The 72,089-nt window shown below is 48.4% G+C and overlaps 2 protein-coding genes across 2 annotated transcripts; one reads left to right on the top strand and one right to left on the bottom strand.

The window, feature by feature from the left end:
* The first annotated feature begins 46,939 nt into the window (after positions 1 to 46,939).
* On the top strand, positions 46,940 to 52,635 carry LOC119317291 (embryogenesis-associated protein EMB8-like). The gene is made up of 9 exons (XM_037591718.1): positions 46,940 to 47,395; positions 48,677 to 48,805; positions 49,770 to 49,901; positions 50,198 to 50,340; positions 50,431 to 50,528; positions 50,614 to 50,708; positions 51,771 to 51,824; positions 52,007 to 52,337; positions 52,460 to 52,635. The coding sequence occupies exons 1-8, from the start codon at positions 46,979 to 46,981 to the stop codon at positions 52,226 to 52,228; spliced, it is 1,290 nt and encodes a 429-aa protein (XP_037447615.1). The 5' UTR covers positions 46,940 to 46,978; the 3' UTR covers positions 52,229 to 52,337; positions 52,460 to 52,635.
* A 2,240-nt stretch (positions 52,636 to 54,875) lies between these two features.
* LOC119317290 (homeobox-leucine zipper protein HOX24-like) lies at positions 54,876 to 55,998 on the bottom strand. Its single transcript, XM_037591717.1, has 2 exons — positions 55,541 to 55,998; positions 54,876 to 55,432 (listed from the first exon to the last, which is right to left on the bottom strand). The coding sequence occupies exons 1-2, from the start codon at positions 55,922 to 55,924 to the stop codon at positions 55,151 to 55,153; spliced, it is 666 nt and encodes a 221-aa protein (XP_037447614.1). The 5' UTR covers positions 55,925 to 55,998; the 3' UTR covers positions 54,876 to 55,150.
* Between the last annotated feature and the right edge of the window lie 16,091 nt (positions 55,999 to 72,089).

The raw sequence follows: 72,089 nt of genomic DNA, 5'->3' as shown, positions 1-72,089 counted from the left end.
CACGGCGGTGATGGGCGAGAAATTGTTGGCCAGAGCAGGCGGGCGCCGGCATGCACAACTGCAGCGGCGGCATATTGATGAGTGTGCATGTGGGAGCTTACTTTAGTTTTATATATAAGGTTGGTCAAACTTAAAAGAAAACCATACTAGTACACATAAACATTAGACTTAGGCAGCGCTTTTATTAGTTACTAGCTTATGTTCTTGCCCATTGTGACCAGCCTTAGTACCACGGCCACGATACAGAATCCTGTGCAAGCGCGTGAACCACAGCCGCGCGGTCGATCGAACGGTGCGTCACCGTGTCGCGCTCGAAGGACATCCACCGAACCTTTTTGTGTGTGTGAAAACAATCCTCGAATATTACTCAACTTTTTTTCCTGTGAAAGTTCTTGACGCTCCAATATTTCCATATATGTGAATTTAGCTCCAGTTCGTGTTTATTTGGATTTGGACGTTTTAGGTGCGCCCTAGTTTTTTTTAATACTGATTTTGTGTGTGTGACTGAGAGAGAACGTGTGTATGTGTCCATATGTGTGTTGTGGCGGAAGGGCAATGTGGAGACGGTGTGCGTGTGATACAGACATAGAGAGGTGTGAATGTGCAAATGATCGTGCATGAGTGAGACATAGACAGATGCTGATACGTTGTGTATACATGAGAGAACGGTCTTCTAGTTTACTTGTGTGTGTGTGTGAGAGAGACAGAGAGACAGAGAGAGGAGCATCCGTAACACAACAACCATCTCTCTCGATTCGTCCGTCCCTCGCACGGTCGCATGCAACACATGCATCAACGCGCACATTTTGACACCCTCACCCGGCCCCTGCCCACCTCAAGGCCCGCACAATCTCTTCGTGAATACCCATTTCTCTCCTTAGGTTTGTTTTCTCTCAATATCTGACACACACACACACAGAGAGAGAGAGACACGCAACACAACACATACACACACTCCCCCGAGCACACAATTCATCCCCATCCAAGATTATACGGCGACCACTCTCGCTTGTGCTTCTTTGCACCCCAACATGCACAACACCTCAATCTTCAAAGAGGGCAACGAGCAGATCAAAGACGGCGACCACACCGCGCTAGAGAATGCGGGGTCATTTGGAAGCAGGGTGATGTGACGACGGCTGACTGACTCCTCCCATCACCCTCTCTCTCTTGCACAAAATTACCAATCCCTCTCTCCCCCGCACAAAATTGTCAATCCCTCAACCCACGAGATCCTTCCCCTCTCGTCCATGTTTTTCCTGCTCTCTCATCAAACATGTTGTCTCTTCTCCTTCCACATATACAGAATCCAGATGCACACGCATCTCATGTATATTACATGTATGCATCTTTCTCACAGACCTAACTTCTTCCTCTCTCTTTCACTCTCTATCTCTCTGTCTCGTTAGGTTTGTCTCCTACTCTCTCGTCCACATACATACAATCTTTCCCGCCCTATCTGCTCCATCTTTAAAAGCTCTCTCTGCACGTTTCATTCACACATTGGGATATGTCAAAATGTTGCTTCTATAATGGCTGATGTAGAGTTATGGTTGTTCTTGTTGCATCCTACAAAGTAATAACTATGAAATGCATTTAGATTCTCATTTGACTGGGATTATGTGAGTTTGAGCATGTTGTGAAGTACTATAGACCTTGTATACATCTTGGGATTCGACAATGATTGTAACTATTGAATTGTATAGACCATTACATTCAAAGTCAATAGCCTATTATATTTATTTCACAATTTCAACAAATGATTAGTTCACTACAAACTAAGAAAACAAATGTGTACTCCCTTCGTTTTTATTTAAGTCCGCGTATTAGCATTGGTCAAAGTCAAGTTTTGTAAACTCTCAGAAAGCTTATAACAAAAAATATTAACATATACAATAACAAATAAATACCATTAGATTCATTATTGAATGTACTTTCATATCATACATATTTGTTATGGTAAATGTTTATATTTTTCTATAAACTTGGTCAAACTTTAGGAAGTTTGACTTTGGTCAAACCTAATATGCAGAGTTTACTACTACTACTCGCTAGTTGCTTAGCCGAATCACTCAACACGCCACACGGGGAGTCTAGCGTCACAAAATTTTGAGGTCGGCGGGAAAATCTCCCGCGACCCTGATTCGAGCAGTGGGAAGTTACCATCATAGCCTTCGGAACAGGCCTATGGATGACGCTTGGTAGGGGGCTGTTTTCGTAACTTCGTGTTCACCCTACCCAGCCAACCCCACCCCGGCACCCAGAGTAGTACACCTGAATACTCCCCATTTTCTATCCCCACCGCAAAATAGACTTCTCCATGGCACCGCAGCCTTCGTGTTCCTCCCCTTTACATCGGCGCACTCGTCCACCGCAGTGCATCTACCTCATCGACGACCTCGTACGCCGCACTAGAGCCGGTCCACCGTCGTCGTCGTACACGGAGCATCTTCCCCGGCATCGTCTTCCATGGTCTCGGGTCTGCTTCCCAGAAGCCGACGCCAAGCACAGAAGTACCACCGTCATGGACAATGAACTGACTCCCATTGCCGATCATGACTCGCAGAGGCCGCCGCGACCATCGTTCTCCTCCTCGATTGATAATGTGTGTATTGAATCACTTAGCAGTACATGTGCAGTTTCAATTTTGTTCATACCTACCCTTCAAATTTCCTGGGTGCTATTGTTCCCGTAAAAGTAATTGGTTATAGCCTCCATTGTCCAACAGAATATCAGCTTGTAATTGTGCGTTGCTCCTGTATCACGCTGTGCTTGGGTAGGTTTTTCATCTGCAACCAGTAGTGTGGCAAATGATGGAAAGGTTTTTAGAACTAGCAAAATGCCCATGTGTTGCTCGCATCAAGATGCATTTGTATGAGTAGTTTATCTTGTTGGAGATGCTCTAACATGGCAGACGAGTGCTTTAGTGTTGCCCACAAGATGCGCGAGTATTACTAGTAGTATATTTTTCTTGCCATGTTGAGATTTTAAAACCACAAGTGCGAACATGCAGAGGAGAAATGAAGACCAAACACGGGATATTCGGGACATCTTCAAGGAGTGTGGCAAGTTAAAGAGGAGCTGCACCGAACCTGTAAAACGAGCTTTGGTAAGTAACACCCTTTCAATTACTTTCGTGAGCCTCGTGTTCTTCAATGTGTATATGTTGTAGTTTCTGGTTCTCTTAAGCGTGGTGTTCTTCGATGTGTAATAAGAAGAGTCTTAATCGTCCTAATGCTTTCGTTTTTAGCTTGATGTAGGAAGTGGGTGTTCTCACCTTGTAGTCTGTTTTTATTTATTTTTTCCTTTTGAATTCACTTCTCCGAGTCTGTTTATCTGGCTTCTACTAAATGGATCTAGGTTGCTCTGAGTAATGATCTAAAAAAGAAGTAACTTCATGTCAGGATGCAGTTCCTGCGAGGAGGGAAGTATGGTCAACCTCGAGATCATGTTTCCAAAATGAGGCTGGATTACACACAAGGTGCCAGTTCCCTAATGATGCTGGATTAGACACAAGGTGCAAATTCCCAGATGATGCTGGATTACGCACAAGCCAGGTGGAGTCGTCAGCTATTCGTGTCCTCGTGGCATTAGTAAAGGCTGAAAGAAAGCGTGCAGCAGCCCTTGAGAATGTAGTTGAGTTCCTGAAGAAGTGAAAAGAGTAATCAGATGCTCTCTTCGCCCAATCTAAAGAAGAGATGGAAGAAGCCAAAAATAAGCTAGCAGAGGCAAAGCAGGCTAGGCATCTCCTGCTATCTAAAACTGTTGTCAATACAAAATTTCCTTCATAATAGCTAGCTTCAAATGTTTATCCAGTCAGCATGCCTGTTGTGATGTCCGTGCATCTACTGATGTGGCACAAAATGTTTTTTCCCGGGTCATGTAATAATAGCAATTACTTTCCAAACAATAACAGACGAAGCATTGGACATGGTATAGTTCACGCGCAAGCCCAACATTCCAAGTTCAACTTCCACATCAAACTCATGTTCATAGATATCTGCACATTCATACATAATGTCCACAACCATGATTCACTTCAAAGCCAAAAAAATGTGAGGAGAGTTATAAATAAATAAAATATTCTACTAGTTCCTACTACCAGTGCGAGCACAACAAGTCAAGACCATGCGTAAATTAATTATATTTTAGTCATTTTTTGTGTTCTAAAATGCCTGCCGGCTCGCGGAAGGACGTGTTGCCGGCACACGCGTGGATTCAATGAAGGCAGGCGGGGCAGTCTTAAGCTGGTTGCACGCGGCGAGGAGGCGTGCTCAGCCGGGCCTGCAACGAGTGCGGCCCTCTTGGCCGGCGCGCCGGTTCAATGCCTGCGCTATGAGAGGTCGCGTCCGTGTCAGAGCAATCACTCCCTCCAGTCCTTTTTTGTTTGGGTATAACAAAATCTCGTTTTCCATTCACATTTTAGTGGTAGGAGTTGTGCGTGTGTGTCTGTGAGAGAGAGAGGAGACGGTAGTCGGGGTTATCTGATCAGTAAAAATGAATAATGTCAGTCTGGGATGGAGACGAATAGGAGACCGCAACAAATGTTGTGTCTATAGGAGAGATAGAGAGAGTAATTTTAGTGGTATGAGTCATATGTAGAGACATATAGGGTGTGTGAGAGAATCCCATAGAAATAAAGACAAAGTGAAAGACGAGTGGAGACTGTGTGTTTGGCGGTGAAAAAGAAAGCTTAGGTACCGAGTGATACCAGAGAACAGTAGAGATGTGAGAGATAATGAAAACCGTGTAATGTATAATGATAGGGAGAGTGTGACACTTCTCAAGGGAGACGTCGAGAGACCATGTTTGCGAGGATATGAGCAACATGAAGTGAGCGTGCGGGTGAGCTAGAGAAAAGAGAGTGATAGCTACCTGAAGGAGCATGCATGCGAGAGAGATGGGCGTGAAAGGAGTGGACAAAAAAGGGATTCAAATATTTGAATTCGAGATGATGATACATGTAATCCATACTCGAACCAAAATTGATCTATCAAACATGCATACTCATATGAATTCACGCACATCTATGTTATTTAATATGTAGATATTACTGATCCATACATTTTAGTAGAACATAATTTGGTTAAAAAAAATCGAATTCAACCTTAAGATTTCGAGATCGTTGTATTTGTAAATCATATTATACATATAAAGGAGCAGAATTCTTTGTTGTGCTTTTGAAAGTATATAAAAATTGGTGTATATAGAATGTAATTCCAATTGAAAATGGATCCCTCCCGAAAAAAATAGAATACAAACGGGATTCGAATTGAGTTGGCACGGTAAACATGCACTCTGCAAAATTTGAACGAAGCGGGGGAAGTCGTAGTAACCGCCCGAAACCAAAATCTGCGAGATGGAAATCACTACTGCCTATCCCTGCCACGCAAAGCCTAGATGCTGGATTTCTATAGGTTTCGATAGGGGTAGGTTTGTAATTTCACCCAAACATGACGTAACCGCCTCTCACCCGGATTCATACACGGTGGGCGCCAAAACACAGTGTGTCCTCGGCTGAAATCGACTCCCACCCTGATTCATATTCATACACGGTGGGCGCCAAAAATAAACTCTCGTCGGCAAATATTCGGTGTATGCGAGATTACCGTCCTATCCCCAACCGACTAGTGTTGCTGTGATGTAGTAGAAATTTGAAACGGGGGCTAAGTTTGTAAATTTCCTAGCATTTGAGACAAGCGCGCCCTAAACACATGGTTCCCCCCTTCCTCTCTACCTCCCTTTTCCCCATTCGTACTCCGTGGGCACCAAAACACCCTCTCCACCCCACCCTCCTCCGTCCGCCGCCATCCGCCACCCCATCCACCGCCGTCCTCCTCCACCATGCCGGAGCTGATACCCCGATGCCGCCGTCTATTACAAGAGATCGACCTCTCTCATCCACGGCTTCGGACCGGGATCCTTGCATCCCATCCTCTCGCTTCATCCCCGATGTCGTCCACCTTGCCAACGTCGCTCCTACGACCGTCTCGTCCACCGCGCCCCGCCGCCACCGTCTACCCTCCTAGATCTGCTTCCACGCCACCGATAGCCATCGCTACCGCAGCACCGTCAAATTCTCAGCAGATGCGTACATGGCGCCGCACTAGAGGCGGTACTCTTTCGTATCTTCTCAACTTATTTATCGCAGCAAGAAAATAGATCGCCACTGCTTTACTCTGATTTCTTGTCTTGGTTGCGAAGTTGCCTTTGTCCGGTTTGCACCTTCAGATCTGCCATGGCACACTCAACACCATACTCGCAATGCTTATGGTTTTCCCCTTTTATATTCCACACTAGTTAAATCACAGTAGACTAAATTTCAAAATTGGGTCAGTCGATTTTTCAGAGCTCACCGGGGTTCGCTGGTGCGATCGAAGGGGCTCAGGTAGTTGTGGGGCCTCGCCGAACGAAGAAAACTCGAGCGGGTGGGGGTTGGGGTGGGGTGGGGTGGGGGTGGCGGAGGAACACAGGTGGTGGGGTCGGTGGTCCGGCCGGCGGCCCGTGCAGTGTTCTGTGTGGGAAGAATCAGAGACAAGGAAGAAGAAGGGTTAGGAGACATAGGATCTTCATCCAACCGCCTGAAATGGTCGAGAGACAGCTAGGAGTTGCATTCTTAATGCGCTCTGGTTCATCATGTGTGGGCACTGCGCAACCAACATTTTATTATCCAAAATCTGCTTGCTCTTCTTTACCATGTTCCTCTTTCGTTCTTCTTTAATATGTATTCTCTCCGTTCCTAAATACAAGTATAGATTCCACCATGGACTACATATGAAGCAAAATGAGTGAATCTACACTCTAAAATGTACCTGGATACATCTGTATGTGATCCATAGTGGAAATCTCTACCAAGACTTATATTTTGGAACGGAGGGAGTATGATAGTAGTACAGTATGTTCCTTGTACTGAAGATGAGCAGGGACATTTGCGGTGTAGAGGTCTATACGGTCGGTTGTGATGGACACTTTGAGCCTCTTTGATTCATAGGATCTTGTAAACACAGGAATATGATTTGTAGTGGCCTGCCTACTTGAATCCTATAAGAATAGCAAGGAAATGCGGGGAGCTGTGTCGCCTTTGAGAGTTACATTGATATTAACAATACCGCACCTTCACTTGAAGAGAGCTGGTATCCGAAGCCTTTCTAGCCGTACCGGCAATACTAGCACATATATTCCAGCAAGTTCCACTTTGCTGATTTTACTCTAATGCTTAAGGTTTTCCCGTTATATCTACACTATGATCTGTGTAGCTGCTTTGTGTCGCACTAGCAGCAGTCCACTCTTGAAGCTAAACACTGCAATGACTTACAAAATTGGCACCAAGGCATTGAGTGCCATTCTGGATGCAATGAAACTCATACGCTCCCCACCTGTTGATTCTTGTTCACAATATGATCCTAATGACTATTCTAACCTCGAGGAGTCAAAGGCAGATGGCCTGTCCTGTTCACCCATCAAGGTGCCTGTTCTAATTTGGCAATGTTTTATTGATTGTGGGTATCTTGCATATGTTGTCTTGCATTTCTTCTACTTTGTTGCACCGCCATCTGCTTAGTTTACTCATCATATATATCGAGATGCCATGCCCATCCATTATCAATACATATTCCATCTGTCATCATACCATGTTTTTCCACTCAAATGTTGTTCTTGTGCATCAGACATCAAAAAGGAAGAGGGTGATTGCCGAACCTGAAGGAGCACCAGCAAAGTCCTTGAAAAACGTGGTGGTGCCGGAGAAATCAGATAGCACCCCACTTATATTGGTTGTACAACCAGTGACACAAAACGTAGGACCAACTCCAGCAGACTGTACCCATACATCACTGGCCACACCACTAGCCCCACCACACAGGACCTGCACTCCAGCAAAAGGTATACCTATTTCATTTGCCATAGCACCAGCTGTACCACAGAAAAATCCCGCTCCAGCAAAAAGTACAGCAAGTCCACCGGCCGAAGACCTATACCAACTGCAGAGACGTCCAATTCCTGCAGATTGGAACCCCATTCCATTTATTCCCAGTTTAAAAGACAATGCTTTCAATGTTGTTAGGGACTGCATGCATATATTCCCATCATGGGAAGATTATTATGAAGACAAACACCATTTTCACATCTTCCTGTCCAACTTACGTGTAAGTGCTATTATTCATGGCTATTATTTTCCTATTTTCTGCTAATTGAACACATCAATGATTTACATTACATTGTTGTAACTAGGCGAGGGTCAATCTGGATAGTCATGACGAGCAAACATTGCTTGTGCTTTTCAAGGAAGCATTGCAGCAGTATCGGTGTTACCTGAGGAAATCACACTTTGATGGCAAGTCTATAAACAAATTTCTGGTGAAGTCTCCTGTGCTAAATTTAGAAGACATTGAATGGAAAAACCTTGTTATGCACTGGTCTCGTTCCCAGGATGAGGTACTGTCTATGAAATCACATGACAATTTGAACTTCTACTTTTCCGCATGTGCCTTACGGATCTTTTTTGCAGGAAATCTGCTCGAAGAAGAATTCTGGTTTGACAAGAATGACAGGATATCGCAAATATGCTACCCGCTGCTTTGCTCTTGTTAGTACTTGTTGTCCTGTATCACTGTACTTGCATACATACCTGGTTCATTATGTGACAGCAGTATGCATCATAGCTTGCTTATCAATTGTTCGCTCCAAATTATCTGATATGTATGAATGGTTACATTAGTGTAGAGTATATCCAATGCCAATGTTTTTTTAGCTCTGCATTGTTCTTGTAAGTACATGTTGTCCTTTATCAGTGTACTTATAATGACAGGTAGTTGTTCATGTACCATCACTCCGCAGCCTATTTTCCTTTGCCCTCCATTTTCTACACATTAGATCTATATTTACTCTTACCATAAGGTTGGTACTGAAGAAGTTTAGCTGTGCATTGCTCTTGGTTGTACCTTTTGCCTGTATCGCTGTACTTACATTTATAGCTACTTGGTTATGTAGCATCACTCTTCATCTTATCTTAAATATTCTCCATTTTTCGTATATTATCACATCTATATTTACTCTTAACAAAATGTAGAATAAAGGCAATGCTTTTGAAGAAGATTCTGTGGTAAACTTCTTGAATTGCCCCCCCCCATCAGCATGGACAAGGCCTTTATAGAGCATGTCTTCACCAATAATGTAAGTTTGTTCATCTCAAGCCTTCAAACTTTGTTGTACACATTTGGTTAGGCATGACTGCAACAGCTGTTTATTTTTGGTGTTTGCATCAAATTGCTTGTTTAAAGTTTATTATATGTAGTTCATAAACAAAAGTTCGTCCTTTCTCAATTTAAGTTTTGAGTTGTACAACCAAGTTCCTTCTTCATACCATGTAAATTAAACTATACAGAGCAAGTGATCTTCTTTTGCACTGCATGTATGCTTCTGTTCTTCATCTGTAATCTAGTGGTGTGGTGAACCTACCCACTACAGCACAATGTCATATTCTGCAATGTTTTAACTATGAAAAATGTCATATCATTCTACTATTATTTAAACCGTCTCTTTATTTGCCAATCTGAAATGGTATAAATTGACAGCACACTAAGCATTGATACTTATGAGTTCTTGATATGTAATCCAGTGGTGTCGTGAAGCTGCCAACTCCTTCACAATGTCATTTCCTGCCATGTCTTGACCTGAACAATACCATATTGTGTTAATGCAAATTTAAAATGTGTCATTTTATTCGTCAGTAAGACATGTGATAAATTGTCAGCACTGATACTTTTATGTGCAAAACCTGTCATCTGTCTGCTTGTTTACCTTTCAGAGTGAGGAAGATATAAGTGTTGAACAAGCGCAGTCTCATCATCTTGCTCAGCTGCTTGCGCTACAGCTCCCCAGCAGGGCTAACCTTTCTTGAACTCTATTGAAGTGCTGTCAGTTTTGTATATTATTTTGTCGGCGTGTTTATTTGCACTGGTGGCGATCTTTGATGCCCAGTGTATGTAATCTGTTATCTGCTTGTGCTTTATTACCATAGTGGAAAACTTTGATGCCCAATGGATGTAATATGTCGTAATTTCTTTATTGTATAGTATAGGTTTTTTATTATTCACGATGCTGCAGTTATTTTACTGTATATATATCCTATCTTCGCAGTAAAGCGGCCAAACCATAAAATTACGGTACATAATCGGGCCGTCATGCAATCATGATGTAGGTTGGGCCTGAAACGTGCCGATCAGCTCACGGGCCGGCAGCAGCCCGAAATGAACCCCGGGCCATGATTGTGCGAATCAAATCATGGGCTTTTAACAGGCCGAAAAATTGTCTCGGTCCTTGTTTGGCAGATATCGGCTGCGAGCAGGCCGGATGCAAACCGGGCCGTAGTTAGGCCCAACTATATGACGGGCTTTTAACAGGATGAAATTAATATAGGGCCGAAATGTTAAACGGGCCCTTAACAGGCCAAAACTAATATCAGGCCGAATTACTAAGTGGGCCTTCATCAAGTGGGCCCAAAAGCATAGTGTCCAGTTGACGGGTCGAATCTGATATGGGCCATAATTAGGCCCAAAACCTCTAAAAGGGTCGGACCTGATCTGGGCCGTAATTTGGCCGTGAACGTGGTAGGCTTTTAGCGGGCCGGATCTCATATGGGCCACTATTAGGCCCGAAGCGTGACAGACCATTAATAGATGTATCAAATATGGGCCAACATTTGGCCCAAAACATGGTAGCCAGTTAATGGGTCGGCCTACTAGGGTCCTCAAAATCTTGTGGGCCTACAGCTGGGCCGGCCCATTAATGTCAGTGAAATCTCGTGGGCCTTTAGCTGGGCCGGCCCATTATGATCCGCAAGAATTTTGTGGGCCTTTACCTGGGCCGGCCTATTATGGCACACAAAACTCTTGTGGGCCTTTACCTAGGCCGGCACATTATGGCCCGCGAAATCTTGTGGGCCTTTAGTTGGGCCAGCCCATTATGGTTCGCAAAATCTCGTGGGCCTTTAGCTGGGCCGGCCCATTATGGTCCGCAAAATCTTGTGGGCCTTTAGTTGGGCCGGCCCATTTAAACTTGTTAGGCCGTGACACGTGTCGACGTATCATAGGCGCCTTCTATCCAGTGAGTGGATGACATCTGTCCCGACGATGAGCCGACACGTGTTTCCTCTAGCCAATGATGATTTTACACATGGAAAATCCCCATTGGTCGGGGCTGTTAACGGGTTATCGGATCCAAAACCCGACCCGATAGCTTAACGGCGTTCCGTGACGGTGGATGCCACGTGTCGGTCACCCTTGACGAAAGCACTTCTGTGACGCGCGATTTATCGTCATGGAAGTGTACACTTCCGTGATGATAATTTTGGTAATGTCATGGAACACTTCTACGACAGCACAGGTATGACTATCTTGATTCTGTCATAAATTTGTCATGGATGTACATGCATGACAAAAATGTTGGGGAACGTAGTAATTTAAAAAAATTCCTACGCACACGCAAGATCATGGTGATGCATAGCAACGAGATGGGAGAGTGTGATCTACGTACCCTTGTAGAACGACAGCGGAAGCGTTAGCACAACGCGGTTGATGTAGTCGTACGTCTTCACGGCCCGACCGATCAAGCATCGAAACTATGGCACCTCCGAGTTTTAGCACACGTTCAGCTCGATGACGATACCCGGACTCCGATCCAGCAAAGTGTCGAGGAAGAGTTCCGTCAGCACGACGGCGTGGTGACGATCTTGATGTTCTACCATCGCAGGGCTTCGCCTAAGCACCGCTACAATATTATCGAGGATTATGGTGGAAGGGGGCACCGCACACGGCTAAGAAAATGATCACGTGGATCAACTTGTGTGTCTAGGGGTGCCCCCTGCCCCCGTATATAAAGGAGCAAGGGGAGGAGGCTGGCCGGCCCTATAGGCACGCCAAGGAGGAGTCCTCCTCCTAGTAGGAGTAGGACTCCTACTAGGAGGGGGAAGGAAGTGGGGAGGGAGAAGGAAAGGGGGGCACCACCCCCCCTCTCCTAGTCCAATTCGGACCAGGGGGAGGAGGTGCGTGACCCACCCTGGCTGCCCTTCTCTCTCTCCACTAAGGCCCATATGGCCCATTACTTCTCCCGGGGGGTTCCGGTAACCCTCCGGTACTCCGGTTTTCTCCGAAATCACCCGGAACACTTCCGGTGTCCGAATATAGCCATCCAATATATCAATCTTTATGTCTCGACCATTTCGAGACTCCTCGTTATGTCCGTGATCACATCCGGGACTCCGACTAACTTCGGTACATCAAAACTCATAAACTCATAATATAACTGTCATCGAAACCTTAAGCGTGCGGACCCTACGGGTTCGAGAACAATGTAGACATGACCGAGACATGTCTCCGGTCAATAACCAATAGCAGAACTTGGATGCTCATATTGGCTCCCACATATTCTATGAAGATCTTTATCGGTCAGACCGCATAACAACATGCGTTGTTCCCTTTGTCATCGGTATGTTACTTTCCCGACATTCGATCGTCGGTATCTCAATACCTAGTTCAATCTCGTTACCGGCAAGTCTCTTTACTCGTTTCGTAATACATCATCTCGCAACTAACTCATTAGTTGCAATGCTTGCAAGGCTTATGTGATGTGCATTACCGAGAGGGCCCAGAGATACCTCTCCGACAATAGGAGTGACAAATCCTAATCTCGAAATACGCCAACCCAACATTTACCTTTGGAGACACCTGTAGAGCTCCTTTATAATCACCCAGTTACGTTGTGACGTTTGGTAGCACACAAAGTGTTCCTCCGGTAAACGGGAGTTGCATAATCTCATAGTCATAGGAACATGTATAAGTCATGAAGAAAGCAATAGCAACATACTAAACGATCGGGTGCTAAGCTAATGGAATGGGTCATGTCAATCACATCATTCTCCTAATAATGTGATCCCGTTAATCAAATGACAACACATGTCTATGGTTAGGAAACATAACCATCTTTGATTAATGAGCTAGTCAAGTAGAGGCATACTAGTGACGTTTAGTTTGTCTATGTATTCACACAAGTATTATGTTTCCGGATAATACAATTCTAGCATGAATAATAAACATTTATCATGATATAAGGAAATAAAATAATAACATTATTATTGCCTCTAGGGCATATTTCCTTCAGTCTCCCACTTGCACTAGAGTCAATAATCTAGATTACACAATAATGATTCTAACACCCATGGAGCTTTGGTGCTGATCATGTTTTGCTCGTGGAAGAGGCTTAGTTAACGGGTCTGCAACATTTAGATCCGTATGTATCTTGCAAATCTCTATGTCTCCCACCTGGACTAGATCCCGGATGGAATTGAAGCGTCTCTTGATGTGCTTGGTTCTCTTGTGAAATCTGGATTCCTTTGCCAAGGCAATTGCACCAGTATTGTCACGAAAGATTTTCATTGGACACGATGCACTAGGTATGACACCTAGATCGGATATGAACTCCTTCATCCAGACTCCTTCGTTTGTTGCTTCCGAAGCAGCTATGTACTCCGCTTCACATGTAGATCCCGCCACAACGCTTTGTTTAGAACTGCACCAACTGGCAGCTCCACCGTTTAATGTAAACACGTATCCGGTTTGCGATTTAGAATCGTCCGGATCAGTGTCAAAGCTTGCATTAACGTAACCATTTACGATGAGCTCTTTGTCACCTCCATATATGAGAAACATATCCTTAGTCCTTTTCAGGTATTTCAGGATGTTCTTGACCGCTGTCCAGTGATCCACTCCTGGATTACTTTGGTACCTCCCTGCTAGACTTATAGCAAGACACACATCAGGTCTGGTACACAGCATTGCATACATGATAGAGCCTATGGCTGAAGCATAGGGAACATCTTTCATTTTCTCTCTATCTTCTGCATTGGCCGGGCATTGAGTCTTACTCAATTTCACACCTTGTAACACAGGCAAGAATCCTTTCTTTGCTTGATCCATTTTGAAGTTCTTCAAAATTTTGTCAAGGTATGTGCTTTGTGAAAGTCCAATTAAGCGTCTTGATCTGTCTCTATAGATCTTAATGCCCAATATGTAAGCAGCTTCACCGAGGCCTTTCATTGAAAAACTCTTATTCAAGTATCCCTTTATGCTATCCAGAAATTCTATATCATTTCCGATTAGTAATATGTCATCTACATATAATATCAGAAATGCTACAAAGCTCCCACTCACTTTCTTGTAAATACAGGCTTCTCCAAAAGTCTGTACAAAACCAAATGCTTTGATCACACTATCAAAGCATTTATTCCAACTCCGAGAAGCTTGCACCAGTCCATAAATGGATCGCTGGAGCTTGCATACTTTGTTAGCTCCCTTTGGATCGACAAAACCTTCTGGTTGCATCATATACAACTCTTCTTCCAGAAATCCCTTCAGGAATGCAGTTTTGACATCCATTTTCCAAATTTCATAATTATAAAATGCGGCAATTGCTAACATGATTCGGACAGACTTAAGCATCGCTACGGGTGAGAAGGTCTCATCGTAGTCAATCCCTTGAACTTGTCGAAAACCTTTTGCGACAAGTCAAGCTTTGTAGACAGTAATATTACCGTCAGCGTCAATCTTCTTCTTGAAGATCCATTTATTCTCAATTGCTTGCTGATCATTGGGCAAGTCAACCAAAGTCCATACTTTGTTCTCATACATGGATCCCATCTCAGATTTCATGGCTTCAAGCCATTTTGCGGAATCTGGGCTCACCATCGCTTCTTCATAGTTTGTAGGTTCATCATGATCTAGTAGCATGACTTCCAGAACAGGATTACCGTACCACTCTGGTGCGGATCTTACTCTGGTTGATCTACGAGGTTCAGTAGTATCTTGTTCTGAAGTTTCATGATCATCATCATTAGCTTCCTCGCTAATTGGTGTAGGTGTCACTGAAACTGGTTTCTGTGATGTACTACTTTCCAATAACGGAGCAGGTACAGTTACCTCATCAAGTTCTACTTTCCTCCCACTCACTTCTTTCGAGAGAAACTCCTTCTCTAGAAAGTTTCCGAATTTGGCAACAAAAGTCTTGCCTTCTGATCTGTGATAGAAGGTGTATCCAATAGTTTCCTTTGGATAGCCTATGAAGACACATTTCTCCGATTTGGGTTCGAGCTTATCAGGTTGAAGCTTTTTCACATAAGCATCGCAGCCCCAAACTTTCAGAAACGACAACTTTGGTTTCTTGCCAAACCATAGTTCATAAGGCGTCATCTCAACGGATTTTGATGGTGCCCTATTTAACGTGAATGCGGCTGTCTCTAGAGCATATCCCCAAAATGATAGCGGTAAATCAGTAAGAGACATCATAGATTGCACCATATCTAGTAAAGTACGATTACGACGTTCGGACACACCATTACGCTGTGGTGTTCCGGGAGGCGTGAGTTGCGAAACTATTCCGCATTGTTTCAAATGTACACCAAACTCGTAACTCAAATATTCTCCTCCACGATCAGATCGTAGGAATTTTATTTTCTTGTTACGATGATTTTCAACTTCACTCTGAAATTCTTTGAACTTTTCAAACGTTTTAGACTTATGTTTCATTAAGTAGATATACCCATATCTGCTTAAGTCATCTGTGAAGGTGAGAAAATAACGATATCCGCCACGAGCCTCAACATTCATCGGACCACATACATCTGTATGTATGATTTCCAACAAATATGTTGCTCTCTCCATAGTACCAGAGAACGGTGTTTCTGTCATCTTACCCATAAGGCACGGTTCGCAAGTACCAAGTGATTCATAATCAAGTGGTTCCAAAAGTCCATCAGTATGGAGTTTCTTCATGCGCTTTACACCGATATGACCCAAACGGCAGTGCCACAAATAAGTTGCACTATCATTATCAACTCTGCATCTTTTGGCTTCAACATTATGAATACGTGTGTCACTACTATCAAGATTTAATAAGAATAGACCACTCTTTAAGGGTGCATGACCATAAAAGATATTACTCATATAAATAGAACAACCATTATTCTCTGATTTAAATGAATAACCGTCTCGCATCAAACAAGATCCAGATATAATGTTCATGCTTAACGCTGGCACCAAATAACAATTATTTAGGTATAATACTAATCCCGAAGGTAGATGTAGAGGTAGCGTGCCGACCGCGATCACATCGACTTTGGAACCATTTCCCACGCGCATCGTCACCTCGTCCTTAGCCAATCTTCACTTAATCCGTAGTCCCTGTTTCGAGTTGCAAATGTTAGCAACAGAACCAGTATCAAATACCCAGGTGCTCATCAATAACATGTATATCACATATACCTTTGTTCACCTTGCCATCCTTCTTATCGGCCAAATACTTGGGGCAGTTCCGCTTCCAGTGACCAGTCTGCTTGCAGTAGAAGCACTCAGTTTCAGGCTTAGGTCCAGGTTTGGGTTTCTTCTCTTGAGTAGCAACTTGCTTGCTGTTCTTTTTGAAGTTCCCCTTCTTCTTTCCTTTTCCCTTTTTCTTGAAACTAGTGGTCTTGTTGACCATCAACACTTGATGCTCCTTCTTGATTTCTACCTCCGCAGCTTTCAGCATTGCGAAGAGCTCGGGAATAGTCTTATTCATCCCTTGCATATTATAGTTCATCACGAAGCTCTTGTAGCTTGGTGGTAATGATTGGAGAATTTTGTCAATGACGCAATCATCTGGAAGATTAACTCCCAATTGAATCAAGTGATTATTATACCCAGACATTTTGAGTATATGCCCACTAACAGAACTGTTCTCCTCCATCTTGCAGCTATAGAACTTATTAGAGACTTCATATCTCTCAATCCGGGTATTTTCTTGAAATATTAACTTCAACTCCTGGAACATCTCATATGCTCCATGACGTTCAAAACATCGTTGAAGTCCCGATTCTAAGCTGTAAAGCATGGCACACTGAACTATCGAGTAGTCATCAGCTTTGCTCTGCCAGACGTTCATAACATCTGGTGTTGCTCCAGCAGGAGGCCTGACACCCAGCGGTGCTTCTAGGACGTAATTCTTCTGTGCAGCAATGAGGATAATCCTCAAGTTACGGACCCAGTCCGTGTAATTGCTACCATCATCTTTCAACTTTGCTTTCTCAAGGAAGGCATTAAAATTCAACGGAACAACAGCACGGGCCATCTATCTACAATCAAACACAAACAAGCAAGATACTATCAGGTACTAAGTTCATGATAAATTTAGGTTCAATTAATCATATTACTAAAGAACTCCCACTTAGACAGACATCCCTCTAATCCTCTAAGTGATTACGTGATCCAAATCAACTAAACCATGTCCGATCATCACGTGAGATGGAGTAGTTTCATTGGTGAACATCACTATGTTGATCATATCTACTATATGATTCACGCTCGACCTTTCGGTCTCTGTGTTCCGAGGCCATATCTGTATATGCTTGGCTCGTCAAGTATAACCTGAGTATTCCGCGTGTGCAACAGTTTTGCACCTGTTGTATTTGAACATAGAGCCTATCACACCCGATCATCACGTGGTGTCTCAGCACGAAGAACTTTCACAACGGTGCATACTCAGGGAGAACACTTCTTGATAATTAGTTAGAGATCATCTTAAAATGCTACCGTCAATCAAAGCAAGATAAGATGCATAAAAGATAAACATCACACGCAATCAATATAAGTGATATGATATGGCCATCATCATCTTGTGCTTGTGATCTCCATCTTCGAAGCACCGTCGTGATCACCATCGTCACCGGCGCGACACCTTGATCACCATCGTAGAATAGTGTTGGAAATATGCCCTAGAGGCAATAATAAAAGGATTATTATTATATTTCCTTGTTCATGATAATTGTCTTTTATTCATGCTATAATTTTGTTATCCGGAAATCGTAATACATGTGTGAATACATAGACACCAACATGTCCCTAGTAAGCCTCTAGTTGACTAGCTCGTTGATCAACAGATAGTCATGGTTTCCTGACTATGGACATTGGATGTCATTGATAACGAGATCACATCATTAGGAGAATGATGTGATGGACAAGACCCAATCCTAAACATAGCACAAGATCGTATAGTTCGTTTGCTAGAGTTTTTCCAATGTCAAGTATCTTTTCCTTAGACCATGAGATCGTGTAACTCCCGGATACCGTAGGAGTGCTTTGAGTGTACCAAATGTCACAACATAACTGGGTGACTATAAAGGTATACTACGGGTATCTCAGAAAGTGTCTGTTGGGTTGACACGGATCAAGACTGGGATTTGTCACTCCATATGACGGAGAGGTATCTTTGGGCCCACTCGATAATGCATCATCATAATGAGCTCAAAGTGACCAAGTGTCTGGTCACGGGATCATGCATTACGGTACGAGTAAAGTGACTTGCCGGTAACGAGATTGAATGAGGTATTGGGATACCGACGATCGAATCTTGGGCAAGTAACATACCGATTGACAAAGGGAATTGTATAGGGGGTTGCTTGAATCCTCGACATCGTGGTTCATCCGATGAGATCATCGAGGAGCATGTGGGAGCCAACATGGGTATCCAGATCCCGCTGTTGGTTATTGACCGGAGAGCCATCTCGGTCATGTATACATGTCTCCCGAACCCGTAGGGTCTACACACTTAAGGTTCGGTGACGCTAGGGTTGTAGAGATGTGTATATGCAGTAACCCGAAAGTTGTTCAGAGTCCCGGATGAGATCCTGAATGTCACGAGGAGTTCCGGAATGGTCCGGAGGTAAAGAATTATATATAGGAAGTGCTATTTCGGCCATCGGGACAAGTTTCGGGGTCACCGGTATTGTACCGGGACCACCGGAAGGGTCCCGGGGGTCCACCTTGTGGGGCCACCTATCCCGAAGGGCCCCATGGGCTGAAGTGGGAGGGGAACCAGCCCCTGGTGGGCTGGTGCGCCCCCCTTGGGCCTTCCCCCTGCGCCTAGGGTTGGGAACCCTAGGGTGGGGGCGCCCCACTTGCCTTGGGGGCACTCCACCCCCCTTGGCCGCCGCCCCCTTGGGAGATTGGATCTCCAGGGCCGGCGCCCCCCTGGGGACCCTATATATAGAAGGGGGGAGGGAGGGCAGCCGCACCCATGCCCCTGGCACCTCCCTCTCCCCCCCAACACCTCCTCCTCCTCCGTAGAGAACGGCGAAGCCCTGCTGCGGTGACTGCTGCATCCACCACCACGCTGTCGTGCTGCTGGATCTTCATCAACCTCTCCTCCCCCCTTGCTGGATCAAGAAGGAGCAGACGTCAAACTGACCGTACGTGTGTTAAACACGGAGGTGCCGTCCGTTCGGCGCTAGGATCTCCGGTGATTTGGATCACTCGAGTACGACTTCCTCATACCCGTTCTTTGAACGCTTCCGCGCGTGATCTACAAAGGTATGTAGATGCAATCCGATCACTCGTTGCTAGATGAACTCATAGATGGATCTTGGTGAAACCGTAGGAAATTTTTTGTTTTCTGCAATGTTCCCCAACAGTGGCATCATGAGCTAGGTCTATGCGTAGTTCTTTTTGCACGAGTAGAACACAATTTGTTGTGGGCGTAGATGTTGTCAACTTTCTTGCCGCTACTAGTCTTATTTTGCTTCAACGGTATTGTGGGATGAAGCGTCCCGGACCAACCTTACACGTACGCTTTCGTGAGACCGGTTCCATCGACTGACATGCACTAGTTGCATAAGGTGGCTGGCGGGTGTTTGTCTCTCCCACTTTAGTTGGAGCGGATTCGACGAAAAGGGTCCTTATGAAGGGTAAATAGAAGTTGACAAATCATGTTGTGGCTTTCACGTAGGTAAGAAAACGTTCTTGCTAGAACCCTATTGCAGCCACGTAAAACTTGCAACAACAATTAGAGGACGTCTAACTTGTTTTTGCAGCAAGTGTTTTGTGATGTGATATGGCCAAAGTTGTGATGAATGATGAATGATATATATGTGATGTATGAGATGTTCATGCTATTGTAATAGGAATCACGACTTGCATGTCGATGAGTATGACAACCGGCAGGAGCCATAGGAGTTGTCTTTATTTTTTGTATGACCTACGTGTCATTGAGAAACGCCATGTAAATTACTTTACTTTATTGCTAAACATGTTAGCCATAGTAGTAGAAGTAATAGTTGGCGAGCAACTTCATGGAGACACGATGATGGAGATCATGATGATGAAGATCATTGTGTCATACCGGTGACAAGATGAACATGGAGCCCCAAGATGGAGATCAAAGGAGCTATGTGATATTGGCCATATCATGTCACTATTATTATTTGATTGCATGTGATGTTTAACATGTTTTTGCATCTCGTTTACTTAGAACGACGGTAGTAAATAAGATGATCCCTCATAATAATTTCAAGAAAGTGTTCCCCCTAACTGTGCACCGTTGCGACAATTCGTTGTTTCGAAGCACCACGTGATGATCGGGTGTTAGATTCCGACGTTCACATACAATGGGTGTAAGATAGATTTACACATGCAAACACTTAGGTTGACTTGACGAGCCTAGCATGTACAGACATGGCCTCGGAACACAGAAGACCGAAAGGTCGAGCATGAGTCGTATAGAAGATATGATCAACATGAAAATGTTCACCGATGTTGGCTAGTCCGTCTCACGTGATGATCGGACACGGCCTACTTAACTCGGATCATGTTATACTTAGATGACTGGAGGGATGTCTATCTGAGTGGGAGTTCATTGAATAATTTGATTTAGATGAACTTAATAATCATGAACTTAGTCTAAAATCTTTACAACATGTATTGTAGATCAAATGGCCAACGTTGTCCTCAACTTCAATGTGTTCCTAGAGAAAACCAAGCTGAAAGACGATGGCAGCAACTATACGGACTGGGTCCGGAACCTGAGGATCATCGTCATAGCTGCCAAGAAAGATTATGTCCTACAAGCACCACTAGGTGACGCACCTGTTCTCCCTGCAGAACAAGACGTTATGAACGCTTGGCAGACACGTACCGATGATTACTCCCTCGTTTAGTGCGGCATGCTTTACAGCTTAGAACCGGGGCTCCAAAAGCGTTTTGAGAGACACTGAGCATATGAGATGTTCGAAGAGCTGAAAATGGTTTCTCAAGCTCATGCCCGGGTCGAGAGATATGAAGTCTCTGACAAGTTCTTCAGCTGTAAGATGGAGGAAAACAGTTCTGTCAGTGAGCACATACTCACTATGTCTGGGTTACATAACCGCTTGACTCAGCTGGGAGTTAATCTCCCGGATGACGCGGTCATTGACAGAATCCTTCAGTCGCTTCCATCGAGCTACAAGAGCTTTGTGATGAACTTCAATATGCAGGGGATGGAAAAGATCATTCCTGAAGTATTTGCAATGCTGAAATCAGCAGAGGTAGAAGTCAAAAAGGAACATCAAGTGTTGATGGTGAATAAAACCACTAAGTTCAAGAAAGGCAAGGGTAAGAAAAACTTCAAGAAGGACAGCAAGGGAGTTGCCGCGCCTGGCAAGCAAGCTGCCGGGAAGAAGCCAAAGAATGGACCCAAGCCCGAGATTGAGTGCTTTTATTGCAAGGAAAGTGGTCACTGGAAGCGGAACTGCCCCAAATACTTAGCGGACAAGAAGGCCGGCAAAACAAAAGGTATATGTGATATACATGTAATTGATGTGTACCTTACCAGTACTCGTAGTAGCTCCTGGGTATTTGATACCAGTGCGTTTGCTCACATATGTAACTCAAAGCAGGAGCTACGGAGACTGGCGAAGGACGAGGTGACGATGCGCGTCGGGAATGGTTCCAAGGTCAATGTGATCGCCGTCGGCACGCTACCTCTACATTTACCTACGGGATTAGTTTTAAACCTCAATAATTGTTATTTAGTGCCAGCTTTGAGCATGAACATTGTATCAGGATCTCGTTTAATTCGAGATGGCTACTCATTTAAATCCGAGAATAATGGTTGTTCTATTTATATGAGAGATATGTTTTATGGTCATGCTCCGATGGTGAATGGTTTATTCTTAATGAATCTCGAGCATAATGCTACACATATTCATAGTGTGAGTAACAAAAGATGTAAGGTTGATAATGATAGTCCCACATCCTTGTGGCACTGCCGCCTTGGTCACATAGGTGTCCAACGCATGAAGAAGCTCCATGCAGATGGACTTTTAGAGTCTCTTGATTACGAATCATTTGACACAGGCGAACCATGCCTCATGGGTAAAATGACCAAGACTCCGTTCTTAGGAACAATGGAGCAAGCAACCAATTTATTGGAAATCATACATACTGATGTGTGTGGTCCAATGAGTGTTGAGGCTCGCGGTGGTTATCGTTATGTTCTCACCCTCACTGATGACTTGAGTAGATATGGGTATGTCTACTTAATGAAACGCAAGTCTGAGACCTTTGAAAGGTTCAAGGAATTTCAGAGTGAGGTTGAGAGTCAACGTGACAGGAAAATCAAGTTCCTGTGATCAGATCGTGGAGGAGAATACTTGAGTCACGAATTTGGCACACACTTAAGAAAATGTGGAATAGTTTCACAACTCACGCCGCCTGGAACACCTCAGCGTAATGGTGTGTCCGAACGTCGTAATCGCACTCTATTGGATATGGTGCGATCTATGATGTCTCTTACCGATTTACCACTATCTTTTTGGGGCTATGTTTAGAGACTGTCGCATTCACTTTAAATAGGGCTCCGTCAAAATCCGTTGAGATGACACCGTTTGAGTTATGGTTTGGGAAGAAACCTAAGCTGTCGTTTCTAAAAGTTTGGGGATGCGATGCTTATGTCAAGAAACTTCAACCTGAAAAGCTCGAATCCAAGTCAGAAAAATGCGTCTTCATAGGATACCCTAAAGAAACTATTGGGTATACCTTCTACCTCAGATCCGAAGGCAAGATCTTTGTTGCCAAGAATGGATCCTTTCTAGAGAAGGAGTTTCTCTCGAAAGAAGTAAGTGGGAGGAAAGTAGAACTTGATGAAGTATTACCTCTTGAACCGGAAAGTGGCGCAACTCAGGAAAATGTTCCTGTGGTGCCTGCACCAATTAGAGAGGAAGTTAATGATGATGATCAAGATACTTATGATCAAGCTCCTACTGAAATTCGAAGGTCCACAAGGACACGTTCCGCACCAGAATGGTACGGCAACCCTGTCTTGGAAATCATGTTGTTAGACAACAGTGAACCTTCGAACTATGAAGAAGCGATGGCGGGCCCGGATTCCAACAAATGGCTGGAAGCCATGAAATCCGAGATAGGATCCATGTATGAAAACGAAGTTGGAATATTCGCTTTGATGAGATGATCCGAGATAGGATTCCAACAACGCTCGATTTATGGGCTGGTGCAAGCATCTCGGAGTTGGAATATTCGCTTTGATGAGATGATCAAAGCGTTTGGGTTTATGCAGACTTATGGAGAAGCCTGCGTTTACAAGAAAGTGAGTGGGAGCTCTGTAGCATTTCTCATATTATATGTAGATGACATACTTTTGATGGGAAATGATATAGAGCTTTTGGACAGCATTAAGGCCTACTTGAATAAGAGTTTTTCAATGAAGGACCTTGGAGAAGCTGCTTATATATTAGGCATCAAGATCTATAGAGACAGATCAAGACGCCTCATAGGTCTTTCACAAAGCACATACCTTGATAAGATATTGAAGAAGTTCAATATGGATCAGTCTAAGAAGGGGTTCTTGCCTGTGTTGCAAGGTGTGAAATTGAGCTCAGCTCAATGTCCGACCACAGCAGAAGATATAGAAGAGATGAGTGTCATCCCCTATGCCTCAGCCATAGGTTCTATTATGTATGCCATGCTGTGTACCAGACCTGATGTAAACCTTGCCGTAAGTTTGGTAGGTAGGTACCAAAGTAATCCCGGCAAGGAACACTAGACAGCGGTCAAGAATATCCTGAAGTGCCTGAAAAGGACAAAGGAAATGTTTCTCGTTTATGGAGGTGACGAAGAGCTCGTCGTAAATGGTTACGTCGACGCTAGCTTCGTCACAGATCTGGATGACTCTAAGTCACAAACTGGATACGTGTATATTTTGAATGGTGGGGCAGTAAGCTGGTGCAGTTGCAAGCAGAGCGTCGTGGCGGGATCTACATGTGAAGCGGAGTACATGGCAGCCTCGGAGGCAGCACATGAAGCAATTTGGGTGAAGGAGTTCATCACCGACCTAGGAGTCATACCCAATGCGTCGGGGCCCTTCAAACTCTTCTGTGACAACACTGGAGCTATTGCACTTGCCAAGGAGCCCATGTTTCACAAGAAGACCGGGCACATCAAGCGTCGCTTCAACTCCATTCGTGAAAATGTTAAAGATGGAGACATAGATATTTGTAAAGTACATACGGACCTGAATGTAGCAGATCCGTTGACTAAACCTCTCCCTAGAGCAAAACATGATCAACACTAGAATTCCATGGGTGTTTGATTCATCACAATGTAACTAGATTATTGACTCTAGTGCCAGTGGGAGACTGTTGGAAATATGCCCTAGAGGCAATAATAAAAGGATTATTATTATATTTCCTTGTTCATGATAATTGTCTTTTATTCATGCTATAATTGTGTTATCCGGAAATCGTAATACATGTGTGAATACATAGACACCAACATGTCCCTAGTAAGCCTCTAGTTGACTAGCTCGTTGATCAACAGATAGTCATGGTTTCCTGACTATGGACATTGGATGTCATTGATAACGAGATCACATCATTAGGAGAATGATGTGATGGACAAGACCCAATCCTAAACATAGCACAAGATCGTATAGTTCATTTGCTAGAGTTTTTCCAATGTCAAGTATCTTTTCCTTAGACCATGAGATCATGTAACTCCCGGATACCGTAGGAGTGCTTTGGGTGTACCAGACGTCACAACGTAACTGGGTGACTATAAAGGTATACTACGGGTATCTCCGAAAGTGTCTGTTGGGTTGACACGGATCAAGACTGGGATTTGTCACTCCATATGACGGAGAGGTATCTCTGGGCCCACTCGGTAATGCATCATCATAATGAGCTCAAAGTGACCAAGTGTCTGGCCATAGGATCATGCATTACGGTATGAGTAAAGTGACTTGCCGGTAACGAGATTGAACGAGGTATTGGGATACCGACGATCGAATCTCGGGCAAGTAATGTACCGATTGACAAAGGGAATTGTATACGGGGTTGCTTGAATCCTTGACATCGTGGTTCATACGATGAGATCATCGAGGAGCATGTGGGAGCCAACATGGGTATCCAGATCCCTCTGTTGGTCATTGACTGGAGAGCCATCTCGGTCATGTCTACATGTCTCCCGAACCCGTAGGGTCTACACACTTAAGGTTCGGTGACGCTAGGGTTGTAGAGATATGTATATGCAGTAACCCGAAAGTTGTTCGGAGTCCGGGATGAGATCCCGGACGTCACGAGGAGTTCCGGAATGGTCCGGAGGTAAAGAATTATATATAGGAAGTGCTATTTCGGCCATCGAGACAAGTTTCGGGGTCACCGGTATTGTACCGGGACCACCGGAAGGGTCCCGGGGGTCCACCGGGTGGGGCCACCTATCCCGGAGGGCCCCATGGGCTGAAGTGGGAGGGGAACCAGCCCCTAGTGGGCTGGTGCACCCCCCTTTGGTCTTCCCCTGCGCCTAGGGTTGGGAACCCTAGGGTGGGGGCGCCCCACTTGCCTTGGGGGGCACTCCACCCCCCTTGGCCGCCGCCCCCTTGGGAGATTGGATCTCCAGGGCCGGCGCCCCCCTGGGGACCCTATATATAGAAGGGGGGAGGGAGGGCAGCCGCACCCATGCCCCTGGCGCCTCCCTCTCCCCCCAACACCTCCTCCTCCTCCGTAGAGAACGGCGAAGCCCTGCTGTGGTGACTGCTGCATCCACCACCACGCCGTCGTGCTGCTGGGTCTTCATCAACCTCTCCTCCCCCTTGCTAGATCAAGAAGGAGGAGACGTCATGTTGACCGTATGTGTGTTGAACACGGAGGTGCCGTCCGTTCGGCGCTAGGATCTCCGGTGATTTGGATCACGTCGAGTACGACTTCCTCATCCCCGTTCTTTGAACGCTTCCGCGCGTGATCTACAAAGGTATGTAGATGCAATCCGATCACTCGTTGCTAGATGAACTCATAGATGGATCTTGGTGAAACCGTAGGAAAATTTTTGTTTTTTGCAACGTTCCCCAACACAACATTGTCGTCTTCCCAATCTTATGCTTCCACGACTATCGCTACCGCTTAGTGATAAAGTAAAGCATTACAGCGCAATTGCATTGCATACAATAAAGCGACAACCATATGGCTCCTGCCAGTTGCCGATAACTTGGTTACAAAACATGATCATCTCATACAATAAAATTTAGCATCATGTCTTGACCATATCACATCACAACATGCCCTGCAAAAACAAGTTAGACGTCCTCTACTTTGTTGTTGCAAGTTTTACGTGGCTGCTACGGGCTTAAGCAAGAACCAATCTAACCTACGCATCAAAACCACAATGATAGTTTGTCAAGTTGGTGCTGTTTTAACCTTCGCAAGGACCGGGCGTAGCCACACTCGGTTCAACTAAAGTTGGAGAAACTGACACCCGCTAGCCACCTTTGTGCAAAGCACGTCGGGAGAACCGGTCTCGCGTAAGCGTACGCGTAATGTCGGTCTGGGCTGCTTCGTCCAACAATACCGCCGAACCAAAGTATGACATGCTGGTAAGCAGTATGACTTTATCGCCAACAACTCACTTGTGTTCTACTCGTGCATATAACATCAACACATAAAACCTAGGCTCGGATGCCACTGTTGGGGAACGTAGTAATTTCAAAAAAATTCCTACACACACGCAAGATCATTGTGATGCATAGCAACGAGAGGGGAGAGTGTGATCTATGTACCCTTGTAGACCGACAGCGGAAGCGTTAGCACAACGCGGTTGATGTAGTCGTACGTCTTCACGGCCCGACCGATCAAGCACCGAAACTACGGCACCTCCGAGTTTCAGCACACGCCCAGCTCGATGACGATCCCCGGACTCCGATCCAGCAAAGTGTCAGGGAAGAGTTCCGTCAACACGACGGCGTGGTGACGATCTTGATGTTCTACCATCGCAGGGCTTCGCCTAAGCACCACTACAATATTATCGAGGATTATGGTGGAAGGGGGCACCGCACACGGCTAAGAAAACAATCACGTGGATCAACTTGTGTGTCTAGGGGTGACCCCTGCCCCCGTATATAAAGGAGCAAGGGGTGGAGGCCGGCCGGCCCTATAGGCGTGCCAAGGAGGAGTCCTCCTCCTAGTAGGAGTAGGACTCCTACTAGGATGGGGAAGGAAGTGGGGAGGAAGAAGGAAAGGGGGGCGCCGCCCCCCTCTCCTAGTACAATTCGGACCAGGAGGGAGGAGGCGTGCGGCCCACCCTGGTTGCCCTTCTCTCTCTCCACTAAGGCCCATATGGCCCATTACTTCTCCCGGGGGGGTTCCGGTAACCCTCCGGTACTCCGGTTTTCTCCGAAATCACCCGGAACACTTCTGGTGTCCGAATATAGCCATCCAATATATCAATATTTATGTCTTGACCATTTCGAGACTCCTCGTTATGTCCGTGATCACATCCGGGACTCCAAACTAACTTCGGTACATCAAAACTCATAAACTCATAATATAACTGTCATCGAAACCTTAAGCGTGCGGACCCTACGGGTTCGAGAACAATGTAGACATGACCGAGACATGTCTGCGGTCAATAACCAATTGCAGAACCTGGATGCTCATATTGGCTCCCACATATTCTATGAAGATCTTTATCGGTCAGACCGCATAACAACATACGTTGTTCCCTTTCTCATCGGTATGTTACTTGCCCGAGATTCGATCGTCGGTATCTCAATACCTAGTTCAATCTCGTTACCGGCAAGTCTCTTTACTCGTTTCGTAATACATCATCTCGCAACTAACTCATTAGTTGCAATGCTTGCCAGGCTTATGTGATGTGCATTACCGAGAGGACCCAGAGATACCTCTCCGACAATCGGAGTGACAAATCCTAATCTCGAAATACGCCAACCCAACATTTACCTTTGGAGACACCTGTAGAGCTCCTTTATAATCACCCAGTTACGTTGTGACATTTGGTAGCACATAAAGTGTTCCTCCGGTAAACGGGAGTTGCATAATCTCATAGTCATAGGAACATGTATAAGTCATGAAGAAAGCAATAGCAACATACTAAACGATCGGGTGCTAAGCTAATGGAATGGGTCATGTCAATCACATCATTCTCCTAATAATGTGATCCCGTTAATCAAATGACAACACATGTCTATGGTTAGGAAACATAACCATCTTTGATTAACGAGCTAGTCAAGTAGAGGCATACTAGTGACGTTTAGTTTGTCTATGTATTCAGACAAGTATTATGTTTCCGGATAATACAATTCTAGCATGAATAATAAACATTTATCATGATATAAGGAAATAAAATAATAACATTATTATTGCCTCTAGGGCATATTTCCTTCAAAAAAAGCGACCTACTGTGACAAACACGTATCATCATGGAAGTGTATTTTTTTGTAGTGTGTGTCCCCTTATCACGGGATTCTCATCAATACGGGTGTGGGTAACCCAATCGCGCCTGCTGGTATGACTCCTCGATCTTAGGCAAGTTTCAAACGGCCATGCGGAGGACGCTTGATATTCATCCTCTTTATAAAGGGGCCAAGGCATGTCCTTTTCTTCTCGCGCTCGATCCTTCCCTTCCCCCACCTCGAATTCCAACACCCAAGGCTCAGGCTAAGCGCTTCGGACCTTCAATCATGTCCAGATCCAACCTTCAAGGCCAGTGGATGGCCTCTTCTGTCACAGATGAGGACATCAAAAAGCTAAGAGAAGCCAGATATTTGACCGCCGAAATTTCGCATAGGCTGCCTGCTCAAGGGCAGGTCGTCCCCACTCACGAACATAATGAGAGTGTCGTATTTGTTTCCCACTTCCTCCGAGGGCTAGGCTTCAATCTTGATCCCTTTGTTAGAGGGCTTATGTTCTATTACGGGCTCGACTTCCATGATCTAGCTCCAGATTCCATCCTTCACATCTCGTCGTTTATCATCGTGTGTGAGGCCTTCCTCTGCATCAGCCCGCACTTCGGCTTATGGCTTCAGGCCTTTAATGTGAAGCCGAAGATGATCGATGGGCGACACGCAGAATGCGGAGGCGCCATATTAAGTAAAGGCGTCGATGCTCCATGGCCAAAGGGTTCCTTCCCGGAGATGTCCGACTTATGGCAGCGGGAGTGGTTTTACATCACACCTCCCCGAAGTACTAAGTGGGTGGCTGCCCCCGCCTTCCGTTCAGGCCCCCTGCCACAAATGGTGTCATGGGTCAACAAGGGGCTGGACTGGGGGCCAGTTAATGACGTGCCGACATTGCAGAGTGGCATCCGAGATCTCCTCAAGAGAGATGTCAGCCTTGTCAAGGTAATGCAAGTCATGCTAGTTTGTCGGGTCCTGCCATGCCAACGTCGACCTTTCCGTATGTGGGAGTTCAGCCTGGAAGGACCGCGAACTATTCAGCAATTCTTCGGCGTGACGCTCGAAGGGATGTATGGTTTGTTCTTCGAATCACGAATAAAGTGTCCGGACACCACCGAGGATGCGGGTCTAAACTGCAATCGTCCAGATACCCACATAAGTAATTCTATGGCCGAACACGCCGTCTTTTCATTTGTCATAACATCATTCTGAAAAAATTGCTCTTGGCCAGGACTGTATAAGAAAGGCGAAGATGATCAGGTGTTTGGCCCCCCTTCCCGAAGGCTCACCGGATCCTGTACTAGCCGGGATGCTTGAGCTCGCACCTTACCAAGTGCCATCAGGGGAAGATAAAGGGAGGAATAAAGAAGCCGAAAGCGAGCCTCACGCATTACTCATCCAAACCGGGGGAATTAGTGTCTCTGTGGAGGAGAATAACCGGGGAGAAGATTCTAAAATTCCCTCTCCCCAAGGAAAGAAGAGGACCGCCTCTGAAGACTTGGAAACGAGGTTTCCAGACGAGGGAAGAAACCTTCGCCAGGGGCCCTACCCCGGAGGGCATCCTTACCGCATAGTGCTCGCAAGGGGATCAGCCCTCCACCGAGCTGTAAGTGGACCAGAGTACTTTTGGTAAATATATCCTGCTTCATCTCCGAGAACAATAACCGAGACGTATGTCTTGTAGTTTGGATCGTAGCCCTTTTCGACAGAGTTCGTCTTCGGGGGATCTTCTTCCGGAGATGATGGAGAGCGAAACGCCTCCCCCTGTCTCCCCGCCTCATGAGGCGGACGACCCCGAGGTGTCGTCACAGAGGATTTCTCCTGATCCACCAAGGACGGAAGGTAACCCTTCGGCCACCCAAATTTCAGAGTATTCGGCTCCAAAAGGGAGCAACAGAAAGAGTCCGGGACTGTTCGGTGCACGACTGGACACACTAATGGGTCTTCTGGAGCAAGCGGCTATCTCAGAGGCGCATCGTAGTTTAATGGGTACTGTGGTTGAAAGGATTTCATCCGCCAAAAGTGGGTTGCATGAAGCTTTTATGAGCCTACTAAAAGGCTTTGAGGTACGCAAAGTAATATATATATATATATATATATATATATATATATATATATATATATTGATGGTACCGCACACGCTAGGTGTGCCCTATACGGATAGTAGCCCCTGAGACTCTGGTTGCTGTCCAGAGGCGGCAAACAAAGGATCATAGTCCTAGGTAATGATCATGTTGCTCACATGTGCAGGCGGCTAAGGGTCCGGTGGCTGGCCGGACTGGTGAGTTTGTCGATCTGAGGCGGCAGCTTGATACAGCAGATGCCGACATCGTGCTTGTGAACAAGCGGCTTGACGAGGCACAGGGTATGTATTCTCCGGTGGTCAACAGATATTTAAGAGGAGCATTATGCTAGTATCTATAACATGCTTTGACTGCAGATGGAGCTGCCGCCGTGGAGACCCTTCGGGCTGAGCTTGCCCGAGCCAAGGAACAAGCCAGGAGAAGTGATGTGGTCGCCCTAAAGGCGGCCGAAGAGTTAAGAGCCAAACGGGCTGCTTGTCGCTAGAGCAAAGATAAAAGAGCCAAGATGGCTGTTGAGCTGAAGGATGTCGCCGCCTGGTATGAGCTTCTTGAAAAGGAAAGCCAAGCGAAAACGGCGGACCTAAAGAAAGCCATGGTAGTAGGTAAGGAAACCCGCTCTATAATCAGAGCGGCGAAGGAGGAGCTTCGTCAAGCCAGAGATATCACGGCTGGGAAGCCCTATTTGTTGCGGATGAAGTTTGGAGATCCAAAGTATACCCCTCTAGATCAATTATGGAGTGCCGCACACATGTACTTGGACTTGGCAACGAGTGTTGCTGATGCGACTGAGTTTTTCAAAGATAAAAAAGATCACAAAATGGAAAAGTTGTTCTGGTCGCAGTTCAGTGCTTCAACGCGTCCACTGCTGTTAAATGAGCAAATGGCCAAGTGGGTTGAGCTCCATAGGTTGTATGGGCTTGCCATGAGGTCTGTCGTGGATCATCCTTGGCCGGAAGGACCAAGGCCAAATAGTTATTTTGGTTTAGTGCAACAATTCCTTGGTGTTGTGCCACATATCGACGCTGTAAAGAGGTCGGCGTGCATAGAGGGTGCGCCGATGGCTCTTGCCCATGTTAATACATACTGGGCAGAGACGGATGGCACCGCTATTGCAACCCGTGGTCCGATCGTAGGCCAGGTCTCGGCCAAGCACTATTTTGAAGAAGTCCTAGAAGGCGCTCATTTAATAGAGGCTCAGTGCTCGAAGAGTATCATGTTCGAGTGACATGTATCCCAATTGTAAAAACAATGCTATTTTGATTATAAAGGATGTGTTTATACTTTTGCCTGAAAGTATTACGATGCCTCTTGTGCGGCCGTTTATGTATGTATATAACCTGAAAGTTTGCATTCGTCGGCTTCAGCCCCCACGCATATAATGTGGAGGTGTTCGGAAAAGCGCGTATTCACACTTGATCCAACATCTTGGTCTGTTAAGGAGGTGTTAGCACGCCGAACAAGGCAATCGGACTATATTGCTTTAACACTTTCACTTAGCCATAGGAGTTTGACAGTGGGGCTACTATATAGCCCCTGGTACTTCCGCGCTTATCCAAATACGGTGCGCGTACATACATGACCGAGAAATCGGTCCTTCGTTAATGCCGAGGAATCGCGAAGATTCCGCTGAGTCCTCGAGTGGTTGACCAGTCTCGCGCTTTATCATGATAGTCAGTTTTCGGCTTTCTCTACTGAGGTGCTCATCCAGATGAACCAGGGCACAATCGCAGTAGTTCTCCCGGTGCCACCTTAGCCGATAGAGCGGAACGTAAGGTAACAAAACACGGGAGCCGGGCAAACCCAACTATTGACCAAAGACATGATTCGGAGCCAATGCATATAAGGCCAAACTCGCGACGCCGAACACTCCCTAAGGTATTCGGTCTTTACAACGTATACTGGGCTGAGTAACGTGCTCGATAATAAGCCTTGAATTTCCAGGTACATGCATTAGTCTGACATGACGAAATGCCAATAATGCCAGCATCCCTCTTGGTTATGTTGAGTATCCGGAGGGTGTGAAGCAACAAGAGCCAGTAAAAAAGGTTTACACAGGGTCTTAATCTAAAAAGAAACCTTTGAACGGGGCCCTGCTGCACGTATGCGCATGTATCTCCGTTGTGCCGTATCCTGGAAGGGTGTAGCACCATGATCATCTGTAAGAGAGAAAAGCCCATGTGAAAGTTTTCGTGCGAAAAATTGGTTATTTTTAATAAACCAATTAAATTCAATCTAGATAAGGTCAAGCCGAACTGTAGTCCTTTTTACATGTGGGAAGCCCCTAGCACCACCTATGGGGGTATATCCATCGACCCAGTCTTAGGTTTATCTGAGCTGTTACAGCTAGTGGTGCGCTGGACTCGTCTAGCCGTGTTCGCGGTCTTGACGATCGATCATTTATTCTGGTTGGAGAGGCTGCTCAGTGTTCGGCTGCTAAAGCCACCACACATTCTTCCGCACGTAAGGAACGCTCTATGTTTCCGCTAACTATGATGATGCCACGTGGACTGGGCATCTTAACCTTAAGATAAGCGTAATGCGGTATTACATTAAAACGAGCGAAGGTCGTTCTTCCGAGTAGTGCTTGATAGCCGTTTCGGAACAGAGCGATGTCGAAGGTTAACTTTTCACTTCGGAAGTTGTCGGGAGAACCGAATACAACCTCTAGTACTAGAGAGCCCGTGCAGCGGGCCTCTGGGCCTGGTATTACTCCTTTAAAGGTAGTATTGCTTTGGCTAATTCTTGTCGGGTCTATCCCCATTTTGCGGACTGTGTCCTGATATATCAGATTAAGACTACTGTCGCCGTCCATAAGGACTCAGGTGAGATGGTATCCGTTAATTATTGGGTCTAGTACCAAGACAGCCGATCCTCCATGCCGGATACTAGTCGGGTGATCCCTGTGATCAAAAGTGATCGGGCAGGCCGACCAGGGGTTGAACTTGGGGGTGACGGGCTCCACGGCGCATACATCTCGGAGTGCGCATTTGCTCCTCCTCTTCGTTACATGAATCATGTTCACTGTTTTGACCTCTGGTGAGAATTTTTTCTGTCCCCTAGTGTTTTGCTGGCGAGGCTCATCCTCGTCTTCACTTGGTGTCTCCCTCCCCTTGTGTCCGGCATTTAGCTTGCCGGCTTGCTTGAAGACCCAGCATTCTCTGTTGGTGTGATTTGTCGGTTTATCGGAGGTGCCATGAATCTGACATAATCTGTCTAGAATCTTGTTTAGGCTGGACGGTCCATCTCTGCCGCCTTTGAATAGCTTTTTCCGTTGATCGGGTCGAGAGCCCCTGAATTCGGCGTTTACCGCCGTGTTGTCTGGGCTGTCTTCATTGTTTCGACATTGCGGCGTGGTTTTCCATTGCCATCCCTGACTTCGGATGTGCCTGTGTCGCTGGTGCCGCTACGGTCCAGCCAACTATCTTCACCCGCGCAAGAGCGGGTCATAAGGCTTGTTAGGGCTGCCATTGTCCTCGGTTTTTCTTGGACGAGGTGTATGGCGAGCCATTCGTCCCGGATACTGTGTTTGAAAGCCGCTAAGGCTTCGGCGTCCGGGCAGTCAACAATTTGATTCTTCTTAGTGAGGAATCTGTTGCAAAGCTTTTGGGCTGACTCTTCGGGCTGTTGAATTATATGACTTAAATCGTCTGCATCCGGAGGTCGGACATAGGTCCCTTGAAAATTAGCCCTAAAAGCATCCTCAAGCTCTTCCCAACTTCCAATTGAGTTTTCGGGGAGGATCTTCAGCCAGTGCTGAGCTGGTCCTTTCAACTTGAGGGGCAAGTATTTGATGGCATGGAGATCATCTCCGCGAGCCATGTGGATATGAAGGATAAAGTCCTCAATCCAGACCCCAGGGTTTGTTGTTCCGTCGTATGCCTCTATGTTCACGGGTTTGAATCCTTATGGAAATTCGTGATCCAAAACCTCATCGGTGAAGCATAGGGGGTGCGCGGCACCCCTGTATTTGGATGTGTCATGGCATTCTGACGGTTGTAGTGTTCGGTTTTGATTCTGTGCCGAAGCGCGCTTCCTAGATCCATAGATGGACCTGGTCATACTGGCTTTTTGGTGCAAGTCCTCACGTAAATCGTGTGCTGACTTATGTGCGACATCGTTAGCCGTCCTATCGCAGCCATGGGGTGGTCGATCCGACTGATCGGCCATTTTATTTTTCGGCTGTATAGGCTCTAAAGCCTCGTCATCGAATTCAGGCAGCAGCTTGCGCTTTGGATAGCTCTTTGTGTGGCGGCTGCCACCGTACTTTTCTTCAGTGTCGAGCACTTTGTTCCATCTACTATTGAGTGTATTTTGCGCGGCCTTAAGCCTTTGCTTCTGCTTCTTCAGACTCCTCTTGGTGGCAATAAGCCTTCTGTGGAGGTCCTCTTGCTCCAAGTGCCTTTCCGGGATGATGTGTGCATCGTCGTCCGGACTGTTCTCCTCTCCGGAGACAGGTTGATGAGCTTTACCCTCGGCGTCGCCGTGATCGGACAGCGGCTCCGTACTATGTTCGCCGTCCGCTGGTTCGTCCTGCTCTGACACTGGGTCCATGTGGTCGTCGTTTGCTTTGGAGTCGTCCGGGGTATTATTCTTCCTTGCGCTGTTATCGCTGTTTTTGCCGAGGCGGGATTTGGAGCGGCGCCTATGTCGTCGCTTTTGTTGCTTCTCGAGGGGATTATCCTCCGCTGCCTGCTTCCGTTCCTCGTCATTGTTTTCTTTGGGTGTATCCACCATGTATATATCGTGTGATGAAGTGGTTGTCCAGCGCCTTGTGGGCGGTGGTTCCTGTTCCTCTCCTACATCGTCGTTCATAGCGTCGATGTCTTCAGAGTCGAAATCAAGCATGTCGGTTAAGTCATCGACAGTGGCTATTAAGTGGGTGGTGGGTGGGGAACGAATTTCTTTGTCGTCCGCTTCCCACTCCAGCCGGACATAGTTCGGCCAAGGGCCTTCTGACAAGGAGAGAGACCTTAATGAATTCAGCGCGTCGCCCAGAGGCGAGTGCAGAAAGATATCCGCGGAGGAAAACTGCATAACCGGCGCCCAATCAGATTCGATAGGCACGGACGCATGCGGTTCAGAGCTCGTGGCCGGGGACGAATCCAAGGGTCTGGCAACACAGGTCTCGTAGGAGGTGAAGTCAGTATTCGGCTCTGTCACCACTGAGTGTGCGGCCTCCGTGGCAGGGTCCATCCACCCGTCCTCAGACGACGCGATCTGCTCCGGATCAAGGGCCGGAGCTGCCATAGGTGTGATCTCCCGAACACTGTCGGGCGGCAGAGCTAAGTCATGCTCGTTGTGGCTGTGCGGCGCACCTGACATGGGCTCGAATCCATCGAAGATCAAGTCTCCGCGAATGTTGGAAGTATAGTTTAAGTTTCCAAACCTGACCTGACGGCCAGGGGCGTAGCTCTCGATCTGCTCCAGATGGCCAAGCGAGTTGGCCCGCAGTGCGAAGCCGCCGAATACGAAGATCTGTCCGGGGAGAAAAACCTCACCCTGGATTGCATCGTTGCCGATGATCGAAGGAACCATCAAGCCTTTTGGTGACGATACAGTGTAACTCTCAATGAAAGCACCAATGTCGGTGTCAAAACCGGCGGATCTTGGGTAGGGGGTCCCGAACTGTGCGTCTAAGGCGGATGGTAACAGGAGGCGGGGGACACAATGTTACCCAGGTTCGAGCCCTCTCGATGGAGGTAATACCCTACTTCCTGCTTGATTGATCTTGATGATATGAGTATTACAAGAGTTGATCTACCACGAGATCGTAGAGGCTAAACCCTAGAAGCTAGCCTATGATTGTGATTGTTCTTCTCCTACAGACTAAACCCTCCGGTTTATATAGACACCGGAGGGGGCTAGGGTTACACAGAGTCGGTTACAAGGGAGGAGATCTACATATCCGAATTGCCAAGCTTGCCTTCCACGCAAAGGAGAGTCCCACCCGGACACGGGACAAAGTCTTCAATCTTGTATTTTCATAGTCCAATAGTCCGGCCAACGGATATAGTCCGGCTGTCCGGGGACCCCCTAATCCAGGACTCCCTCAGTGGTGCCTTCTAAAAAGCGCTACTACTAAGCTCCTGTGTATAGGCATTTCCCTAGTAGTGTTAGGGTGTGTCACCGGGCAAAGCATGCGCGGCGACGGCATGGAGGTCTGGTTCAGGGGCGGTTTTGCTAGGGAAGTCTTGGAGGGGTGTTGCAGTTGAACAAGGAGATGAGGACTCGAGTGGAGGCCTCTCCAAGTGGTGCTTGACAACGGCGATCGTGAAGCTGGCGGCGGCTAGACGAATCCAATGTGGTGAGCTTCTACGACGGCCCGACTTGGCTAGGCCATTGGAGAAGACTACATCGACGCATGGCTATAGTCGGCGATGAGTTCGATCTCAGATCCATAATTGGCGTACAACGATGTGGGTAATTTTTTCTATATTTTATTTAGGGGGTCTTGTGCTTGGTTGGCGGCAACGCTTTCGAGTTTAGAAAAAAGGTCTTCCCCGCCCTATCCTCATTTAGTCTTGTGCTTATCACTAGCAGAGGGTGTGTGGTTTTGTGTTTCCGGCAGGTCTTCCGTCATATGATCAGTTACGCTTTTGGTGGGTCCATCTGGATTTCTCTAGCTATCATGGTCTCCGGAGTTTCTACAAGCCCTTATCGACATTGTCGTCTTCGGAGCAGCGATTTGCTTCGCGGATTGCGACCGTCGGCGTCTTATGGTCTGCACGAACAATGTAATTTTCTGATCATGTGCTCCCATGGCTCGGGCGATTAGGGTTTCTCGCCTCCTCCTGCATGTGTCCACGCATGTATGCCTCTTCTCCAGTGCCCTTAGGTCATGCAGGCGCGGTGGATCTCAACCCTTGCTAGCGTGAGGGCTTCTGTTTCGTTTTTTAAGTCTTTGTGTTCATTTGGGATTTGTGCCCTGCTCATGAAGGCTATGCACCCGTGCGTGCAGTTTCCTGTTGGGTTTCGTAGTAATTTCAAAAAAATTCCTATGCACACGCAAGATCATGGTGATGCATAGCAACGAGAGGGGAGAGTGTGATCTACGTACCCTTGTAGATTGACAACGGAAGCGTTTGGTTGATGTAGTCGTACGTCTCCACGGCCCGACCGATCAAGCACCGAAACTACGGCACCTCCGAGTTCTAGCACACGTTCAGCTCGATGACGATCCCCGGACTCCGATCCAGCAAAGTGTTGGGGAAGAGTTCCGTCAGCATGACGGCGTGGTGATGATTTTGATGCACTACCGTCGCAGGGCTTCACCTAAGCACCGCTACAATATTATCGAGGACTATGGTGGAAGGGGGCACCGCACACGGCTAAGAATATGATCACGTGGATCAACTTGTGTGTCTAGGGGTGCCCCTACCTCCGTATATAAAGGAGCAAGGGGAGGAGGCTAGCCGGCCCCTATAGGCGCGCCAGGAGGAGTCCTCCTCCTAGTAGGAGTAGGACTCCTACTAGGAGGGGGAAGGAAGTGGGGCGGGAGAGGGAGAGGGAAAGGGGGGCGTCGCCCCCCTCTCCTAGTCCAATTCGGACTAGGGGGAGGAGGCGCGCGGCCCACCTCTGGCAGCCCCTCTCTCTCTCCACTAAGGCCCATAAGGCCCATTACTTCTCCCGGGGGGGTTCCGGTAACCCTCCGGCTCTCCGGTTTTCTCCGAAATCACCCGGAACACTTACGGTGTCCGAATATAGCCGTCCAATATATCAATCTTTATGTCTCGACCATTTCGAGACTCCTCGTCATGTCCGTGATCACATCCGGGACTCCGAACTAACTTCGGTACATCAAAACTCATAAACTCATAATATAACTATCATCGAAACCTTAAGCGTGCGGACCCTACGGGTTCGAGAACAATGTAGACATGACCGAGACACATCTCCAGTCAATAACCAATAGCGGAACCTGGATGCTCATATTCGCTCCTACATATTCTACAAAGATCTTTATCGGTCAGACCGCATAACAACATACGTTGTTCCCTTTGTCATCGGTATGTTACTTGCCCGAGATTCGATCGTCGGTATCTCAATACCTAGTTCAATCTCGTTGCCGGCAAGTCTCTTTACTCGTTCCGTAATACATCATCTCGCAACTAACTCATTAGTTGCAATGCTTGCAAGGCTTATGTGATGTGCATTACCGAGAGGGCCCAGAGATACCTCTCCGACAATCGGAGTGACAAATCCTAATCTCGAAATACGCCAACCCAACATGTACCTTTGGAGACACATGTAGAGCACCTTTATAATCACCCATTTACGTTGTGATGTTTGGTAGCACACAAAGTGTTCCTCCGGCAAACGGGAGTTGAATAATCTCATAGTCATAGGAACATGTATAAGTCATGAAGAAAGCAATAGCAACATACAAAACGATCGGGTGCTAAGCTAATGGAATGGGTCATGTCAGTCAGATCATTCTCCTAATGATGTGATCCCGTTAATCAAATAATAACTCTTTGTTCATGGTTAGGAAACATAACCATCTTTGATTAACGAGCTAGTCAAGTAGAGGCATACTAGTGACACTCTGTTTGTCTATGTATTCACACATGTATTATGTTTCCGGTTAATACAATTCTAGCATGAATAATAAACATTTATCATGATATAAGGAAATAAATAATAACTTTATTATTGCCTCTAGGGCATATTTCCTTCAGTATCCCACTTGCACTAGAGTCAATAATCTAGATTACACAGTAATGATTCTAACACCCATGGAGCTTTGGTGCTGATCATGTTTTGCTCGTGGAAGAGGCTTAGTCAACGGGTCTGCAACATTCAGATCCATATGTATCTTGCAAATCTCTATGTCTCCCACCTGGACTAGATCCCGGATGGAATTGAAGCGTCTCTTGATGTGCTTGGTTCTCTTGTGAAATCTGGATTCCTTTGCCAAGGCAATTGCACCAGTATTGTCACAAAATATTTTCATTGGACCCGATGCACTAGGTATGACACCTAGATCGGATATGAACTCCTTCATCCAGACTCCTTCATTTGCTGCTTCCGAAGCAGCTATGTACTCCGCTTCACATGTAGATCCAGCTACGTCGCTTTGTTTAGAACTGCACCAACTGACAGCTCCACCGTTTAATGTAAACACGTATCCGGTTTGCGATTTAGAATCGTCCGGATCAGTGTCAAAGCTTGCATCAACGTAACCTTTTACGATGAGCTTTTGTCACCTCCATATATGAGAAACATATCCTTAGTCCTTTTCTGGTATTTCAGGATGTTCTTGACCGCTGTCCAGTGATCCACTCCTGGATCACCTTGGTACCTCCCTGCTAGACTTATGGCAAGGCACACATCAGGTCTGGTACACAGCATTGCATACATGATAGAGCCTATGGCTAAAGCATAGGGAACATCTTTCATTTTCTCTCTATCTTCTGCAGTGGTCGGGCATTGAGTCTTACTCAACTTCACACCTTGTAACACAGGCAAGAACCCTTTCTTTGCTTGATCCATTTTGAACTTCTTCAAAACTTTGTCAAGGTATGTGGTTCGTGAAAGTCCAATTAAGCGTCTTGATCTATCTCTATAGATCTTAATGCCTAATATGTAAGCAGCTTCACCGAGGTCTTTCATTGAAAAACTCTTATTCAAGTATCCCTTTATGCTATCCAGAAATTCTATATCATTTCCCATTAGTAATATGTCATCCACATATAATATCAGAAATGCTAGAGAGCTCCCACTCACTTTCTTGTAAATATAGGCTTCTCCAAAAGTCTGTATAAAACCAAATGCTTTGATCACACTATCAAAGCGTTTATTCCAACTTCGAGAGGCTTGCACCAGTCCATAAATGGATCGCTGGAGCTTGCACACTTTGTTAGCTCCCTTTGGATCGACAAAACCTTCTGGTTGCATCATATACAACTCTTCTTCCAGAAATCCATTCAAGAATGCAGTTTTGACATCCATCTGCCAAATTTCATAATCATAAAATGCGGCAATTGCTAAGATGATTCGGACAGACTTAAGCATCGCTACGGGTGAGAAGGTCTCATCGTAGTTAATCCCTTGAACTTGTCGAAAACCTTTTGCGACAAGTCGAGCTTTGTAGACAATAATATTATCATCAGCGTCAGTCTTCTTCTTGAAGATCCATTTATTCTCAATTGCTTGCCGATCATCGGGCAAGTCAACCAAAGTCCATACTTTGTTCTCATACATGGATCCCATCTCAGATTTCATGGCTTCAAGCCATTTTGCAGAATCTGGGCTCACCATCGCTTCTTCATAGTTCGTAGGTTCATCATGATCTAGTAGCATGACTTCCAGAACAGGATTACCGTACCACTCTGGGGCGGATATCACTCTGGTTGATCTACGAGGTTCAGTAGTATCTTGTTCTGAAGTTTCATGATCATCATCATTAGCTTCCTCACTAACTGGTGTAGGTGTCACTGAAACAGTTTTCTGTGATGCACTACTTTCCAATAAGGGAGCAGGTACAGTTACCTCGTCAAGTTCTACTTTCCTCCCACTCACTTCTTTTGAGAGAAACTCCTTCTCCAGAAAGTTTCCGAATTTAGCAACAAAAGTCTTGCCTTCGGATCTGTGATAGAAGGTGTATCCAATAGTTTCCTTTGGATATCCTATGAAGACACATTTCTCCGATTTGGGTTCGAGCTTATCAGGTTGAAGCTTTTTCACATAAGCATCGCAGCCCCAAACTTTCAGAAACGATAACTTTGGTTTCTGGCCAAACCACAGTTCATAAGGCGTCATCTCAACGGATTTTGATGGTGCCCTATTTAACGTGAATGCGGCCGTCTCTAGAGCGTATCCCCAAAACGATAGTGGTAAATCAGTAAGAGACATCATAGATCGCACCATATCTAGTAAAGTACGATTACGACATTCGGACACACCATTACGCTGTGGTGTTCCGGGTGGCGTGAGTTGTGAAACTATTCCACAATTTTTCAAATGTACACCAAACTCGTAACTCAAATATTCTCCTCCACGATCAGATCGTAGGAATTTTATTTTCTTGTTACGATGATTTTCTACTTCACTCTGAAATTCTTTGAACTTTTCAAATGTTTCAGACTTGTGTTTCATTAAGTAGATATACCCATATCTGCTTAAGTCACCTGTGAAGGTGAGAAAATAACGATATCCGCCACGAGCCTCAATATTCATTGGACCACATACATCTGTATGTATGATTTCCAACAAATCTGTTGCTCTCTCCATAGTACCGGAGAACGGTGTTTTAGTCATCTTGCCCATGAGGAACGGTTCGCAAGTACCAAGTGATTCATAATCAAGTGGTTCCAAAATTCCATCAGTATGGAGTTTCTTCATGCGCTTTACACCGATATGACCTAAACGGCAGTGCCACAAATAAGTTGCACTATCATTATCAACTCTGCATCTTTTGGCTTCAACACTATGAATATGTGTGTCACTACTATCGAGATTCAATAAAAATAGACCACTCTTTAAGGGTGCATGACCATAAAAGATATTACTCATATAAATAGAACAACCATTATTCTCAAATTTAAATGAATAACCGTCTCGCATCAAACAAGATCCAGATATAATGTTCATGCTTAACGCTGGCACCAAATAACAATTATTTAGGTCTAATATTAATCCCGAAGGTAGATGTAGAGGTAGCGTGCCGACTGCGATCACATCGACTTTGGAACCGTTTCCCACGCGCATCGTCACCTCGTCCTTAGCCAATCTTCGCTTAATCCGTAGTCCCTGTTTCGAGTTGCAAATATTAGCAACAGAACCAGTATCAAATACCCAGGTGCTACTGCGAGCATTAGTAAGGTACACATCAATAACATGTATATCACATATACCTTTGTTCACCTTGCCATCCTTCTTATCCGCCAAATACTTGGGGCAGTTCCGCTTCTAGTGTCCAGTCTGCTTGCAGTAGAAGCACTCAGTTTCAGGCTTAGGTCTAGGTTTGGGTTTCTTCTCCTGAGTAGCAACTTGCTTACTGTTCTTTTTGAAGTTCCCCTTCTTCTTCCCTTTGCCCTTTTTCTTGAAACTAGTGGTCTTGTTGACCATCAACACTTGATGCTCCTTCTTGATTTCTACCTCCGCAGCTTTCAGCATTGCGAAGAGGTCGGGAATAGTCTTATTCACCCCTTGCATGTTATAGTTCATCACGAAGCTCTTGTAGCTTGGTGGCAGTGATTGGAGAATTCTGTCAATGACGCAATCATCTGGAAGATTAACTCCCAATTGAATCAAGTGATTATTATACCCAGACATTTTGAGTATATGCTCACTGACAGAACTGTTCTCCTCCATCTTGCAGCTATAGAACTTATTGGAGACTTCATATCTCTCAATCCGGGCATTTGCTTGAAATATTAACTTCAACTCCTGGAACATCTCATATGCTCCATGACGTTCAAAACGTCGTTGAAGTCCCGATTCTAAGCCGTAAAGCATGGCACACTGAACTATCGAGTAGTCATCAGCTTTGCTCTGCCAGACGTTCATAACATCTGGTGTTGCTCCAGCAGGAGGCCTGGCACCCAGCGGTGCTTCCAGGACGTAATTCTTCTGTGCAGCAATGAGGATAATCCTCAAGTTACGGACCCAGTCCGTGTAATTGCTACCATCATCTTTCAACTTTGCTTTCTCAAGGAACGCATTAAAATTCAATGGAACAACAGCATGAGCCATCTATCTACAATCAAGTATAAACAAGCAAGATACTATCAGGTACTAAGTTTCATGATAAATTTAGGTTCAATTAATTTACTTAAAGAACTCCCACTTAGATAGACATCCCTCTAATCCTCTAAGTGATTACGTGATCCAAATCAACTAAACCATGTCCGATCATCACGTGAGATGGAGTAGTTTCATTGGTGAACATCACTATGTTGATCATATCTACTATATGCTTCACGCTCGACCTTTCGGTCTCCGTGTTCCGAGGCCATATTTGTATATGCTTGGCTCGTCAAGTATAACCTGAGTATTCCGCGTGTGCAACTGTTTTGCACCCGTTGTATTTGAACGTAGAGCCTATCACACCCGATCATCACGTGGTGTCTCAGCACGAAGAACTTTCGCAACGGTGCATACTCAGGGAGAACACTTCTTGATAATTAGTGAGAGATCATCTTATAATGCTACCGTCAATCAAAGCAAGATAAGATGCACAAAAGATAAACATCACATGCAATCAATATAAGTGATATGATATGGCCATCATCATCTTGTGCTTGTGATCTCCATCTTCGAAGCACCGTCGTGATCACCATCGTCACCGGCGCGACACCTTGATCTCCATCGTAGTATCGTTGTCGTCTCGCCAATCTTATGCTTGCACGACTATCGCTACCGCTTAGTGATAAAGTAAAGCATTACAGCGCGATTGCATTGCATACAATAAAGCGACAACCATATGGCTCCTGCCAGTTGCCGATAACTCGGTTACAAAACATGATCATCTCATACAATAAAATTTAGCATCATGTCTTGACCATATCACATCACAACATGCCCTGCAAAAACAAGTTAGACGTCCTCTACTTTGTTGTTGCAAGTTTTACGTGGCTGCTACAGGCTTAAGCAAGAACCAATCTTACCTACGCATCAAAACCACAACGATAGTTTGTCAAGTTGGTGCTGTTTTAACCTTCGCAAGGACCGGGCGTAGCCACACTCGGTTCAACTAAAGTTGGAGAAACTGTCACCCGCAAGCCACCTATGTGCAAAGCACGTCGGGAGAATCGGTCTCGCGTAAGCGTACGCGTAATGTCGGTCCGGGCCGCTTCGTCCAACAATACCGCCGAACCAAAGTATGAAATGCTGGTAAGCAGTATGACTTATATCGCCCACAACTCACTTGTGTTCTACTCGTGCATATAACATCAACATATAAAACCTAGGCTCGGATGCCACTGTTGGGTTTCGTAGTAATTTCAAAAAATTTCCTACGCACACGCAAGATCATGGTGATGCATAGCAACGAGAGGGGAGAGTGTGATCTATGTACCCTTGTAGATTGACAACAGAAGCGTTTGGTTGATGTAGTCGTACGTCTCCACGACCCGACCGATCAAGCACCAAAACTATGGCACCTCCGAGTTCTAGCACACGTTCAACTCGATGACGATCCCCGGACTCCGATCCAGCAAAGTGTCGGGGAAGAGTTCCGTCAGCACGACGACGTGGTGACGATTTTGATGCACTACCGTCGCAGGGCTTCGCCTAAGCACCGCTACAATATTATCGAGGACTATGGTGGAAGGAGGCACCACACACGGCTAAGAATATGATCACGTGGATCAACTTGTGTGTCTAGGGGTGCCTCCTGCCTCCGTATATAAAGGAGCAAGGTGAGGAGGCCGGCCGGCCCCTATAGGCGCGCCAGGAGGAGTCCTCCTCCTAGTAGGAGTAGGACTCCTACTAGGAGGGGGAAGGAAGTGGGGAGGGAGAGGGAAAGGGGGGCGCCGCCCCCCTCTCCTAGTCCAATTCGGACCAGGGGGAGGAGGCGCGCGGCCCACCTCTGGCAGCCCCTCTCTCTCTCCACTAAGGCCCGTAAGGCCCATTACTTCTCCCGGGGGGTTCCGGTAACCCTCCGGCTCTCCGGTTTTCTCCGAAATCACCCGGAACACTTCCAGTGTCCGAATATAGTCGTCCAATATATCAATCTTTATGTCTCGACCATTTCGAGACTCCTCGTCATGTCCGTGATCACATACGGGACTCCGAACTAACTTCGGTACATCAAAACTCATAAACTCATAATATAACTATCATCGAAACCTTAAGCGTGCGGACCCTACGAGTTCGAGAACAATGTAGACATGACCGAGACACGTCTCCGATCAATAACCAATAGCGGAACCTGGATGCTCATATTGGCTCCTACATATTCTACGAAGATCTTTATCGGTCAGACCGCATAACAACATACGTTGTTCCCTTTGTCATCGGTATGTTACTTGCCCGAGATTCGATCGTCGGTATCTCAATACCTAGTTCAATCTCGTTACCGGCAAGTCTCTTTACTCGTTCCGTAATACATCATCTCGCAACTAACTCATTAGTTGCAATGCTTGCAAGGCTTATGTGATGTGCATTACCGAGAGGGCCCAGAGATACCTCTCCGACAATCGGAGTGACAAATCCTAATCTCGAAATACGCCAACCCAACATATACCTTTGGAGACACCTGTAGAGCACCTTTATAATCACCCATTTATGTTGTGACGTTTGGTAGCACACAAAGTGTTCCTCCGGCAAACGGGAGTTGCATAATCTCATAGCCATAGGAACATGTATAAGTCATGAAGAAAGCAATAGCAACATACTAAACGATCGGGTGCTAAGCTAATGGAATGGGTCATGTCAATCAGATCATTCTCCTAATGATGTGATCCCGTTAATCAAATAACAACTCTTTGTTCATGGTTAGGAAACATAACCATCTTTGATTAACGAGCTAGTCAAGTAGAGGCATACTAGTGACACTCTGTTTGTCTATGTATTCACACATGTATTATGTTTCCAGTTAATACAATTCTAGCATGAATAATAAACATTTATCATGATATAAGGAAATAAATAATAACTTTATTATTGCCTCTAGGGCATATTTCCTTCATTTCCTGCATACGTAATAAGGTTCTCCTCGTTTAGTCCGTGTCCCGGTGGTGCTTCGAGCGTTATTAGAGGACGCGTGGAGGTGTATATTCGATGGATTCCATAGAATTCGATTGACGTTTGTCTTCGGTGGATCTACATGGATCTGATTTTTGTTCATCTGCGTTCGTATATCTACAAGTTTGATACTTTCGATCTACACTTCTCTTCATGGTCTGCGGTTGTTGTTCTGGTTCGTCGTTCTTAGGGTTTTAGCATGATGAATTTCTAAATTTCTACTACGATAAGGTTTGTCGAGCTCCATTAAGAGATGATGATGACAGCGGGGTAGCGCGCCTTCGGCTCGCTCTATTGTTCCCTTTGTTCTCAAATATTTGTCTTCCTAGAAATTTCAACAAGTGACTATATATGAAGAAAAATGAGTGAATCTACATTTTAAAATATGTCTACATACATCCGTATGTTGTGTCCATTTAAAATGTCTAGAAAAACAAATATTTAGAAATGGAGGGAGTAGTAATTGCTGGGTGATCTTCGATGTTATTCTTGGTGTTCTTTCTACTTCCATGACTATATATTGATCCAGAAAAAAGTCTCCTAATTCCTTGATCCTCCTTGTCCCCACGTGTCAACGACCCAGCCACAATTCCTACTGGCTCCGGGGTTCCTAGCTGTCCAGAGAAGCGAGAAGTGTATTCTAAACCCGAGTGCACACTGCAGGCGCGAATCTAATGGCCGCGCTACAAACGCCATCCCCATTCGCCGGCACCGCCCGCCGCTTCGCCCCTCGCCTCCGCTACCTACTCCTACCAACCACCATGTCGCTCTCCTCCTCCGTCATCTCCTCTCGAAGCTGCGACGGCGACGGGGAGCAGCCTCTCCTCCCGCACTCGAGCCTCGAGATCGCCGGCGCGCGGCGCGGCCTCCTCGCCGGCTTCGACAGCCTCCGCCGCCCGTACCGCGCCTTCCCCGTCTTCGCGTCCAACCGCCACGTCGAGACCATCTTCGCGGCCTTCACGCGCTCGCTCCCCACCGTGGCATTCCGGCGCGAGTGCCTACGCACCCCTGACGACGGAGCCGTCGCCCTCGACTGGGTCTCCGGCGACGACCGCGCGTTGCCGGGAGACGCACCTGTGCTAATCCTTCTGGTATGGCGTCGCTTTCCTTCTCCTAGTGTTGCAAAGAGGACACAACGGAAGTGTGACATTTTGTTAGCGTCATGGAGGCCAGTGAGGTTTCTCAAAATAAATAAATAAATAAATGCCAGTGAGGCTGGATTTGGTTCGTTTTCAGATCAGTTGTAGAAATCTGTTTAGAGTTATGTGTGGTGCTGTAGATGTATTTGAGTGAATAAGAGTAGCTAAGATTATGCCGCGATATTTGTTAAATTTTACTTTCGCCTTGTGGTAGAGAACCGTGTGTAATTTGGCTGTGTTGAAATCATAGTTTTAAATAGCTGGCTATAGCTTCTATAGCCTTTTCAACAGGGTGCCGCTAAATGGTCTCATGTACAAATAGACTGCTATAGCTCGCTATAGCTGATTTTGAGGTCCGCCGCTATTTGGCATAGCCCGCTATTTAAAACATTGAAATGAGAGGATGTGATGCCAGTTTTGATTAGTTCTGAGATGATTTCTCATCTCCGTGTAGGAGGATTTAATTGTGCCGTTGAGCAGTGCATTCCTGAGATTGTACATCTGGAAGTTCAGTTTGTAAATAGATTCATGTTGTCAGGTGAAGAGATCTTAGGTGAAATATAGGGGTATCTACGGGAGCACATGGAGACTGAAATATAGTTTGATTCCAACTGCATATGATATTCCAAGTAGCACCATGGCTAAACATTAGCAGTGGGCATATATACTTACAAAGATGACGTCATTCATCATGATCATATTAGACCGATGTAATTTACTAATTTTTAGTATAACATCACTAACTATTCTAGTGTTGTGCAAATTAAATAAGGAAACATATTCCTGCATAACGTTCAATTGAAGAAAAGCAAAAGGATGCCGTGGACATTATAAGTTTGCATTTTTATTAAGCACTCAACTGACTGCTCAGCAAAAGATCTAAAGAGCCAAGCATTTTGCTACTAATCGGTTAAAAAGAAAACTAAATGCTGCCAACAAAGTATAGGCAGTTTTAATACAGTTTTGAACATAACACATAACGAACACGTTCTCGTGCTAAATTCATGTTTTGCATCTGTCATATCAAAGACAATTTTGCTTCCAGCATACATGACTATTGACATTAACATATTGTCTTTCTGTACATCTTATCTAGCTATCTGCAGTACTATGTGTACTGTTCTACTTGTATTTTCATTTTTTTAAAGGCAGGTGAAACTTGTATTTTCATGCACGTACAGTTTTTAACTAGCTTATGGCTAATGCTTGATGCTGGAGGTTTGTTATTGGCAGCCTGGTCTGACAGGGGGGAGTCAGGATACATATGTACGACATATGCTTTTGAGAGCTAGAAGCAAAGGATGGCGTGTTGTGGTATTCAATAGCCGTGGATGTGCAAATAGTCCTGTGACCACAGCGAAGGTACTTGAATCGCATTCCTGATATGCAGCAAAGTTAGTTATAGCTTGTTATCTCCGTATAGTACTGTTAAGCTTCAGCAAAGCCAACGCAACCAAAAGTTCGAACTGATGGAAAGGGCTAGGCAATCCACATATACACTCCAACAAGTACATGGCACACCCAGCACAATATAGCAAGCCTCTCGACTATCATCCAGACAATCCACATAAGCCAAGGAAGCAGAAAAAACATGTAAATGTGCCGCTCAAAAGAAAACAACACACCGGTCCTACTATTCCTTTTGCTGGTAGCTGCCATTCTCTCACTGCCTGTAGTGCGCCTTTGTTTTCTCCACTTTCTTTCCTGCAACAAAGACCAGAAATAGAGCTAGTGGCAAGTCATATGGAAAGAAATCTTATGTTAATTTGCATCCAGTGTGATAATGCAGCTCGCACTTCAGTACTTGCTAGGTAGTTTGAGCTTTTCTTAGCAGTGTGATATGGGCCATTGCGGTACTATATGGCCCACAAACCTGCTGATTGGCATGAATCTCATGACAAATAATGTCCAGTTCTCGAGGCTATACTTGGTACTCAGACAATGGCTTAAGGAAAATAGGCTATTAGGTTTGCATGCATATGTTTTTCCTCTTATCTTTTTACCCTTAGGAATAGTATATCTTGTATCCTTAAACTTATTAGCATTTCTTAGGATAGCTGACCTAATCTTTAGTGCAGGCATATTGAAATACTGCCCGTTTAGTGTGGACACCATTTTTTCTGATCATCAGCATTGGTCTTGGTACCCAGTGATCAGTGTATGAATCTTGTGGAGGAGACCTAGGAAGCAACAGTGTCCATAACATAACCAAGCAGAGAAATATAAAGATTGAAGAAGATAGCTGCTCCAAAAACAAATTAGCAGAAACTATACAAGAACATCTTACTTTCTAAATCTATTGACTCTTATCTTCTGTTGTGCACAGTTCTATTCTGCTTCATTTACTGGAGATCTCCGTCAAGTAGTCGATCATGTTTTATCCCGTTATCCTCAATCTAATATCTATGCTGCTGGCTGGTCTCTTGGAGCAAATATTCTTGTGCGCTACCTTGGCGAGGTGAGCTCTGTATTCAGTTATTAAGAATTTACAGTTTTACACAATGTCAGACCATTTTTTACCTCCCACATTGTCATATTCATTAAAGTTATATGCTTTACTTAAAAGTCCTTAAGTAGCAAATGATGCTTAATTAATCCACCTATGACAATGTGTGCCACTTTTCTTTGTGGCCATCAATGTTAATCAAAGTGCTTAGCATTGTACTGGCTCCTTTTTATTCCTATATAAAATTGCTTTCAGAGGTCTGTTTCCTTTGACTGTCCATAACATAACTCAATAATTCTCTTTTTCAGGAGACTGATAAATGCTCTCTTTCTGGAGCAGTGTCCATGTGCAATCCGTTTAATTTGGTAATAGCTGATGAAGATTTCCATAAAGGGTTCAACAACATCTATGATAGAGCACTTGCTAACTCTCTGAGGGTTATATTTAAGAAGTAAACCTTTTGTTCACCTTTCCTGCAATCTAAGTAATATTCACGCTCCTTTTCTAACAGCTGATTTTTAGGAACTTCATCAAATTTTAGGCATGCACTTCTTTTTGAAGGATTGGATGGTGAATATGACATACCAAAGGCAGCCAATGCAAAAACTGTTAGAGATTTTGATCAAGGCCTAACCCGAGGTTTGCATTGAACTCAAGCTGAATTGATTTTTTTTTACCTATTTCTATTTGACCCCACACTTAAAGATACTTCAATTGTGTGCAGTTTCATTTGGTTTCAGGTCAGTAGATGATTACTACAGCAACTCAAGCAGCTCAGATTCTATCAAGAATGTTTCCATACCCTTACTGTGCATACAGGTGAAGCTACCAGTTCTTTATGCTGCGTTAGCGGATTTGAAAACAACAGCTATCTGATTACTTAGTTTAAGATTATGCCATTATGTCATACTTAAAACTATGATTTACTTGAAGATTTTAAAATGGTGAAATAGGAATATTACAATGCACGATAATTCATGTCGGATCTTAAAACCGAAATAAAAGCTGGAGACATTTGAATGCTTGCCAATGTCTTGAAATGGAAGCTTAAATTGATCAGAGTTCATACTTCAGTTGTGTGGGGAGTTGCAACGATAATTCTAGATGGCTCAAATTGCATATGTTGCTTCAAGTCGATACTTGTAAATGCATATTAGTCATGCAATAAGCAAACAAGGAAAACAGGAGACTCAATTCACCTTCATGGACTGCGCAGTAATTTTTACTAATTGCTACCATCTGTTTTGTACCTATTTTTTCCCGAGTAACTGGCAGGAGTGCTGCTGATTCATTAAGACGAAAAAAAACTCAATCAACAGGCACTAGCGCCTGTGGCATTTTTACTTTAGAAGAAACAACTGAGCATCACAGGGGGAGGCCAGGCTGAGATTCATGAACTGCACAGTAAATTTGAATTACTACCATCTGCTGTGCACTCCCTTTTCTTCTGAGTAATCGGCAGGAGCGTTTACAATTCATCAAGATGAAAAAGAATTCATCAGCAGGCACCAGTAGCTGTGCCTTTTTTATTTAGAAGAAACAACCGAGCACCATAGGGGAAGGCCAGGCCTCAAACGGTTGAACCTGGGTGGGCTGTGCAAGTGCAGAGACCACCAGCCAACTAACTGATGCTTAGAACTCTATTAAGACGAAACTAGAGGCAGTGGTTTATAATGAGGGGCTCATGTTTACCCGAGTTTCTGCATGAGAAAAACAAAACGGTGTCCCAAAAGGATATCTATTTTGTACTTCCATAAACATGCTGATTTCAATAGCTTGTTTTGAAGTGCCACTGCCTATTCATATTAAGTCAGCAAGAAAATAACGATCTATGGTTTGCTCTTTCTATTATAATTCTAATGCTAGCTTAATTGTGTGCAGGCGGATAACGATCCAATTGCACCATCCAGGGGAATTCCCAGAGAAGATATCAAGGTATTTTCTTGTTTGAGCACACACCTGTTATTCACCTGCTGGTATCTTGCATAACCACACAAGGATAAATGGCAACATGGGAACAACATATCCACTCTTATTCGTAAATCTACTGCTGATTTGGTTTGGTGCTTCTCTATTATCCTAAACGTCTTACTAGTCTTGTTCTTTTATCGTTTCAGGCAAATCCAAATTGCCTACTGATAGTAACACCAGAGGGTGGTCATCTTGGATGGGTAGCAGGCGACGAAGCTCCATTTGGATGTCCTTGGACTGACCCTATTGTCATGGAGTTTCTAGAACATGTTCACAATGAAACGGGCTCAACCAGCAAGAATAGCGTGGCCAATGAGCCGCAGGGTGTTCCAAAGACATCAGTACCACACTTGTCGGAACATGTGTAGAGATAGTAACATTGCGTTTCCATTCGATGCGGAGGTTTTATATGTATAGTTAGGCTTCAGTTGCTGTTCTGCAGCTGAAATGTGCTACACTTGCTCCACCAACACAAAGGTATACCTTCTGCTCGGTTCCTCATTGTTCAGTTTCATTTTTTACCTGGCATACATTTTTTATCCGTTGGCAAATACAGTATTTTCTAATTTTCTTACCTCTGCATACTTTACTTGGCACAGGTTCTGAACATCTTAAAAATTTATTGGCGTCGGTAATCCATCGCTGGCTCCCCATTTTACTGACATTTCGACATGAAGTAATTATTTGCCATTTGGAAGGCTTGCTGTATCAAACTGTACCATTGTATAGAGTATTTCAACCGCATTCATCCATGCATGTACCCATCACGGCATCACCCCCTCTTGTATGTGTTCTCACACTTGATCCCATGGAAATGTACAGGCAGTCGCTTCATCCAATCCATCACGCCCACACAAAGGGCTGAACACTTTTAACTGCAGAATACTAGAATGTGCCAAAACCAGAGCACCGAGTTTGGAGTCCTGGTTTTCAGCGACAGCTTCAGTCATCTCAATTTATAAAGGGACTTTAGCTGACCTAGCAGATTATCAAATGGTAAACAAGAGTTGCCCCCTCTCTCTATCCTAATAGCATCACAATCAATAGGCATGGCCTTCCACTTCCATGGTCATAACATTACAGTCAGTAGGTTTGACGTGTCGTCATGTTTTGGTTGAACAGGAGTTGCATGACACTGATAACTGATAACTAACAAAATTTCTACTGACCAGTCTACCATGCCATGATAATTTAGAATCAAGCGCCCGTTGTCATATCAACATTGAGGGCTTCTTTGATTTGCATGAATTTCAAAACGCAGGAATACGAAAAAGTACTACATGATTGGAGTGGTGTGTTTATTTGAATCCTAATTAGCAAACCAAATTAATCTGAACCACAGATTGTTCGGTACCACAGAAAAAACAAATGAACTGTAAAAAGATATTAAAGTTTTTTTTTGAAACGAAGACAAAAGATTTGTCTCATCAATTAACTAAAAAGAGAATTGCTAGTTAATCAATGAAAACCGGATGAAAACCAATACAAACCAATCACATGTGTACTACTCAAAGAGGATGCAACCCCATAAGCGCACAATCAACCCAACAACCATGCCCAACACGCACCGACCATCAACCCTCACACTCCTAGTTCGCAAAGAAATTTCCAACGAGAGTACCAAGCACAACCTAAAAAACTGATGACCATTCATCAAGCAGCTGCGAACGTCTTTTTTGTGGCGTCACTCTTCTTATTTTTGTTTCTGAGAGCCTTCTCCATGATTGTCTTGCCAGATCAAGGGCTAACCGCCTCCAAACGTTTGAGCAAGCTGTGAATCTCTATCGCAAAGAGAATCGCATCAACCTTGTCACACATAGACTAGTGATTAAAGTGGATGCTAAATTTCCTGTCAAATATAACACAGATGGTCTCTTGGTAAATTTTCTATAAGATCCAATCCTACGAACCAATTCCTTGCAATTGTTGCTTCTCCAAACGTTTGAGCAAGCTGTGAATCTCTATCTCAAAGAGAATTGCATCAACCTTGTCACGAACAGACTAAGTGATTAAAGTGGATGCTAAATTTCCTGTCAATATAACACAAATGGCCTCTTTGTAAATTTTCTATAAGATCCAATCCTACGAATCAAGATAGTATAAAATTCCTTGAATCAAAGAAGCGCCAAGTTTCTTCTCCTTGCAGTCGTTGCTTCCTCTTAGAAGAAAGCACTGTCAGACTAAGCGAAATGGGTGCTCCTGTATTTGTAGAGGGCAAAGGTGTCACTACACACGGGTGTACCAACATCGTGGGTGAACTGCAAACTAAAAACAACACAAAAAAGGTAAATTCGAAAAAATTCCAAACTTTTTTTGTCAACAATAGGCCCAAATGTTTCTAGGTGATTATACACAAGAGAAACAAAATGATGATGAAAACTGTGAGCAGTGAATTCTTTTGTGTGTAAACCTCCTCAAATCGCTTAAAACGTTTGAGTATATTGATGTCACAAAATTCCATTTTTTTTTCAAATTTACTGTCCACGAGGTGTGTGGTTACACCCAGGAGTAAAGAAATAACCAATCTTTTTTTAGTAAGAAAAAATAATTAGAACATCTGCGCGCTCCTCACTTGATGTGGCGGGCGGTCGCTTTCTAGGTGAGTGAGTCGTTTCCACTACCCATTCGGCCGCCGGGCCACGCATCCACAACTTCTTTTTCTCGCCGAACCGTCCTCTCCCCCGGCGACAGCCGCGCCTCCCGCGTTGTTTTCCCGCTGCTTCTTTCTCGTCTTTGGCCCCCGCGCGCGACAGTGCCGGACGAACCAACGGTCGACACGCCGGGTGGAGTCCAAAGCAGCAACAGACGATACGAATCATCCCCCCTGTGCTGCCGCGACAGCGACGCTCCTCTCCTCTCGTCGTCTCCGGCGCACGCGCCTTCTGGATCGATCCATCGCCTACAGGCCACAGTAATAGCACGCGCGCGAGAACACAGCAACTGGTGAAAGACGTTCTCTATGGGTAACCAGTGGGTGTATATTTTTCGTCGGCGACGGCGCGACAGGAACCACACGAGTTACAGTCGCCAGACACGCTGCGCGTGATTCTTAAGCCATTTTTCACGGACATGAATCCCAGAGTCGACGGAGCAGATCGCCGGCCGGCCGGCCGGCGGGAAGATTTCTCGCATGTAGATTTCATGGCTGCTTGCACGTGGGATCCCTACCTATCTGTTCTACGATTCTACCTGACGGCCCGATCGACCTGATCTACATAGTCCGGATCAACCAGCTAGACCAGCCAGCAACAACATCGACGTACACAGATGTATGCATATGCAGCGTTGGTTCATGCCACTGCGTTCCACTCCACCAGCGGCCATGACGTCTCCCACAGCTCCGGAGTGGCGCAGAACGGCTCCTGCAGGTCAACCCCATACGCCAGGTGGTTGTCATACTCGTACCAGCCCGGAGTTGAGCCGTCCGAGACGTCTGCCGCCGGCGCCGCGCTCTCATCCTTCGCCACGATGCAGCTGCTAACGTTGTTGCTCTTGTCGTCCACCTCGGCGGCGGCGTCGCAGCTTGCGCTCTGGTCCTGCCGCTCGTTCAGCTTCTTCTTCAGCTCTTCCAGCTGCACATCGAGCAGACGACGCCATTAGCATGCATGCGACTCGCGTATCTGTAATGATCGACGACCGACCATGGAGGATGGAGGATATGGCATGCGTGTGCTGGTTACCTGCGCGGCGAGAGTGAGCTTTTCCTGCTTGAGCGACTCGACGCGGGCGCGGAGGGCGTCGTAATGGCCGCGCAGCTCCGCGAAGTCCTGCTCCAGCTGCTTGGAGCGCCACCGGGCGCGCTTGTTCTGGAACCAGATGGCCACCTGGCGCGGCTGCAGCCCCAGCTCACGCGCCAGCTCCGCCTTCTCCCGGGGCTCCAGCTTGGCGCGCCGCGTGTGGAACGTGCTCTCCAGTGACCGCACCTGCTCCTCCGTGAACCGCCGCTTCCTCTCGCCGCCGCCGCCGCCGCTCAGCTGCTGCTGCTGAAGGAAGTGGCCGTCGTCCCCCGCCGCGGCGTGCATGGGCGGCGGCGGCGCCAGCAGGAACTGGCAGTCGCTCTCCATTTCGGAGCCGTCGCGGTATCAAATCGTCAGAGCGAGAACTCCACTGAACCAAGCTTTGGTAGCGCGTGCACCAGGCGTGCATCTGTGGCGTTTGGAACGTGGCGCGCCGGTCCGGTTTTATACGGGTCCAGAACGGAGCGGCGCGACGCACGCGCACACGTGGCGCCGATCGAAACCCGCGGGCCCGCCGTCGCTGTATCGCGCCGTACAGGTGTCGCGCACCGGGCCGGTGGCCCGCGGGCATATGCACGGAATGGTTTTTTTTTTTTTTTGAGAAAGATGCACGGAATGGTTATCCGTCTCGAGATCGACTTGGGCCTGGCGCGGGCCGGACACGTGGTGCGCGGGCATGGCTGTAGTGCGAGATCCTCTCTCTCGTTCTGCACACTTTGTTCAACGATGCCACGGTTCCGCGGGGAGGCCAATCGCTGTAGCTAGGTCGACAGCGTCCATGTCGATCGGCACGGCTTCTCCCGGAAGAGATGCCGAGGTGGCTTGTCACGTTGCCTGGGGGGCTCCCCGTTTTCTCGCTGGCTGGGCGCCCTAGGTCTGGGTAGGGTGTCGCTGTGGAGGCCGGCGACGAGATGACGGCTCGGCAGAAGAGAGGAGAGGAGAGGAGAATTCCATGGACATCTTCTCTTCGTCTTTGGATCGTCGTTAAAGCTAGACTAAAAGAGCTTATCTCCAGTTCGATTGGCGTTGCGTCACGTGTCCCTCCAGCTGCTCCGCGTCGACCAAGATACATGTGCGTTGTGCTAGACAAAAAATCGTGTGTTGTTTGTAACCTGTTTGTGATTCGCTCCTGCCAATGAGGCAACGAGGTCTTGGGTTTGTGGCGTTATCCAGTTTTATCTGTATATAGGGTTGCTTAACACTAGTCCATCAGTTGGACAGTTGGACTATTAATCCGCTTATATAGAGTGCAAAGAGCAAGCTGGCGAATGAGTCTGTTGGAAACGAATGTTTTGGCGATGCTTCACGATGTATTGATCGGTGCATAGCGCACGTATATATGGAGTACAAGGTGGACCACAACCTCAACTATATAAAGACTAGGAGGTGGATCGGGCTATACAATATACATGCACAAACCATATATTCAACACCCCCACGCAGTCGAAGCGTCGCCAGAGACGCAAAGACTGGACCTGAACTCCTCGAAAACAGAAGTAGGCAGTTCTTTGGTCATGACATCGGCAAACTGTTGCGCCGTCGCGGCGCGGAAAACCCGGATGCGCCCAAGAGCCACCTGCTTACGAACAAAGTGTATGTCGAGCTCAATATGCTTCGTTCGTCGATGACGGACTAGGTTGGCGGAGAGGTACACGGCGGAGACGTTGTCGCAGTAGACGAGCGTGGCCTTGTGAACATCACAAAGCAACTCCTGGAGCAGCTGGCGAAGCCAAGAGCATTCGGCAACGGCGTTAGCCACTGCCCGATACTCTGCCTCGGCACTCGAGCGGGAGACGGTGGGCTGTCGCTTGGAGGACCAAGAGATCAGAGACGGCCCAAGGTAGAAACAATACCCCGAAGTGGAGCGCCGTGTGTCCGGGCAGCCAACCCAGTCCGCATTAGAGTAGGCGACGAGGTCGGTAGAGGCGGAGGCCGTCAGTGTAAGTCTCATGGACGGGGTGCCGCGTATGTAACGGAGGATACGCTTCACCAAGGTCTAGTGAGAATCACGTGGAGCATGCATGTGAAGACAGACATGCTGAATGGCATACTGCAAGTCGGGGCGCGTTAGGGTGAGGTACTGCAAAGCACCCACAATGGAGCGATAGAAGGCCACGTCGGATGCGGGAGAACCCTCCAGAGCGGAAACCTTGGCCTTGGTGTCGATAGGCGTGGGAGCGGGCTTGCAGTTAAGCATGCCGGCTCGATCGAGAAGCTCATGGGCGTAACGCTGCTGGTGCAGAAAGAACCCATCTGGCCGTCGAACCACCTCAATGCCAAGGAAGTAGTGGAGGGGCCCCAAGTCCTTCAGGGCAAACTCATCGCGAAGACAAGCAGTGAGCCGCTGGAGGAGCGCGACAGTGGATGCCGTCAGGATGATGTCGTCGACGTAGAGCAACAAGTAGGCCGTGTCAACCCCGTGATGGGACACGAAGAGGGACGCGTCAGAGCGAGTCGATATAAATCCGAGCGTCTGCAGGAATGCAGCGATGTGCTGGTACCAGGCCTGAGGCGCCTGCTTCAACCCATAAAGGGAACGGGAGAGCAATCACACATGGTCTGGATGCGTGGCGTCGACGAAGCCGGTGGGCTGCTCATAGAACACCTGCTCAGCGAGGTGGCAGTGCAAGAAGGCGCTGGAGACATCCAACTGATGCACATGCCAAGCTCGGGAGACGGCTAGCTGAAGCACGGTGTGGATCGTGCCCGGTTTAACAACCGAGGCAAAAGTGTCGGTGAAGTCCACGCCCGCACGTTGCCGAAAGCCTCGAACCACCCAGCGAGCTTTGTAGCGCTCGAGAGTGCCATCTGGACGAGTCTTGTGCTGAAAAACCCACTTGCCCATGATGATGTTGGCACGGGGCGGCCGAGGGACAAGCTGCCAGGTGCGGTTCCGTTGGAGCGCGTCGAACTCTTCCTGCATCACAGCGAGCCAATGAGAACCCCGAAGGGCGGCTCGAGCTGACGATGGGAGAGGAGAGGCTCGGAGACGGAAGCAGCGAGAAGATACTCATCGCCGGTGTACCGTGTACTTGGGTGGAAGGTGCCAGCTCGAGAGCGAGTCATCGGGCGGGGCAGTGAGTCCGGGTTGGTGACAGGCGAAGACGAAGAAGAGCCCACCACCTCCAATGCCGCGGGCGAAGCCGCCGCGGGTGTTGTCGCGGCGAGGCCGCCTCGGACGAGGCGGCAGGCGAGGGCGCGGGGGGCGCCGATGAGGCCCGCGCGGCAGCCAGGGAGGCCGAGGGCGCAGTGGGCGTCGCGGGTGCCGGGAGGGGTGCAACCCCTAAGGTAGCCAACTGGGGAGGAACTCGACCCGTGGAGCGGGGGGCACCCTCAAAGCTGGGAGGCGGCCCAAGAGAAGCTCGCGAGCGGCCCTCACCGGGGGCGGGCAAAGCCGCAACATCCGAAGGTACCTGCTGAAACGGAAAAACCATCTCATCAAAGTAAACGTGTCGGGAAGTGATCACCCGATGTGAGATAGGATCATAGCAGCGGTAGCCTTTGGTGTTGGGGGGATAGCCAAGAAAAATACATGCCACGGATCATGGTGTAAACTTATGAGGAGTAGTGGAAGCGATGCTAGGGTAGCACAGGCAATCGAAGATGCGGAGCTCGGCGTAGGAAGGTGGCGTGCCGAACAAAAGATGATGAGGTGTAAAGTTCCCGCGAGTGCGACAGGGACGGATGTTGAGGAGTAGCGATGCGGTGGCAAGCGCGTCGGGCCAAAAATGTGGTGGCACGTGGCGTGAAAGAGGAGGGTGCGGACGCAGTCATTAAGTGTGCGAAGCACGCGCTCAATGCGGCCATTTTGTTGCGAAGTGTACGGGCAAGTGAGACGAAAAATCGTACCGTGTGTGGCGAGAAGGTTGCGGATCGCAAGATTATCAAACTCCTTCCCATTGTCTGTTTGTAATGCATAAATGGGTCGATCAAACTGCGTGGAGACATAGGAATAGAAAGCGGTGAGAATGGCAACAAAATATGACTTGCGCCGCAACGGGAAGGTCCACACATAGTGCAAAAAATCATCAAGTATGACAAGATAATAAAGATAGCCCGTGTTACTTGCAACAGGAGAGGTCCAAACATCACTATGAATTAACTCAAACGGGTATGATGCAACATGCGAGGAAGTGCTAAAGGGAAGACAAACATGTTTGCCGATACGACAAGCATGACAAGTGTGACCATCGATCTTATTACACGTGAATGAAAAACTCCGAAGAATATGATCGAGGGAGTCCTGGATTAAGAGGTCCTCAGACAACCGGACTATATACTTTGGTTGGACTGTTGGACTATGAAGATACAAGATTGAAGATTTCGTCCCGTGTCTGGATGGGACTCTCCTTTGCGTGGAAGGCAAGCTTGGCAATTCGGATATGTAGATCTCCTCCTCTGTAACCGACTCTGTGTAACCCTAGCCCCCTCCGGTGTCTATATAAACCGGAGGGTTTAGTCCGTAGGACAACAACAATCAGAATCATAGGCTAGCTTCTAGGGTTTAGTCTCTACGATCTCATGGTAGATCAACTCTTGTAATACTCATATCATCAAGATCAATCAAGCAGGAAGTAGGGTATTACCTCCATCGAGAGGTCCCGAACCCGGGTAAACATTGTGTCCCCCGCCTCCTATTATCATCAGCCTTAGATGCACAGTTTGGGACCCCCTACCCGAGATCCACCGGTTTTGATACCGACATTGGTGCTTTCATTGAGAGTTCCACTATGCCGTCACGATAAAGGTTTGATGGCTCCTTCGATCATTGGCAACGATGCAATCCAGGGTGAGGTTTTTCTCCCCGGACAGATCTTCGTATTCGGCGGCTTCGTACTGCAGGCCAACTTGCTTGGCCATCTAGAGCAGATCGACAGCTATGCCCCTAGCCATCAGGTCAGATTTGAAAGCTTGAACTACACTACCGATATCCGCGGAGACTTGATTTTTGACGGATTCGAGCTCACGTCAGGCGCGCCGCACAGTCACGACGAGCATGACTTAGCTTTGCCATCGGACGGTGTTCGGGAGATCGCACCTGCGGCTACTCCGGCCCTCAATCTAGAACAGATCGTGTCATCCGAGGACGGGTGGATGGACCCCACCATGGAGGCCACACACTCAGCGTCGATAGAGCCGAATACTGACTTCACCTCCTATGAGACCTGTGTTGCCGGACCCTCGGATTTGTCCCCGACCACAGGCTCCGAACCGCCTGCGTTCGTGCGCCTATCCAATCTGATTGGGCACTGATCATGGAGTTTACCTCCGCGGATATTTTTCAGCACTCGCCCTTAGGCGATGTGCTAGACTCATTGGGGTCTCTCTCCTTGTCAGGTGTCGGAGTAATGGGCCACGGATAGGCCGACCCGAGGCCCAGAACCTTTCAAGACATCGGGGCAGGCTGCGCCCCTCAAGACCCCAGGACAAAGAGCCGCCTTCGAGAAGTCGACGGCAAGATGGCCGACTGACCACTCACAGTCGAGTCCCAGGGAAGACTTCAGGGAAAGCCGACTCCCGACTGGCGACTTCCAGAGAAGCCGGCTTTGGGGAGTCGGCCTGCGACTCCAACAAACCCCATGACCTCATCAAGTGAGATGGGGCAGGGGAGTGGCTACAATGAAGCCCACTCCCGCCCCTTACCAAGGGCAGGCATGGCCACAGCACGTCGTACCCCGGAAGATCTCCGTGCGGCGTGGCACTATTGCCATGCCGGCCCTGACATCAGCACCGCAGGACCGAATCCTGCACCCACGATGGCTTGTCTGTACGGCCCAGAGGCAGCGGGTCCCACCAGTCAGTGAGACCCCAGGGGACGGCAAGAGGACCACCAGTCGGACCCGTCGGGAGTCGGCCCCGGGGAGTCGGCCGAGCCCTCCCCCGGGGCCCACACGCCATTAATCAAGATGTGATGGAGAGTGGCAATAGTGATCGCCCGCCAGGCGGCGGAGCTGTTGCCACGACCCCATGATCAAGCCCGCGTCATCAGAAGCACGTCTACAGTAATCAGCAGCCGGCAAGGCCCGCCCGCGGCGGAAGCGGCCTGTCGGCTCCATACCAGGCCTGTCGGCGGGGCCCACCAGTCGGCGGGCCCCAGTGGTCGGCAGGGAAGACGGAGGCCAGAGGCGCTGACGGCTGGGCCCGCGTCTAGCCGGATTACCATTGTACCCCTGGGGGGTAGGCCTATATAAACCCCCCAAGGCACCCATGCAAAGGGTTGGAACCCACTAGCTCTAGACCAGATCATATAGGAGGGAGAGAGCTAGCCTTGCCCTCTGCTACCTCCAGGAAACAACTCAAGGAGCAATCATGTAAACACTTTGCCATAGTGATCATGCGGAGACCCCGCAGAGTAGCAGTAGGGGTATTATCTCCCCGGAGAGCCCTGAAGCTGGGTAAGATTCGCCGGCGTGCATGTCTCGCCTCATCCCGTTTCCAGGCATCGGCGACGTTCTACTCGCCCCCACCATGATAAGCCATCCTTTGGCATATGTCGCACCTAACCCCCGACATTTGGCGCCCACCGTGGGGCATGGTGCACCGCCGTCCGGAGACCTGTTCTGGACGGGAACCCTTTTCCTCCCTGGCGAGCGCAGCCAGCCAGGCACACCAGACGGAGTTTGCGCCAATGCGCTGCGCGGCGTTGAGATCGCCTGCGCAGCCAGCTGCCTGGCCGAACTTGTCGGCGAGGTTCGCCTCTCCGACGAACCTGCATCCAACGCAGGCACGGGCGGCTCCGAGAGCCTCCTCGCGGGCCTCCTTGATCAACTCCACGTTTTTGGCGAGCCTGCCGTAGACTTGGAGTCTGTAGGCTCCACCGACCCGATGCTGGTCGACTCCGACACCGCGTCGCTCGATGCGTTCCCCACTAATGTGGTGGTCTACGACGAACCTCTCCCTCGCACTGAGAGTGACGGAAGCACCGTCACTGAGGTACTCGTCATCAGTCATGACGAGCTCCCCGGCGGAGGAGCGCACGACTCACGCGGCGTGGCGCTACAAGACCTAACTGCGCCCATTCCAAAAGACGCTGACGCAGATACGTTGGAGGCGCGCCGCCTTCAGCTCGTTGAAGGCGCGAAGAAGCTGGCCAGCATGAGCGCTTGTCAGAAGCCTACCAGCGGGAGATGGATCGCGCCGTCGGCGGCTCGCCGGCCCCGGTGGGGCCCAGCCGCCTTGGCGCGGTCCAGCAGCGCGGCGTAGCCATCGCCAACCTGTTTGGGGCAAGCCGCCCTGTGTACACTACACCAGCGGAGAACATCCGAGCCGCTCAGGCAGCGACGGATGAGCTGGACAATTTCAAGGGCGAAGAACGCCGCCTCATGATGGAGCGAGTCCAGCGGCTCCTCGACGCGGCCGCCGCGCAGAACGAGGCCGGCTGCCGCACGGAGGCACCGCAGCGGCAAAACGACGACCTTTGCCGAGATCAAGGCGCGACGTCTCGGACGCCAACTGGCGGCGCCCGAGGAAGAAGAGACAAGGATCCGGCTGTCAGCCACAGTCGGACTCACATTACCATAGAGCGCGACCGAGATGGCCGCCCGAGAGCAATGGAACGACGGGACGACTGTCTGCCTTCCCCTCCTTGCAAGGAGAGGCGAGTCTCCCCGCCGCCTGTTAACCATCCGACTCTCGGCGACCGCCTTGGCCGCCGAGAGGGAGTTGGAGAGAATGACGCCCGCCACCGGATCGACCGACTTCACCGATCCCTAGCGCTGGAAGAAGAAGACGAGCTGGGTCCGCCTTGTTTTGGGCCCCGCATTCGAGACGAGCCCTTTCTCAGAGGGTTCACGCTCCCAAGAGACATGCTCAAGTATACCGGCTCCGTGAAGCCGGAAGACTGGCTAGTCAACTACTCCACGGCTGTCAGCATAGCAAATGGCAACAAGCGTGTCACCATAAAGTATGTTCCGCTCATGCTCCAGGGCACGGCCCGGACATGGCTGAACAGCCTGAAGCCCCGCAGCATCAACAGCTGGGTCGACTTCACCGAAGCGTTCGTCCGCAACTTCACCAGCACGTACAAGCGTCCTCCCAAGCCTCGTCAGCTCTCCTTGTGCGTGCAAGGCCCTGACGAGTCGACTCGCGATTACCTCACGCGTTGGGCCGAGCTTCAGAATTCCTGCGAGGGCGTGCACGAGGTGCAAGCCATCGAGTACTTCACAGCCGGGTGCAGAGAAGGAACCCTCCTCAAGCACAAGCTCCTCTGTGACGAGTCAGAAACCCTCGACGAGCTGCTGATCATAGCGGACAAGTACGCCACAGCCGACTCCTCCATGAAGGCGGAGATTCAAATTAGCACAACTGGCAAAGTGGCCCCTCAAGCTCCAAGAACCCCGGCGGGAGACGCCAACCCGGCGACAACAGCAGGGCGACCACAAGCACAAGGCCCCGCAGCCGGCTTCCAGCAGCCGGCAGGTTGCGACCATTGAAGCCTAGCAGCCGGATGGGCGGCCTCCACCCAAGTGACAGAAAGGCGGCAAGCCAAACTGGTTACCGGACTTCTCCTACGAGCAGACCCTGGATGGACCTTGCAAGTTCCATAGCGGAGCGAAGCCGTCGAATCACACCACCCGGAAGTGCCACTGGCTCACTAGGATCACCAAAGGGAGACGACCTCCTGCCACCCCCGCCTGTAGGGCAGCCGCCTCCGCCTCCGCCCCAGCAGCCGGCTGTCAGGCCAGTCGGCGCAGTACAAGACGAATACACTGAAGAACACGGAGCCTACATGGTGTTTACCAGTATGGCTGATGATCAACGCAGCAGGCGGCTGTAGTGACAAGAGGTGAATGCGGTAGCATCAGAGACGCCAGAGTTCATGCGCTTGTCCGAGAAGCCCATCAGCTGGAGCAGGGCTGACCACCCAGAGGTGATGCCAAGTCCGGGCTCCTATGCCTTGGTCTTGGACGCCACCTTTGCTACGGATAGACGAGCCGCGCGTTTCTCGCGAGTTCTGATAGACGGAGGCAGCAACATCAATATCCTGTACAAGGACACCATGGAGAAGTTAGGAATCAAGCAAAGACAGCTTCAGAACAGCCGGACTGTGTTCCACAACATTGTTCCTAGGCTTTCCTGCTCACCAATCGGCAAGATCCTGATGGACGTCCTCTTTGGAGACAAAGATCACTTCCGCCGAGAGGCTGTTTGGTTTGAGGTGGTGGACCTCGAGAGCCCATACCATGCGCTACTCAGCCGACCCGCCTTGGCCAAGTTCATGGCGGTCCCCCACTACGCCTACCTCAAGATGAAGATGCCCAGCTCCAGGGGAATTCTGACTGTGGCCATCGACTATCGAAAGTCGTCTGCCTGCGCGGCTGAGAGCAGTCGGCTGGCCGAGTCCCTGGTAATCGCGGCCGAGAAGCGACTCCTTGAGCTAGTTGTGGTGATGGCCGGCAATCAGCCAGAAGTATCGCCCAACCCGAAGGAGTCGGAGGCTGAAGGTTCGTTCAAACCGACCAAAGAGACAAAGAAGATACCCTTGGATCCGGAGCACCCAGAGAGGTACGCTGTCGTAGGTGCAAACCTCGACAGCAAATAGGAAGGCGAGCTCGTCGATTTCGTCCATGAGAATCGGGACATCTTCGCATGGTCCCCCAAAGACATGCCAGGTGTACCGACGGAATTCGCCGAGCACAAGTTACATGTCCGATCTGATGCAAAGCCGGTCAGGCAGCCCCTGCACCGCCTATCAGAAGAGAAGAGAAGAGTTGTCGGAGAAGAGATAGCCCGACTCCTGGCAGCCGACTTCATTATGGAAGTGTTCTTTCCGGAATGGCTAGCAAATCCGGTCCTGGTACTGAAGAAGAACAAGCAGTGGCGAATGTGTATTGACTACACGAGCCTTAACAAGGCCTGCCTCAAGGACCCATTTGCTCTACCAAGAATCGACCAGGTTATAGACTCCACAGCCGGATGCGAGCTGTTGAGTTTTTGGATGCATACTCAGGATATCACCAGATCAAGCTGAACCCGGCTGACAGACTGAAGACCGCCTTCATCACGCCGTTTGGAGCCTTCTGCTACCTCACCATGACGTTCGGCTTAAGGAATGCCGGCACCACCTTTCAGCGTTGCATGCAGAAGTGCCTCCTCAAGCAGCTCGGCAGGAACGCCCACGTCTACGTGGACGACGTGGTGGTGAAGACGGAAAAGCGTGGAACACTGCTGGAAGACCTCAAGGAGACCTTTGAGAACCTGCGCCGATTCCAGATCAAGCTCAACCCCAAGAAGTGTGTCTTCGGAGTACCAGCCGGCCAGCTCCTTGGCTTCCTGGTCTCTGAACGCGGCATAGAATGCAACCCTGTAAAGATCAAGACCATTGAGAGAATGGAGGTACCCAGCCGACTACTGGATGTGCAAAAGTTCACCGGCTGCTTGGCGTCCATCAGCCGATTCATCAGTCGGCTAGGCGAGAAAGCTCTCCCCTTATACCAACTCATGAAGAAGACCACTTTTTTTTGAGTGGAACCATAAGGCAGACGAAGCGTTTCTCCAGTTGAAGAAGATGCTGACTACTCCACCCGTCCTAGCGGCTCCGACTCCCAAGGAACCTATGCTCCTGTACATCGCCGCCACCAGCCGGGTTGTCAGCATGGTCATTGTAGTGGAACGCAAGGAGGAAGGCAAGGCACTACCTATCCAGAGACCGGTATATTACCTAAGTGAAGTACTGTCAACCTCCAAGCAGAACTACCCCCACTACCAGAAGATGTGCTATGGCGTACACTTTACTGCCAAGAAATTGAAGCCTTACTTTCAAGAGCATCCAATCACGGTGGTCTGCACGGCCCCGCTTGCCGAGATCATTGGTAGCCGAGATGCTTCTGGCTGAGTGGCCAAGTGGGCCATAGAGCTGGCTCCCTACACCATCCACTACCAGCCCCGCACCGCTATCAAGTCACAAGCACTGGCCGACTTCCTCGTCGACTGGGCCGAGACCCAGTACCTACCTCCAGCGCCTGACTCCACCCATTGGCGGATGCATTTCGACGGCTCCAAGATGCGCACCCGCTTGGGAGCCGGCGTCGTCCTCACCTCTCCTAAAGGCGACAAGCTCAAATATGCACTGCAAATCCATTTTGCCGCCTCCAACAACGTCGCCGAGTACGAGGCGCTCATTCACGGGCTCCGGCTTGCCAAAGAACTTGGCATCCGTCGGATCTTGTGTTATGGCGACTCAGACTTAGTGGTCCAGCAGTCATCTGGCGACTGGCGCGAAAGATGCAAACATGGCGAGTTACCGTTTCCTCGTGCAGCAACTCAGCGGGTATTTCGAAGGGTGCGAGTTCCTCCATGTGCCAAGAAATGACAACGACCAAGCAGACGCCTTGGCACGAATCGGCTCTACCCGCCAAGCAATACCATCCGGCGTCGCCCTTCAACGCCTCCTCAAGCCGTTTGTCAAGCCTTCACCAGAATCAGACTCCATTTTTGTGCTGGCTCCTCCCGAAGACGTCGGATCCGACTCCAGAGCCCCGACAGTCGGTACGGGGATTTTGGCAGATGGCTCCAAAGCCGCCACAGTCGAACCCGGCCCGGGGACTGCGGCGGCGGACTCGAAGACTCCAAAACTCGACCCAAGGGCCACGCCAGTCGGCCTGGGGACTTCATCAGCCCAGCAAGCGGTTGTTGACTCCAACCCGCCGCCTCCCAGCCCAACCGCCCTCGTCCAAGTCGCAGTTCTGGCAGTCGAAGAAATAGCAGCACCCTCATGGGCCCAGCCCATCCTCAAATTCCTGGTGAGCAAAGAGTTGCCGACTGATGAGTCCTCGGCTCGGCAAGTACAACGCCGGGCGGCAGCCTACACCATAGTCAACAGAGAGCTGGTCAGGCGCAACGTCACTGGTGTCTACCTGCGCTGCGTAGAGCCAGAGCAAGGCCAAGCAATTCTCAAAGACATCCATCAAGGCGAGTGCGGCCACCATGCGGCTTCAAGAGAGCTCGTCGCAAAAGCCTTTCGACACGGTTTCTTCTGGCCGACTGCCCTAGAAGAGGCCAAGGAGTTGGTCCAAAAATGCAAAGGGTGCCAGAAGTTTAGCTCCAAGCCGCACCAGCCGGCTTCTGTACTCAAGACCATCCCCATTGCCTGGCCTTTCGCAGTTTGGGGTCTAGACATGGTGGGACCATTCAAGACAGCACGAGGTGGCTTAACTCACTTACTCGTCGCAGTGGACAAGTTCACTAAGTGGATAGAAGCGAAGCCAATCAAGAAGCTGAATGGTCCGACTGCCGTGACTTTCATCGCCGATATCACAATTCGGTACAACATACCACACAGCATCATCACCGACAACGGCACAAATTTTGCCAAAGGCGCCTTGGCCCGTTTTTGCGCAACACAGGGCATCTGACTGGACCTAGCATCCGTCGCCCATCCACAGTCAAACAACCAGGTGGAGCGAGCAAACGGCCTCATCCTGTCCGGCATCAAACCCCGGCTGATCGAGCCTCTGGAGCGCTCGGCTGGCTGCTGGCTCGACGAGCTACCAGCCGTCCTCTGGAGTCTGCGCACGACTCCAAACAAGTCAACCGGCTTCACGCCTTTCTTCCTCGTGCCGAAGCCGTCATCCCAACGGACATAGAGTTCGACTCCCCACGAGTCACCATGTACACCCAGGAGGAAGCGGAAGAAGCACGACAAGACGGTGTCGATCTACTGGAAGAGGGCCGGCTGTTGGCACTCAGCCGGTCCAGCATCTACCAGCAGAGCCTGCACCGATACCACAACAGGAAGGTCAAGACAAGATCTTTCCAAGAAGGCGACCTTGTGCTCCGGCTGATCCAGCGAACAGCCGGCCAACACAAGTTGTCGGCGCCTTGGGAAGGCCCTTTCATCATCAGCAAAGTACTGGGCAACGACTCCTACTACCTGATTGACGCTCAGAAGCCCCGAGCACGCAAGAGGGACGACTCCGGCAAAGAGACAGAGCGACCATGGAATGCAAATCTCCTCCGAAGATTTTACAGTTAATGCAGTATGTACCACGCTACCTTTTGTATTAAAGTACCAAGACTTCGGCCCCCCCGAGACGAGCTCGAGGACTGCCCTCTTTTGTCTGTATGATAAAAATTATGCCTACAAGTATGTTACTCTTTGTTATGCCGTTTGGCACCGGGCTCGACAAGTCGGCCCGGGGACTTGCCGCCTTGCACTACGAAATGCTTCCTGCAGTCGGACAAGTAGTGTGTAAACGCCTAAACCGTCTCCTGTCAAAAGCCGCAGCTCGCAGAGCGACTGTACGATGGGCAGAAGTAAGGTAGAATGGGCATTCGCATGAAAAATGGCTAAGGACTCAAAGCATAAAGCATAGTTCAAGACGGCCTCCAGCCTTTTTGCAAACCGACTCTCGAATAGTCAGATTGCCGCCTTCTATTCAACTTGCTCGAAAACTCTTAAAAACGGCTAAGTACTTGCCTTCCCAAGTAGCCAAGCATTTGATCCAGCGGCAGTCCGCAGAGCGGCTGTCCGATTGGCAAGGTAGGCAACTAAGAGAAAGCGGCAAAGGAAAAAAGCCAAAAGAGCAATGAGCAAGAAAAGATAGAACTCGGATAAATATATTTACATAGTGTAGGCCCTTGGCCGAATCTTCGAGCAGAAGTTCAAAATACACCCCGCGGGTGGAATTGTGCGAATTAACAAGTTCTTCAAAGACTACTGAAGCAGATAAAATAAAGGTAAAGCGGCAGCTTAGGAAGCAGCAGACGGATTCGGAGGGTCGGAGGAGGCGGCAGTGTCAGGCGTCGGGGCGGCCGGCTGGGCAGTCTCGGCTTGATCGCCTCCGGCGGCAGTCGGGTCAGTCGCACGCGGCTCGTTGTTGGAGGCGCGGTCGAGCTGAGGCTGGCCGTCCGCTCCGTCTTATGGTGCCTCCGTCTCGCCTCCGCCCTCCGCCTCGCCTTCCTCCTCGACGCTGGAGCCAATCACGTCCACCGAGTCCTCGCCGTAGTCTGGGTTCATCCCAAACCACTCCGGCGGTACCTCCTCGCCGTCTTCAGACCGCTCGGGGACGAAGATGCTGGTGTCGGTGTACTCGGCGATCGCCGCAGCACGCTTGACGAGGGCGTCTTCCGCAGCTGCCAGCTCCGGCCGGGCCTCTGGCCGAAGCATGGCCAGCCGGTCTAGATCCAGCCCCGGATACCATGCCTTGACAAACTCCAAGGCCCGACGTGCTCCAGCTCGGGCCGAAGAACCCTTCCAGGCCTCAAGACGACCAGCCGCGACCTCTAGCCAGTCGGCCGTCAGGCTGGGGGTGTGCGGAGCCTGCATGTCCGGCCACAGGGCGGCAATCGCCTGGGCACCGACGCGCTGAAGCCGGCGCAGCATCCGGTGAGTCGGCCGAAGGCGAGCCTCGATGCTCAGGATGTGCTCGTCAAGGGTTCGGGGGGCATCGGCGGCGATCTCTGCACCCTCCGCCCTCCGACCTTCATGGTCAGCCTCGATGGCTTGGATGGCGGCCTACAAGTGCCTAGGAAAGAAGTCTGCCAAGACGGAAGAAACGAAGAAGCAAGTCAAAAACCAGGAGTCGGCACGACTTATAATCGGTAGCTCGAAGAAAGAAAGTAAAGAAACTCACCATTAACGATGTCTTCAATCTCATGGAAGCCGGAGGCCAGCATCGCCTCCTTGTTAGACCAGGAGGAGTGCTCGCTCGCGAACTCGGCCAGGAGGGCGGTTTCCGTCTCTTCTGCCTCCCTCCGCGTCTTCGCAAGCAGCTCCTTCTGCTCCGCCAATTGAGTGGCCAGCAGATCGCGCTCCGTGGCGAGCTTGCTGCACTCCTCCCCTTTGGCGCGCAATGTGGAGTTGGCTTCGCTCAGCTGCTGTTGAAGAGCAGCGTTGGCTCCTGAAAAGAAGGAAGAAAGAAGGCGTTAAGTCATCAATAAAGAAGATCGCTGGGGAGATCTGGCCCGACTGCTCAGCAGTCGGCCCGAATCTCGGGGACTACCCGCGGGTGCGCCAGCGCGCCCCCGCAAAGAAGAAAAAGGACTTACACCGGCTCTCCGACAAATCGGCGGTCCACTTGCCCAGCTCTTCAACGTTACGGTTGAAGGCAGTGACGCGGAGGTTGTGGTAATCCTGCGTCAAGCGTTTCAGACAAAAAGTTAATACCCAGAGTTCATCAATTGGAGTTCCGGGCCGCCTGCTCAGCAGCCAGCCCGAAACTCGGGGACTACACTCAGTGGGTGCGCTGGTGCGCCCCCACAGAGAGGAACAAGGAAACAAGGACCAAAGGAAAAAACATACCCGGACGGCTGCCCGCGACACTAGGTATGCCTTGGTGCAATTCTGGAGAGCGTCGCCCTCAGCACGAAGCTTCGCCTGGACGTCCAGAAGCACCTGGTTCAGCGGCCCTGTGCCGCCTCCTCGCACCCACCCAATGGGCGCGGCGCTCGTCGCTTCGGTGTCTGGGACCGCCGAGCTGGCGGTGCCGGCCTCCAGGGGGCGGGGTGCCGAAGTCGCCTTCTCCAGACGGCGGCGCGTTGGCGAGCCGACTTGGAGGAGTAACCTCGCCATGGCCTCGTCTTCGATCGGCGGCACCAGAGGGTCCGCTGGCTGCTTGCCTTGCGCACTCTTAGACGGCGGTGGAGGCGGCGGTGGAACGATCACGTCCGGCGTAGAGGGGTCGCCGCCTTCCCTCTCCACGACGGGGTTCTCGCCGCCGGCTTCCCCAGTCTGCCCCGTGAACTCCAGAGGCGGCGGCGCAGAGTTCAACGGGGTGACGAACACCACTGATTGGCGGCGTGCGGCCTCCTCAGCCTGCCGCTTCATCGCGGCGGCGGCTTCGGCCTTCGCCAGTTTTTTCTTGGCGGAGGCCTCCGCCCTATCGGCCTCCGCCTTCTCCAGGCGAACGGCCACTTCTTCGTTGCGCTTCTCCTGCGCATTCCGCTATGTCGCCTCCCGGAGGTCAGCAGCGGGGTCAATCCGCCGAGTAGTGGCGAACGTCTCCGCTGACCCCATGACTGAGGCGGCGGTGACCCTCTCAAGAGTAAGGGGAGCCCTGAAGCAAGGGAAGCAAGCAAAAGACTCAGGCAAAGCCACAAAGAAAGAATAAAGCATTGAGACAGAATACTCACGCGGAGACCAATGGCGGCTTCTTCACTTCCTTACGGAAGCGGATGGCCTTCGCAGCCGCCTCATCCCGCCGGGTCGACGCAACCGAACCCTTGGGTTTCTTCGGCCGACTGCTGAACAAGGTCGGCATGGCCCTGCGCTTCTTCCCGCCGCCTGGAGCACCCGGCGCGGCAGAAGAGCCCGCGCCAGGCTGGCTGGCTCCTGGCCGATGGCGGGGGCGACTTCTCCCTTGGCGTCGTTGTCAGGCCAGTCGGCGAAAGTGGCCGAAGGCCTGAAGTCGCCTGCTGCTCCTCCTCCTCCCTCGGCGTCGTCCTCTAGAGCCGCCGCCCCCAGATCAGGGTCGTCAACGTCGCTCTCCACCCGGTCGGCGAGGAACTCGCGGGCCGGCCCCGAGGTGCCGGCTGGCGGGTGGAGGAGTGGATT

Source organism: Triticum dicoccoides, chromosome 6A, assembly GCF_002162155.2.
Source record: "Triticum dicoccoides isolate Atlit2015 ecotype Zavitan chromosome 6A, WEW_v2.0, whole genome shotgun sequence".
NCBI lineage: Eukaryota > Viridiplantae > Streptophyta > Magnoliopsida > Poales > Poaceae > Triticum > Triticum dicoccoides.
The sequence above is the reverse complement of the archived record's forward strand: the minus strand, read 5'-3'. Positions and strand labels throughout refer to the sequence as shown.

Coding starts and splice junctions, on each gene's coding strand:
- LOC119317291 (XM_037591718.1), top strand. CDS start 46,979: ATGGCCGCGCTACAAACGCCATCCCCATTCGCCGGCACCGCCCGCCGC. Junction 47,396..48,676: donor CACCTGTGCTAATCCTTCTG/GTATGGCGTCGC, acceptor TGTTATTGGCAG/CCTGGTCTGACAGGGGGGAG. Junction 49,902..50,197: donor TTGTGCGCTACCTTGGCGAG/GTGAGCTCTGTA, acceptor TCTCTTTTTCAG/GAGACTGATAAATGCTCTCT.
- LOC119317290 (XM_037591717.1), bottom strand. CDS start 55,924: ATGGAGAGCGACTGCCAGTTCCTGCTGGCGCCGCCGCCGCCCATGCAC. Junction 55,433..55,540: donor AGCTCACTCTCGCCGCGCAG/GTAACCAGCACA, acceptor CTCGATGTGCAG/CTGGAAGAGCTGAAGAAGAA.